The sequence below is a fragment of the Barbus barbus genome (genome assembly GCF_936440315.1).
Source record: "Barbus barbus genome assembly, chromosome: 39".
NCBI classification, from domain to species: Eukaryota; Metazoa; Chordata; class Actinopteri; order Cypriniformes; family Cyprinidae; genus Barbus; species Barbus barbus.
Window position 1 is genome coordinate 4663108 of NC_136717.1, and position 53693 is coordinate 4716800.

Here is a 53693-nt window from a genome sequence, read left to right on the forward strand (position 1 = left end):
ATTTAGATGCAGAACGTCTTTACAATTCTTGTCAAGAAAAAAAGAGAGAAGAAGCAGTTATGAGTGGGGTGGCCACCCTAGCTCCGCCCCTGCATTAATTGTGTTAAATATTTTTAACGCGTTAAACTGAACTGAATTATTTTTTGCCTACATTAACACCAATTTTGACAGCAAAAGTAATTTGTGCACAAAAGTTTAATTAAAGAGTCAAAGAGCCAATGGTGACTTGAACGTTTGGAGGGAAAGTTTATGACTCTTTGTCTTCGAGCATGGTGTTTTGCATATGTTACTGGGTTGGGTGTTGATGCAAAAACTACTAAAGATTCTTAGAACTCTAATATGTTGCATATGTATCAACCTATAATATATACTATAATTTATAGCAGGGGTGTCAAACTCAGTTCCTGAAGGGCCAGAGCCCTGCAGATTTTAGGCCCTGTACACACAAAGACGCGTTTCGCTGTATACGCATACATTTTTTACCATATAGGCGTTTCGTCCACACGAATCCAGCGTTTTCGAAGAGTGAAACCGATCATTTTTGAAACCGGGTCCCAGGGTGGATAAATTTGAAAACCGTATATTTTCTGAAACGATGACGTCATCAGCCCACGTCTCGCCCCTAATCAGACACCGCTACGTCACATAACAGCGACAACAACAACAACAATGTCAGACTACGTGCCTGTGTTCGTGCTGCAGAACCTACTGAGCTCATTAGTTTTATTAAAGCAAAATCTTCTGCTTTGTGTGTTAGTTTATATTCAGCGCGCAAGGTTTACACACATGGTCCAAGTCTTCTTCTCTGTTTTTTTGTGTATCTCTGTGGCAGAATTACAGCGCCACATATTGGTCTGGCATGTGTACTACATCGTTTTCAGTCGGTTTCAGTGATTCCGTGTGGACGCAGATATTTCCTGAGACGACTCCGTGTTTACGGAATTTGAGGCAAAATAAAGATCGGATAGGGAGAAATCTGGCTTCGTGTGGACGTAGCCTTAGATTCAACCTTAATGAAACGCACCTGATTCAGCTAATCAAGTCCTTCAGGCTTATTTGAAAACTTTGTTTGGATTTGTAGATAACAAACACGGTATAGGAGAGGTTATATTAACTAGTGATTCTATCATAATACTTGCATAAAACAGCATACAAATATATATATATATATATATATATATATATATATATATATATATATATATACACACACAGGAACAGTAATAATACACACAATGACCTAGGGATAGGTGTAGTCATTTATAGAAAGGTTTGGGAATAAGGAAGAGTCCATTTTTATGGGCATTATGTGTCTTATGGGCAAATGGAGTGAGAGTTGCTCTGCCTGCATTCCTTTGAGCAATAAAGCCAGTGTTGTCAGATGATTTGTCATTACTTTGCCATGGTAACCAGAACCAGCCTGTTCTGCCTTTTTGAGGTGTTATTTGCTCTTGTGGGGGTTGTCCACAGAACTCTTAACACATAGTTTGCTTTTTGGGGATTTGTTGGATTATTCATAAAATATAATGAATAATTGTGTGTCTGATTGGTCCAAACACTACATCCTGTATACAGATTCATGATATTTCCAAAGATTTCCTGTGGTAAAGCAATATAATAATTCACTCCTGCATTGATAAAATTATTCTATGGCATCCACAGCCATATCACCCTGTAGCCCAAGACTGGTTGCCCACTGAAGCTAAGCAGAGTTGAGCCTGGTCAGTACCTGAATGGGAGACCTCCTGGGAAAACTAGGTTGCTGTTGGAAGAGGTGTTAGTGAGACCAGCAGGGGGTGCTCACCCTGCAGTCTGTGTGGGTCTTAACGCCCCAGTATACTCACTATACTGTCAAAAAGCACCGTCTTTCGGATGAGACGTTAAACCGAGGTCCTGACTCTCTGGTCATTAAAAATCCCATGGCACTTCTCGTAAAGAGTAGGGGTGTAACCCCGGTGTCCTGGCCAAATTCCCTCTACTGGCCCCTACCAATCATGGCCTCCTAATAATCACCATCCACTTGATTGGCTCAATGACTCTCTCCTCTCCACCTGTAGCTGGTGTGTGGTGAGCGCACTGGTGCTGTTGTGCTGTGGCTGCCGTCGCATCATCCAGGTGGATGCTGCACACTGGTGGTGGTTGAGGAGAGACCCCCCCACATGATTGTAAAGCGCTTTGGGTGTACACCTTATACACAATAAAGCGCTATATAAATACATCATTCATTCATTCATCACTGCGTAAGCCTTGTCATTAACACATCAGGGGTTGGGAACCTTTTTTGACCAAAGAGCCAATTTTTTAGTTTTGGTTAATGCATTTTTCAAAAAGAGCTAAAGTAAAAAAAATATATATATTTATATATATATTAGGGGTTGAATGACTTCAGATTTTTTAATGTCAACTTTTATGTGATGAAAGTCGAGTCAAAGTCGACTAGTCGCTGATGACGTCATTAATGAACAAATAAGTCTGGAGCTGTGACAAACACCTTGTGCACAGCTATGGCATATGACACAGCTCCTATAACAGCTTATTTTTATCAGTTCTTGCGTCTTTGGGTCGTTGTATTTCTCACTGATTTCTGCTCGTTCTAAATCAGACACAGATAAGTAGCCCAGTAAAGATTACATTCATGTGAATGAATACATTAGTGAGAGCGATTGCGTGTGTGAATTAATTCTACCTGGCAGCGTCTCTCTCTACTAGTAGTAAAGCTGTGGGATTTAGTTATTAAGGAATATATGCTTGAACTATTCAGTTTCTAAGCTATTTTATTGAGAAACCACAGAACAGTGTTGACAATACATTTCCGCGCTGAATGATGCTGTGTGCACGATCTGCGCGTGATGTACACGCTACTGTCTGAAGCCTATGTGTGTGCGTTACAGTGCAACAGTGCATTAGATTAGAAAGCAATTAGCTTACCTGTGCAATAAGCTGTTTAAAATGTGCATTCTCCCATTCAATTGAGCATCCAGTAATATAATCTCACATGTCTTGTGGAACGCTTTCAGAGTATGAATTAATTTGTAATTTGAACTGTTTAAAACTGTTTAACTGTTTGGAAACGGAGCGTGAATGTGGATTTCTTATCCTGTTGCTCCCTCTATAGGACCAGCGACTAGTCGACGTCAAGCTTAAAGCGTCATGGCAGAGCACTGAAGTCGATTAGTCGGTGCAACCCCTAATATATATATATAAATTAGTGCGTTAACGCAGGCGATTAATTTTTTCAGTTTAAAGCATTAAAATTATTTAACGCCATTAACGCAGGGGCGGGGCCTAGGGTTGGCCACCCCACTCATTACTGCTAATTCTGTCTTTTTTCTTGACGTGCATTTATTAAGTCGCAGAACGTCTTTACGAGCACATCAAACAGGAGACGTTACAGACGCGTGCTCCGGCTTCACTTCAGCGTCAGGTGCGAGTCAAACAAGCGTGGTAACTGTACTGTGCGTGCTCTTCAATACATGGACAAAGTTTCTGGCGCACACATAGCCTGTATCATTTCATATCAAATCACGAAAGAAACTACGAGCATGTCGAACTATGTCGTGATCAGTTAAGTCATGAAGTTATCGAAAAGGTAATTCAAGCTGCCATAAAACTGTGCATGCATGTAATATGTTATATAGGCTATACATTAAGAACATGTCTATGAAATGGTTTTCAAAACTGTCCTAGAGCATCCTAGCCCTGTCTCCCTCATCTAACACACTTGATTCAACTCGTCTGCTCTTTAGAAGAGACTGAAATTGGTCCGACCTGAAATGGGTCAGAAAAGGCAGAGTTGAGAGAAAATAGATGCATGTCAGATCTGAGTCATGTTCGGAAGCGGCAGCTCTTAAAGAAATAGCAGCCAAAACAACCTGATAATCAGCTGCTGTGATGTCTGTTCATCAAGAATAAAAGAAAGAAGAGGAAATCAATAACTTTTATAGTTTTAAGGATTCATCTGTATTTAGTTTAGAATTTAGTGTTTGATTACTTTATTAAATTTCTGTATATTTCTGCTGAGGGGCACAGGTAGATAAATATGACATTTATTATAATGGGTGTATGTGAAGATTTTTTTAAGTTAACTTAAATTAGAAGTTATTTTTAAAGTCTAATAAATGTTGAAATTGATAGCTCTTAATTATAATGTAGAGCTGAATGGCTATAGTCAATGGTTAAATATTAGGGGGAAATATTTTTTATAGGGAAATCAGTATTAGGCTAATTGGTATCAGTGATACTGGCCTTCAGTCATAAAGATAAAGATGCCATTAAAGAAATATACTGTCTTTATGTTGTTTGTACATTAATGGTTAATTAGGTGGGATTAATCACATTTAATCGGGATTAATTTCAGAAAAATGTGTGATTAATTCGTTTTTTTTTTCTTTAATCGATTAATAGCACTAACATATATATTATATACATATATATATATATATATATATACATATATATATGTGTGTGTTTGTATGTTTTTTTCAATAACGTTTTAGTAATAGTATCTTTATTAGGAGCATGGAAACTAAAATACACAAATATGTAACAAGGGGGATGAATTCTCTTCAGAGTTAGTACTGTCTCATTCTTCACGTTCCTTTATTAATTACGCTAACAGTCCCACCCGCCGAAAGCTGCGTGGAAAATGCGGAAAGTAACTGGTGAAATATTTAAAAGTATAAAATAAATAAAGCAAAGTATATGTTTCAGTCCTGTCGCTTTTTTACATACTCTTTGGCCGGTTCAAAAAAAATTATTTTTATTTAAAACTTTTGTCAGCTTATGTAGGCTCTACAACAAAGGAATTGCTGATCTTTAATGATGTCTTTTATAATAGATCATTTGTTGGTAAAGGGTGAGAGATCTAGCAAGCAACATGATTTTTGTCAAAGAGCCAGGTGTAGCTCGTGAGCCATAGGTTCCCGACCGCTGACTTACATTTTAACAAAATGCCATTTTCATGAATGACAGTCAGATTTTTAAATTCTGTTAAATATGTTTTATGTTGCTTTCCCTTCTTTCGTGGCCTAATTGTTAGAGAGTCAGACTCATAACCCAAAGGTTGTGGGTTCGAATCTCGGGCCGGCAGGGATTGTAGGTGGGGGGAGTGAATCTACAGCGCTCCCTCTACCCTCAATACCACGACTGAGGTGCCCTTGAGCAAGGCCCAACTGCTCCCCGGGCACTCCAGCAAAAATAAAAAAAGACTGCCCACTGCTCCGGGTGTGTGTGTGTTCACTGCTGTGTGTGTGCACTTAGGATGGGTAAAATGCAGAGCACTAATTCCAAGTATGGGTAAATGTTGAAATTATTATATATGTATATTTGTAAATTTACTGTTTAATTTTATTATCTTGGATTATCACCAAGCAGTTCCAGACCAGGGTTCCCTCTCATGTATCCCCCTCATTTAAGGTAGATGCTACTACTTTTTTTTCTTTCTTTTTTTCCCTGTAAAAACATGCTAGTCAAACCTATTAAAACCATGAAAACATGTTTTTTGTGTTGGAATATTTATTCTTCAAGATTATAAGTAAAATATGACTCTAATTTTGTTTATAATATTCAATTTTTATATCATGCTTTTCAGATGACACAGAAGGCACATCTGTTTGGGAGGGACTTTAGCCAGTTAGGCTTGTTGTGAATTTGACTCATTTGTTTCCTTTTTCTTTCTTTTTTTGCACTACATCTCCCACAATTCCTAGTAAACAACATTTAGGGTGAGCTCCATATATGGTGCACTACATTACCCATATTCCCCTAGTTAAGGTCTATAAATAGACCTCACTTCCTTCCTCTGTCTCTTTTTGCATTGGTGAGTTGTGAGTGTTTGAATAGGCACCCGACCATGTCCTTTGAGTCCTTTCCTTAGGATGCGTTAAGTAAGTTTGTTTGTCAATTGTATAGTTTGGACTTGTTTAGATATTTAATCCTTATTTGGATTGAGTACAATATTAATGTTTATTGATGAGTTTTTTGTATGAGTTTGATTTATTTTTTAATATTGTTTGTAGTGACCTAAAACCATCCTGTTTATCCTGTACATCCTGATTATCATGTCCATCATGGTAGTCCTGCCCCATATGAATTTGTGAACTGCACATCATATCAACTGCTAAGATTTGTGATTCTTCACTTCAGTGGAATGAAAGAGAGCAAAGGACTGGTGTTTCTTCCAGTGTTTTAATCAGACACGCCACCAAGTTTCTCCAATTTTAACGAACTTATGATATTTTAATATCTCCTATTCAACAAGGCTTGTTAAATAAACCAGTATTTCCTTCAAAGCTGATTTCTCAGACAGAAACTCCCAACCCTAGGGCTTCAGTGAGGTGGACACTTTCAGTCCAGCAATCACCATGGATTCCAGGTGAGTTGAAATTCTTCTGAAATTCTACCACTGTGCGCTAACATCTTTTGCAGCATCTCCCGAATAATGACGCATTTTATGAAGCATTGCACTTCAAACTCTAATCACTAATATTGGTGTGTTGTGTCATTTCTAAATGTAGATTTTGCATTACCAAACCTCTTAAAGTATAGCAATATTAACCAACAGTTTTGTAGCAATGACTTATCATGAAAAGAAAAAGACAAAAATGGCATTTGTTTAATTGAACAATTTTTAAAGTTCAGGAATATGTGAACCTCAGTCAATAAACTGAAGAAAAAAAGAGGCATTGACCACTTTGACGTTCATTTAAATGTCATACAAGCATGAAACTTCAGATCTGCATCTTTCCCAATTTCTTTCTTTAGCAATGAACACTTGTAGTTATTGAAAGAGAATTACTCAAAAAGAAATAAGGGTTAAGTTTCCGACTAAACACTGATCAGAATAATGGCGAGTTTTAAACAAAAACATTTTCATTAACTGGTTAACCTGCACCTGGACACCAGCGCTGAAACTCTCTTTGCTTGCACGTGCCAATGTTTGAGTAGATTAAATAAAAAGGGACATAATTAATCTTGACAAACTATATATACAGTGCATTCAGAAAGTATGCAGATCCCCTTCACTTTTTTCAACTTTGTCATGTTACAGCCTGATACTACAATTAAATTATTTTTTTCTCATTATTCTACACTCCGTACCTCATAATGATTCAGTGAAACCAGAATGTTAGAAGTGTCTGTAAATTTATTAAAAAGAAAAACTGAAATGTCAGATTCACATTTACAAGTGCAACAACACTTGAAATTTAGCTCAGGTGCCTCCCATTTCTCTTGATTATTGCTGAGATGTTTCTACACCTTGATTGGAGTCCACCTGTGGTAAATTAAATTGATTGGCCCAGTCTGAGGTTCTAAGTGCTCTGGAGTAGTTATGTCCATAACTTGCGCTCAAATAACAACCTCTTGGTAGGAAAAACAACATGGTTTTGTTGCACACAGTGTCTCAAACAGAATGAGACCACCCACTAACAAAAAATTCAAACATACGCGGAATCTTGATGCTAAATCTTAGCAGGAGGCTAATCTGGAGATTCCCCCCCAAAGTATTGCTTAAGGTTCACAACATTTATATTGTCCACCTTTTCCCCAGAACCCCAATCAACAAGATAGTTCACTGGCCCAAACTTCTTCCTTATCTTCACAGGACCCTCCCATTTAGGGGCTAGTTTAGATGAAAAGTACGCATCAGCCTTTGACACAGGATGAGCACGGACCCAAACTAGGTCTCCCATTTGGAACTGTACAAACTTCCGCCTGGCATTATAATACCTGGCCTGTTTGGTATGCGCGCTTCTCATTGCCTTTAGAACATCCTGCTTAAGTAGCTGTTGTCGTTCTACAAGGGTATAGGCTGATTGCTCTGGATTTGGTGGATGAGCAACAAGTCAAGTCGTTCAAGGGGACCTTTCAACTGCCTGCCCAATTCTAGTTCAGCAGGTGAACGTCCTGTGGTTTCATTGAAGGCAGTATTAATAGCAAAACGGAATTCAGCCAGCCACCTATCCCAGTCACGATGGTTTTCACCTAGATAGGATGCAATCATGGTCTTAACGGTTCTGTTGACTCGCTCCGAGAGATTTGTTTGAGGGTGGTAGCTGGTGGTGAGCTTCCTTGTTATTCCCCATCTTTTACACAGATCCTCCATAAGCTGGTTTAGGAATTGAGGTCCGCAATCTGACAGTAAGAACTTTGGAACTCCCCACCTCGTTAACGCCTCTTCTTGCAAAATCTTACAGATTCGGTGGGTCTTGCTGTCTCTGATAGGGAAGAGCTCTACCCATTTGGTGAAATAGTCGACCACTACCAGAAGATACACATTTCCCTTTTTGCTTTTAGGTAGGGGCCCCATAAGGTCCACCCCTAACATGTACCCAGGCTCCTCTATTTCTGTGGACTGGAGGAATCCATGGGGCTTGGTGTTGCCAGGTTTGTATTTCTGGCAGACCGTGCATTCCTTCAAATACTTCCATACGTCTTCGCGCACCTCGGGCCACCAGGCGACCTCTAAGATTTTCAGAAGAGTCTTCATTCATCCCAGATGTGCCCCCAGCGGGCTGTTGTGAAAATAATTGATAAAGGTTATGGTTAAACTCTCGGGCACTACAAGCTGGTACTTTGTGCCTGCAGTACAGGGTGACACTCTGTACAACACCCCTTGCTGGACTTCCCATCTAATGCGGTTGACCTCATCCGTGATTCCGATCCTCCCCTTTAACTCAGTTACCCCAACATCCACACTCTGGGGTTTTAATATTTCTAACATGGTTGATGGAATATCCAAATTCCAATGGGAGGATTTGTTGTCAACATACATTGCCAAGGAGACATTGCCACTTTGAGCTCTTGACAAGGCATCCGGCACTACATTCATCCTTCCCTTTCGGTACTGTAACTGGAAGTGAAAACGCTGGAGCCTTAGAGTCCATTTCGTCAGCCAAGACGTAGTTTTGGGGGAGTTAACAACCCAGGTCAAAGCAGCATGGTCTGTACACACCACAAATGGAACTCCTTCCAAGTAGTGATGCCACTTTTCGACAGCCCATATCACTGCAAGACATTCTTTTTCCAAGGTTGAATAATTCACCTCTGCTCCCCTCAGACCCCTCGAGGCATATGCAATCACCTTTTCCTCTCCCCCGATGTTCTGAGTTAGAATCGCCCCCAGGCCAACTGAGCTAGCATCTGTCTGGACCTGGAAGGGTTGCGACAGATCAGGTTGAGCCAATTTGGAGGCATGTTGCAAAGCATATTTGAGATTCTCAAAGCTAAACTGGGTTCCTTCGGTCCATGCCCACTTCACCCCTTTCCTCTTGAGGTGGTTAAATGGGACGGCCAGTTCAGAAAAGTGGGGAATAAATTTGTAGTACCACCCAACCAACCCCAAGAATATCTGAAGTTCCAACAGGTTTTGCGGGATTGGGTACTCACTAATGGCCGCAATCTTGTCCGAGTCGACTTTTACTCCTTGCTTGGACACCACATGTCCTAAAAACTTAAGCTCTGCTTTCATGAAGTGGCATTTCTTAAGATTTAGGGTAAGATTAGCCTCCTTCAGTTTTTGGAAGACAGCTTCAAGATCTTTTAAGTGTTGCTGTTGACTTGGGGAATAGACAATTGTCATCTATATAGACAAAACACACATAGTACAACACTCTCTCCATCAATCTCTGGAATGTAGCCCCTGCATTTTTCAGCCCGAAGGGCATGGTCAAGAAATTAAACAACCCAAAGAGGGTTATGAAAGCTGTCTTCTCCCTGCTGCTTTCTTCCATTTCGACCTGCCAGTATCCAGATTTCAAATCAAGGGTACTGAAATAACTGGCACCCTGCAATGACTCCAGTATTTCATGGATGAGTGGCATCAGGTAGGCATCTTGGGGAGTTTTGGAGTTAAGACGACGATAATCCACGCAGAACCTTAGACTTCCATCTCTCTTTGGGAGTACCACCAGAGATGCCCATGGAGATTGAGAAGGCTCGATAATACCTTCTTGCATCATCCTATCAATTTCCGTTTCCATCACCTCTTTGTTTAAGGGAGAAACTCTATATGCTTTCGAACGTATAGGGATGTCATCCATTGTAATGATCCGATGGATAGCTTGATTAGTTCTCCCTAGACTTCCAGAACAGACCGTAGCCCATTTATTTAAGAGGGGTTGGATTCCTGGCGGATGACTTGCTATAATATTCTTTGTTAGTTGCTGATGCCCTTATCTCCGGCTCTCCACCCTTCCCCGTTGGTACAGCCATGAACAAAGTGATAACCGGTTCCCTCTTTAGAACATATGGTTGCTCTGTAAGGTTATTACATATAATATTAATACGAAATTTAAACAAAGGGAATCATTTATGATTTTATAGGGATTTGAACAGAATCAGTGTTACGGCGATTCACTGAACGAGCCGTATGACAAACTCTGCACTGGATATTAAAATCCAAAATATAGTGAAAACACTATTAAATAGCACAGTAACGAAATCGACAGATTAAGGCATTAACTTGTGAGCAGAAAACACAAGATACTTCTCTTTTAAAATATAAATCAGATTTTATTTATATAAACCTAAAACATAAACTAATCTAACACATGAACACAAGCATTCACACATTCACACGTTGCAGAAAGAGAGAAAGTGAGGAAAGGATGAGTTTAAGAGAATGGAAATGTGAAATCCCAAGTTTACAGCAATATGTTCTATTGCATAGACCTGAACAACCATCAATCACTTATTTAACCCTCGCTTTGAGTTTCTCAATGAGGCTAAAAGTTACATTAAAGTCACCAATTCAGAACTTGGAGGCGTTGCTTGCTTGCCTGTGTTACGGGGTTTCCTTTGTCGTCTTGCAGACAGGGGGGTTCCCCGAAGTGTCTGATTGGCTGGAAGTTCAGTAGTCTTTGAAGTGATGTCTTTGGGCGTTGGCTTGCTGGACGTTTGAAGTAGTGCAGTCGACGCTGGACTTGTATCAACTTACATTAACACACGAAACTCCACGTAAAGAAAAGAAACTAACGTAAAATAATAAAATAAAATGATGTAACGAGACTAAGTTGTTTTCCTTCTCATTATGGCACATGAGGCCAGAGCATGCTCAAAGGGCAGCACGCACGCGGTGAGAGGGACAAGGGTCCGAGAGTCAGAGAGAGAGAGCGTAAAAAGTAAGAGAGAGAATGGAGGATGTCCTGAGGTTTTAAACTCAGCTTCTGGACCGTCCTATCTGGACGTCCTGACCAATTAGGTACTGTCCTTGTTTAGCTAGGGTGTGTTCATCACATCATAAATCAGCTTGTTATCAGTCACATGGTCCGAATTTTAAAGGCTTTGGCAAAGTATACCTTTTTGAACATGATTTCATAATAAGACTATGATGCATTTGACAAAGAATTGACCGGAAGAAACATTTCAAGCATGAATTCTCAAACTCATAGATACTAAACATGCAATAGGTCTCTTTAAGGCTCGAGCCATTCAATACTTATTAAAAAGACATACATATTTGATTAAAACATGATATGTGGGTACAACATAAAAATGTCCTTTTAGGATGATTTTATGTGCATATGGAGAAGAAAGTTTTGTATAGTTCTAAGGAGAACGAATGCATGTTCTTTAGAGAGGAATGTTGGTTTGGTCTGTCTCCTATGTGGGGGAGAAGTCAGTCTAAGGAAGCTTGTGAATACAATCGTGGAACCCGTGATGGCCATCTCTTTGACCATCAGTCTTGATTATTTGCAACAAATTTGACAGTCTCCTTCTTGAATTGGAATTATCAATAAGTGTTAGTTTGTCTCAAGGTTGTAAGTTGTTTGGTGAAAGAGAGCTTGTTAGTTGGGATTGCTTCAGCTAGTTGGAGCTAGGACTCCGGACAGATTTATGATATCCTGTTTCTTGGAGCCTCTCTTTCTGGAATCTCAGCTTCTCATGTTTCAGTGTTCTGATGCATCTTAAAATGGTCTGATTCAGTCTCTGATATCCTACAGCTCCCACTGAGGCTGCTGAAGAAAAGGCTATACTCTATCTTGCCCTTTGACCTTCAACTCATTGCTCATAGTGGCAATGTTCAACTGTACCCTTGTCTGTCTCAGGAAGTCCAGTCCAAGGATCAAAGGAAATGCCAGGTGTTCATCTAACATTATATAGGTGTCAATGGACAAGGCCATTCCATGCCAATCATAATCTACTGGGTTCTACACTCTGATTCATGAGCCTTTCCATCGGCCACCATGAATGTCCTGCTTGAACCCTGCAGCAGACGTTCTTCTGGTTTTTTCACAGACTCCCATAACCATTTCTGCATTAAGGAATAGGTCGAACCAGTGTCGACCATGGCTTCGACGTGGTACCTCCCCACACCTATAGCAACTTTCAGCAGAGGGGGTGTGGTTGTTTGAATCAATGAGATGTTGAACTGAGGTACTTGGTGACTTGGGTAGTTGATCACGACGGGATGAGGCACTCTTTTTTGTCGTCCTTCCATCTCAGGCACAAGGCCCTATAATCATAGGCAAAGTCGCGGATACTCTGGTTTGGGCTTGAACCATAGCCTTGAGCTGGTCTTACAACTCAGCCAGGTAATCGGTAGAAAGGAAAGCATGCATATAAGAGTGTTTGAACTCATCCCAGTTTTGTATATTTAACTTTTCAGCTACCCACCAGCTCTTTGCAGGCCCTGTTAGCACTGCATTGATTGTAGCTAGCAGTTCCACATCTGTGAGTGGTCTGAGGGACAAGAAGTTCTCACACTTCTCAATGAACTCTAAAACATCACAAGTTTCACAATATTGTCCAAAGGTAGGAAACTCTAGGTTGATAGGTGGCTTGGGTACTGCTGGAGTAGAAATTGAAGAGGGAAGGTACCCTGCATCTGAAACACTATGGCTGTGAGGGCGGGGTGAAACTGGGGTACTGGTCACCTTTATGCATGCCATTTCTTTTTTCCAGTGCTCATCTCTACGCTTAAAACAGCTCACCATCTCAGCCTCCAAACGGGACAATGACCTATTCATTGCAGCTTTCAGTGCCTCCATCCTTTGGTCAATGGCGTTCCTGAAACGGGTTTCCCGGTTAACCATGCTATCATTGCAGGCCAAGAAATCACTTTTAAGCATTTGCACCTCAGTCTGCAAAGCCTGGAGGGATGAAGAGAGTTGGGTCATTTTAGTTTCAAATGATTCCAACATTCCTTCACTAGGTTTTGGCAATGGAGGTTCATCCTCTTCACTTCCTCCAACCTGACTATGACTATCAATATACATGTCGCTCATCATAGAGGTTAATTCTATGACTGGTAATGGTTCTCAACACCAGAAGGAAATTGATAAGGACGGGACTCTGAACACTCATCATGACTAGCCACAGCCTGTTCACAAACATTACCTGATGGGACATCCATAATCCACAAACACAAAAGTTCTCAGATATAAAAGGTACAAAATCAAACTTCAAACATTTTCTACAGGCCACCATCTATGACAACTACAACTCTTTACAAAAGGGTATAATTATTATCACTGGAAGAGCTTGATTAAATTGTTCCCTTTTACTTGTTTGTTAGACAGTAATACCAAACACCACCAAAACTAGTCAAAATAGTCCTAAGCGAGAAAGTTCATAAACAGGCTCATTGGCTGCATCACACCAGTCCATTAGTCCGTAGGAAGGAAAAAAGAAAAGAAAAATAACGATAGTACTTATCAGTCTGTCGTCTCAGTCCTTTGTTTTTACTTTAGGGTGGACAGCAAACTGAAAATCCAGATGAGACAGAAAAAATACAATGTTCCCCCAAAAAATATATAATCCACTCGTTCAAGGCCCCACAAAAAACAGGTTATCCTCCAGCTGGGAAAAAAGGTCCTCAGATTATAGTCCAAGTCTGTATATCTCAGACCAGAACATGCACTTAAAAAAACATCTAAGTATAAAACACCAAGTATTTTTTTTTTTATAAGAGATCATTTTGGACCATTGCTCTGGAGTTAAAGCAATGAAACATGCCACCTCACCAAACATACCACACTTTCAAAATGGCCACCCTTCCTTCCTTATAGACGGACCCATCATAATAAGAGTCCTAAGAAGCCAACACAAATCCCCATAATTCCCACTCAAAGAAAATGTATATGAGAATTTTCAAAACCATCATCTCTCACATATGAAAAAATAAACAAACATTAAGGCATAATAGTCATTCATATATAATGACCTTTTTACATATTTACAGTGAGTAACTATCATACAGGCTTTACTGTGGCAGTGTCACATAAGTAGTTTACACTTTAGATTAGGGAATGAAGAAAGCTTTGTAAATGACTTATTCATGTGTTTACACAAGTTTTTAAATACTTTGTAGTGTGTACTGCAATGTAAGGGCTAACTGCTGAGGGTGTAGATAGATGTCTTCTCTAATACATGGAGTGTGTTAACGCTGTGCACTTGAGTGGAGGGTAAAACCGGTTCACATTATCACTCGATCCCACACACTCCACACAGAACACAAGTCTGTGCTGATGAGAGAAAGGGTTTAACACATGATGAAATCAATCCATGGTGCTGAACCATACATCGTGCCGCGTTCTGGATTAATTGTAAAGGTTTGATAGAACTGGCTGGAACACCTGCCAAGAGAGAATTGCAATAGTCCAGTCTGGACAGAACAAGAGCTTGAACAAGGAGTTGTGAAGCATGTTCCGAAAGAAAGGGTCTGATCTTCTTGATGTTGAATATTCAAATCTGCAGGACCGAACAGTTTTAGCAATGTAGTCTGAGAAAGTCAGCTGATCATCAATCATAACTCCAAGGTTTCTGACTGTTTTTGAAGGAGTTATGGTTGATCTGCCTAATTGGATGGTGAAATTGTGATGAAACGATGGGTTTGCTGGAACCACAACCAGTTCTGTCTTGGAAAGGTTGAATTGAAGGTGATGGTCCTTCATCCAGCAATAAATGCCTGTTAGACAAGCTGAGATGCGAGCAGCTATCTTCAGATCATCAGAATGGAATGAGAGGTAGAGTTGAGTGTCCCTGAGGCACCCCAGTAGTTGGATGTTGCGACTTGGACACCTCACCTCTCCAAGATACCTTGAAGGACCTATCTGATATGTAAGACTCAAACCACTGGAGTGTGGTTCCTGAGATGCCCTTTGCCAATAGGGTTGACAGGAGGATCTGGTGGTTAAAGGTGTCAAAAGCAGTGGACAGATCCAGAAAGATAAGTATTGAAGATCTGGAATCCGCTCTTGCCAGTCTTAGGGCTACAACAACTGAGAGCAAGGCAGTCTCAGTTGAATGTCTATTTCTGAAACCAGACTGGTTGTTGTCGAGGAGGTTGTTCTGTGTGAGAAAGGCAGAGACTTGGTTGAAAGCAGCTCGTTCAAGTGTTTGCTGCAATGAAATCTGTAGTTCCCTAAAAGAGATGGGTTAAGGGTGGGTTTCTTAAGTAGTGGGGTTATTTGAGCCTATCTAAATGCTGAGGGAAACACATCAGTGTGAAGGGATGAGCTAATGATGTGAGTGTGTGTATTTACAACTGCAGGATAAATGGCTTGAAGGAGATGAGATGTAATATGATCAAGCGGACAAGTAGTAGGATGTAGTCGCTCTGGTGAACGGTAACAGGTTAAAAAACTTTTGCTTATAATTTACTCACCCCCATGTCATCCAAGATGTCCATGTCTTTCTTTCTTCAGTCGAAAAGAAATTAAGGTTTTTGATGAAAACATTTCTCCATATAATGGACTTCATTGGGACCCAAACGGTTCAAGGTCCAAATGACAGTTTCAGCGCAGCTTTAAACGATACCAGACGATGAATAAGGGTGTTATCTAGCGAAACGATAGGTCATTACAAAATTAAATAAAGTTTAAGTTTTATAAGCACAAATGCTCGCCTTGCTCTGTTCCGTGACGTCACGTAATACGCAATTACGTAGAAAAGGTCACGCTTGATGTAGGCGGAAGTACCCAGTCAGTGTTTACAAATGTGCGGAAGGAGGACCATATACACATATTCAAATGTCTTTGTGTCAGTTTATCGTTTAAAATGCCCATTTCGTGTGCGTATCCTGGGTGTTTAAATATTAAAAATGTCACGAACGCGCATCACAGAACAGAGCAAGGCGAGCATTTGTGCTTATAAAACTTAAACTTTTTTATTTATTTTTTAAATGACCGATCGTTTCGCTAGATAACACCCTTATTCATCGTCTGGTATCGTTTAAAGCCATTTAAAGCTGCACTGAAACTGTCATTTGGACCTTGAACCGTTTGGGTCCCATTGAAGTCCATTATATGGAGAAATGTTTTCATCAAAAACCTTAATTTCTTTTCGACTGAAGAAAGAAAGACATGGACATCTTGGATGACATGGGGGTGAGTAAATTATCAGCAAAAGTTTTTTTTAAAAGTGAACTAATACTTTAAGTAAAGAAAAAGGTGGGTTAGGCCTCCCATGCTTGCAACAATATTATTATGGGGCCCAATTAAGGCCATTGGTCTGCTGGAGCAGTCCAGTATATTCAGCAAGATGGATTGAAATAGAAAGAGGGATGATGGAAGAGTCTCCATTATCTTCCCTTATTGCTAATAACAAACTAAGAAGTAAAATGAAGAAAATGGGTGGTTTGGAAGATGCATCGAAAATGTGCCTTTGATACCGATTTTGTCCCAAACAGAATAGATGACTGATTTCGAATCTGGGCTAAGCTAGAAATGTCTAATTATTACACATTTTACAACAAGGGCAAAATTCAAAGCTTTGATTAAGCCCATATTTTCCCTTTAGCATCTCAAAGTAATTTCTATAGATATCTTCAAGTAAAGAACTATACTGAATGTAATATCAAACCAGAAATATTTAAAATCGCTGAGACAGGGATAAGTGCTCTTATCGGTATGTAAGGCTCAATCATGTAATAAGATTCTCTCAAAATTATATAAAGGATTTCTCCAAACTGTACCCGAAAACACATTTTATGTCAGAGACAAATGGAAAGTGGAACGGAATTTTAATATCTCAGATGAGGATTGAGAGAAAATTTGTAAAACACAATGGAAATCTACAAACTCAATGGAACACAATGGAAATCTACAAAGAATTTTTGTGGGAAGAATGTTATTAGGTTCTTTATTACACCATCACAGAAAAAACACCAAGGGAAGGGTACTAGCTGCTGGAGATTATGTGGGGAAAAGGAAGCTAACCACTACCATATTTTTAGGGGGTGTCAGAAACTAACCCTATATTGGCAAGAGATTAAAAGGAATTTGTAAGCTGTTTTTGAATAGAGATTGTATTTAATTGTGAATCTCTATATTTGAGTAAGATAAACGTAGATGGAGGGAACAATACGAATAAGAAATTGTTGTTAATTTTTCTGACGGCTAGTAAAAAAGTAATTACTAAAAAATGGCTAAAGCGAGAGTCACCCACAGTTGAAGAATCGAATACACATTATTTATGTGATGAAAAAACTATCTTTTTCATTAAAAACTCAGAAGATTTTTTTTTTCTAATTTGGAATAAATGGATAGATTATATAAAAACGGTACGCACAGATTTTTCTTGAACTGTAATATCTTTTAAGGTATCTTTTTGTACGAGTTGTAAGCAATAGCTCCCCATGTTCCTTTGTAAAGTGCCTTGCGAAAGTATTCATACCCCTTATTTTTTTCATGCTGCTGCCTTATGTTAAACTGGTTTAAATTGCTTTTTTCCACATCAATCTACACTCCATACACTATAATGGTACAGCAAAAAAAAAAAAGGTTTTTAACATCTTAGCAAATTTATTAAAAGTAAAAAACTTAAATGATTCCATTGCATATGTACTCATACCCTTATCCGGGACAGTTGGAATTTAGCTGTGGAGCACTCATATTGCTTGTAGATGTTACTAGACTTTGAGTGAAGGTAACCTGTGGCAAATTCAATTCAATGGGTATGATTTGGAAAGGCACACACGTCTTAATAAAAGGTCCAACAGCTGATAATGCATATCAGAGCGAAAACCAAGCTCTGAGGTCAAAAGAACTGTTAACATGATTAACATGAATTAACATGAACTAAGATTAATAAATGCTGTAGAAGTATTGTTCATTCTTAGTTCATGTTTACTAATGTTGTTAACTAATGTTAATAAATGGAACCTTATTCTAAAGTGTTACCGAATATCTATATCTGCAATAGACATTAGCAGATTATTTTTATTCACAGCATTTTGTTTATCATTAATGTGATAATTCTGCATATGGATATTGCATACGGAGTTGTAAAAAAAAAAAACTGAAAAGTATTTTATCATGAACAATTACAATGAGATGGCAAGTAGCACTGAATTTAAACATGAAATATTTCAGCAGAAAAACTCAAATCGGATGTTTTTATTTATTTACATATTTAGGTCAACTTAACAAAAAATCTGAGAAACATTTGCCTTCTTATTCTACAGACACCCGAGGCCTATACCACGCAGATCAATTCTGATTCATCAAGGACCTCCGAGACGAATCCGTCTACATACAGAGAGAAAAGTGCTTGATGGAAGTGGGGAAGTCAGAAAATGGACTTTTGGGAAAAAAGACACCAGTAAACCAAACAAAATAGTTCTGCTGGTGGGAGAGACTGGAGCTGGCAAGACGACTCTCATCAACACCATGGTCAACTACTTACTGAAGGTGAAGTTTGAGGAAGAAATATGGTATGAAATCACAGAAGAAGAAACCAGAGATCAATCAGAATCACAAACCTCTGAAATCACCATGTATGAGGTCTGTTCTCTAGAGAGTCCCATATCTCTCACCATCATTGATACTCCAGGCTACGGAGACACTAGAGGACTGGACAAAGATCTGGAAGTTGCTGCAAATTTAGCCACTCTGTTTCAGAGCAGTGCTGGAGTTCGTGAAGTTGATTTCGTGTGTTTTGTGATTCAAGCATCTAAGAATCGTCTCTCAGACAGACAGCATTACATTATCAGTTCAATTCTGTCATTGTTTGGAAAAGACATTGTGGACAACATTGTGTTTCTAATCACACACTCTGATGGTCTACCACCCAAAAATGTTCTCAGTGCCATCAATAAAGTTAAAATCCCTTGCAGACGAAACATAAACGGCCAACCTGTCTATTTCTTATTCAACAATCGGCAAGCTGACGCCCGTCACACTCAAGAGCGTTACCGTCGTGCTCAAAGAGATGATTGGGAAAGCAGCATGGCAGAGATGAAGCAATTTCTTCAGTCTCTGGAAGAAAAGAACAGAAAAAGTTTAACGCTGACTTCAGATGTCCTCATTGAGCGCATTCGATTAGATGCATTCTTCCCCAACTTAAAGCTGCAAATTGAGAAGAAAGAATCAAGGAAGTCTGAAATACTTCAGATTCAGAAGGAAATGAGCAAAAACAAGGAGAAAATTGAGACTTTTAAAACTTTCACTATTACAGTAAAAAAGACAGTCAAAGAAAAGGTGCCCATTGAAAGTGCTTCATGGAAAAACAGGAAGGCGACAACCTGCACCGTCTGTGAGGAAAACTGTCAAGAGTTTGACTGCTGGTGGACTTCTGATCCCAGCGATTGTGAAGTCATGAAGAAAGGCTACTGCACTGTGTGCACTGGGAAGTGTCATCACAGCAAACACGTCATAGAAAACAAGAAATATGTCATCAGCACCTCGAATGTTGTGATGCAATCAGATAAATTACAGAAGGCATATGAAAATGTTAAAACCAAGGGGTTTTCTGTTGTAATGGATGATCTTGACAAAGATCTTCAGGAGCTTGAGGATCAAAAGTCAATTCTTCTGTTCAATTTTTACAAGGCCATCAAGAATCTGTCTCAGATCGCATTAAAACCAGACTCTGCCTTCACTCTTCAGTATCTTGACTTCTTCATCCCCAGACTGAAGGAGGCTGGGAAAGAAAACTGGGTCCGAGAGCTTGAGGAAATGATGAGAAACGCCAAAGTTGGGGAAGCAAATAAAGATGATCTGAGTTACCTTAAAGCTGGTCTGACAAAACTTTTCCTCGGTGTGAAAGTCGGAGAAAGAAGAGATGAAGCAATAAAAATAAATAAGACTGCTTAAAATTACAAATCAGTGCAGGTGACATTCTGTAGATCTGAAAGGGGAAATTTCATTTAATCATAGTATCAAGCTGTTTTAGCGTTTACTTAAACGGAGTGTCTATTTACACTTGTTGGCAAAGGCTATTTACACTAACTCCACCCACCAACGTGCGATTGGGTTAGTCAACACTAAAAAAAAAGACAACCTTTTATATTGGTTATTGGTGTAGATAGGTCAATCAAGTCAAAAAGCACGTGCTTTACCGAGTTTGAGCCCGCCTTTTGCCAAACTTTTTTTCTCCCTTTTCAAATCTCATATCGCATAGGACAGGCATTTATTTCAATAAAAATGAAGGAAATAATCAAAAAGTTGAAAATAAAAGTACCGGTTGGGGTAGGTGTAGGGAGGGCTTTTATTTGCCACTATCTGCAATAAGTAGTATAAATAGCAGACAATCTTGCTATTTTAACAGTGTAAATAGAATCTATAACTATTTGCACTTGGTGTAAATAGCATTATTTAAAATTATTTAAAAGGCAAGCCACTCAAATCCAATGTGTTAGTTTATGAACTGTTATAATAAATGAATATCAGTAAATTTGGGGAATAAACTGTTGCTGTAACAGAAAATTTTGCATCTGTGGATGATGATGTGTTTAACCTTGAACTCTTCTATATGACATTTATAACTTATTTTCCTTGAGCAAACTAGAATTAATTAGGAAAATAATTAGTGAAAGGATACAAAAAAAACAACAACTGACAATTGACTCTCTGTTGTCAATTAAAGAAGGTTGTTCAATTTGGTTTGAAGCATCACTGTCAGAGCTTTCAGCATTGATGTTGGATTTGTGTCAAAAGTGTCAGATGCATAGATCAGATGTATAATACACTTGACCAGAAGGGGGAGTCCTTATCATTGTGCTTTTTTTGTAATGAACAAATGAATCTTTATTGTCATTGTATGCACTGTAGGATATCAGAGACCGAATCAGACAAAGTTGAGATTCGATCAGAACATCGAAACATGAGAAGCTGAAATTCCAGAGAGGCCCAAGAAAACAGGACAACATCATAAATCAGATTCCTAACTGCTGCCCGTCTGAAGAAAGCCTAAACAAGCCTCTTTCACAAAACAGCTTGCAACATTAAGACAAAAGAACACTTATTGGTAATTCCAATTCAGGAAGGAGACCGTCAAATTTGGGGGCAAGTAATCAAGACTGATGGTCAAAGAGATGGCCGTCACATGGGTTCCACACTGGAAGTCACAAGCTTCCTCAGACTGACGTTTCCCCCACATAGAAGACAGACCAAACCGAAATTCCTTTGGCTAAAGAACATGCCTTCGTTCTCTATAGACCTACTCAGAGACTTTTCCATATGCACCTAAAATAATTTTAAAAGACTTTCATTTTCATTTTAATTAAACTAATCTAGGCATAACTACATATCATGTATGTAACCCACACAATTGACTATCATGTTAATCAAATATTATGTTTGTATTTTTAATCATTATTGAATAGCTGAAGGATTCATATTCGTGTTTGGTATGTATGAGTTTGACAATTCTAGCTTGAAACATTTCTTCCAATTGATTCTTTGTCAAATGTATCATATTCTGGTTATAGAAATCACATCCAAAAGGATACTTTGCAAGAGTGTGTAAAATTCAGACCATGTGACTGAGAACACGCTGATTTATGATGGAAGGAAGACCCCTAGCTAAGATAATAGCCTATCTGATTGGTCAAGACACCAGAGGGGATGTGTCCAGAAGCCAAGTTTAAAAACTCAGGACACCATTAAATGCTCTCTTCTTCTCTCTCCTTTTTGCTTCAACATTTGCCACCGCATTTTGATGCGGTTTTAGCGCTCTCTGCGCGTGCTCTGGCCTACATGCCAGCTGCTACCACGATGAGAAGAAAACCCACCTAGTCTCGTTACATCCTTTAATTCTTTTACATTAATTTCTTTTCCATAGTGAGTTTTTTTTCTCAGTTTAAGTTTTGCCACCACGCCTCGTCTCCGAGTTCAGCTCGAGTCTGTGACCGCCTCAAAACTTCTACCAGCCACAACTCCGCATTCTCAGCCAACGTCCAACCATTGGCTTCCCATAATTCAGTTACTATTAGACAAACAAAACTTTTCTTCGTCAATGGATTATGTAGGGAAACCGAGCAAAGGGCTCCTCTTATGACTGAGCAACTGACTGAGCTTTATCACGCAAAACTCAATGATATAATCAATGACTAACTACACAATCTCTTATTTACACTGTGCGTATGCTTTTCTCTTTTTCCTGTTCTAATAGGTAGATCTGCAAGCATGTAGAACTCTAATTGCGAAAACAAAAATGAGCTCATTGTGGATTCTGACTAACAAAACACGAAACTAGTTCTGAAATTGAACAAAAGAACACAAATACTTAAAAAATATAAATGGGAAACAAATTTGCCATTTTTACCAAATGCAGGAAACATTTCAACAATGAAAGTAAAAAATGCGCGTGTAACAAAACAAATATAAAAAACAATAAATAATGAATATCTTGAAATCCAAATTGCCTGCTATGAACAATGAAGACTGATTCATACGTGTTTATAACTCGCTAAAAAGACCTGACTCTTCAGAGTGTTTTGCTCAGGAATCAGACTCATTTGTCATGTTGTATGATTTTGATTCATTATATAGAAAAGGCTCAATAGTTTTTACACGCGTGTGTGTTTGTGTTAACTCACAGTTGTATTTACACTATTGTGACCATAGACTGTAAAAAAAGATGGGACGACGCACCTTTACTCACTTCCATTGAAGAAAAGTGAAGCCGCCATTGTCCCAACAGGGCGCAGCTATATTGCGCTGATTTGGGCCCGGAGTCTGCGCAGTAGAGAGCGTAGTGGAGCTGCGTTCACTTTTGAGGATTAGTGCGGCACACTTGGTTGTGACAGAGCGAAGCTCGTTTCTCTCATCACTGCTTGCCAGTGACTGAATAACTGTTCATGATAAACTGATTCACGATAATAATAATAATAATAATAAGCGAAATGCGACGCACCAGTTACTCACGTGTGGATTCGCTTTACTCACAAAAATAACACAAATGTTGTAAAGACTATACTGAAATCTCAACAGTTTGCATCAATTTTAACATTTTAAATGAATAAAAACACAAAACCTTCCTTCTGCCTAAAAACAGATGACTTGTGACATCATATAGCCACACCAAAATAAAAGTCCTCTTTATTGTCTTGTAGATTTCCGGCAGATCAAAGTTTGAACATAATTCTTTTAAACAGTTCTGTGTTATTCAAGAACTTAAGAACTACCTCAGAGATTAGATTATGCTTGTCACTGCGTCCAAACAGTGGAAAAAATGTAACAGAGAAACACTTCAACTCCAAGTCCTGCCAATGGAACTGATATGAATAATTAATTGACAATTTAATTTGCTTTCTTTGCTTTTCTATATTGAATTATTAATTTTATATGTTGTTTATACTGTTATAAATTCTATGCGTTTCATAATAGGTTTGAGTTAATGAACTCCAAAATGTTGTTCATACTATTGTTCATGACTTACGACAGTTTGGCGTTTAATGTCTCTACTCTGGAAAGTCTGTCAATTTGTAATTCAGAGGATGTACAGAACCTGCTTTTCTTCTTGACAGTCAGCTAGTTTGTGTTTTAAGGAGCATTACTGTAAAGGTGAGACTGGCACTAGTATGAAGAAACAAATCTACTTATTGTGCAATCATATAAATCAAAATAATATCAAATATCAATACATTTAATAAACATGTTAAAATACTCTCAATAACGTTCATTCCTATTTTTCATAAATATTCATGGAGTAATATGTATCTCCAGTTGACTGAGTTTGGGTATAAATAAAGACATAAATTTGCCTTTAAGTATAAAGAATCTTGGAAGAATTCATATTATTTATATAATCACTATTGGTATTTTCCTTCTGAAAAATAAATATGTACTTTTTCTTTTCTTTTTTTATGTCAAAGAAGTCAAAAGATAAAATACTAAATTCTGAGAGAAAGAAAAAATAGTTACATTCAAATCAGCTGACTTCCTGCGCATTTCAGGATACATTTTTATAATGCTTACAGAACCTGAATGATATACAATAAAGAGTAAATAAAAAGGAAAAAGAAGAGAGAACAGAAAAAAAAACAGCGGGGTAAGGTACAGTGTAATGGTGACCTTGCATTGTTACATTTACAATACTGAGATATCATTATATCTATTTTAACATTGCTAACACTGAGTCCAAAACTTTTTCCACATACTCCATAAAATAGCCCCCTTTTGCTTTTTTAATTCTAAAGAAAAAGTAAGGGTTTCCATCTTACAGTTTCAATTACAATTGCTTTCCTTTCTTCTAGAGTGGGATGATTAAGTTGAAGCCATTTATGTGGAATAGCCTTTTTGACTGCACCCAAGAATATTCTCCATATGATGTAAAAGGCTTGCAGCTTGAAGCTACCAAACACATGTTCCTCTTTTCTCTTGCATGTAGCTGCATGCAGTTCTTCATGCAAGCCTTACTTCGTGATGCTGTAGTAGTAGGCCATTAAAAAAAAACACAGAGAGGAAACTGACAACTATTCTCTAGTGGTGAGTTTAGGAAATTGCAGAAGTTGATTGTTAGTCCTATTTTTATTATATAATATTTATTTTATTCGAGACAATGAGGACACTTTAACTGTCACGCAATACTTTTATTGAAAGAAGGTTTAAGGAAGAATTCAAGAAAAATATTTCTTCCTTTTTTATTTTTCATGAAGTCACTTAACATTTCTAATGATTTGGTGGATCCATGGAAGATATTCTGAAATCTTAGTATACACATTAGGTTTCTCCGGTGAATTGCAGAGAGCAATGTAACGAAATGATACGACACCAACTGCAGTGTCTCCACAAACCAAAGGACCCCCAGAATCTCCCTGTTTTTCATTTTATTAAGGATAACCCCTTGAGATGAAACATCTCATTTTCGAGGGGGTCCTCAAAATAACATCAAACAATTACACACAATTACAAACTCGCACATAAAGCTCTTCAGCACATTCAACCAACCAGTCCCTCCTCTATCCAAAACATATTCATATAAACAATATAAAATACTTTCAAAGTATTACAGGAGAGAACCTTATTTGGAAGAAAAAAAAAAAAAAAAGTCATATAGAGAAACATTTGCATTGATCACAGGATTGTAAATGAGTTAACAGGGCTGACTTAAAAAGTGAAAAGGAAGAGATGGACCTTAAGGAACAAGGTAAACTGTTCCAATCAGAGGGAGCTTTAAATTTAAAGGCACGTCTTCCAACTTCTTTTAAAATATTTGGGACAGAAAAAAAATAGATGATCAAGGTGTCTCAGGCCATAAGTTGATCTATATGGGACTAAATATTGCTTCAAATAAAAAGGATAATTAAAAAAGATACATTTATAAACAAACTGAAACCAATGTAACTGTCGTCTGGCCTTAGGTGATAAAAGATTCAATTGTTGATACATATGACAATGATGAGTTAGAAACGGACATCTCAACACAAATCGACAGAGACTGTTATAAACAACATTTAAGGGTTTCAGGCATGATTCTGTTGTACTCATATAAACAAAATCAGCATAATCAATAATGGGAAATAATAGCTGAGTTACAAGTCTTAATCTAATCGGTAGTGAGAAACAATTAATTGAACGATATAATAGTTTTAAATTATAGTTTACTCTTCTCACTATAGATTCAATATGAGACCTGAAGGAGAGGCTAGAATCAAGCCAAAGGCCCAAATATTTAAATTTCTCAACATTCTCCATAAGTGTACCATCTGAGAATTTAATTGATAAACTATCGCCCTGGTTATGTCGGGCAGACCAAGTGGGAAATAACATGCTATACGATTTACTTTTATTCAATATAAGTCCATTTTCTGAAAAGTACTTTTGAATAGTATTGAAATCGAATTGCAGTGAGGATTGAATCAAGTTAATGTCACGTTTTGAAGAATAAATAACTGTATCATCAGCATACAGGAGAATTTGACTATCAGAGCACATTTGAGGGAGGTCATTAATAAAAATTGAAAATAAAAGAGGGCCTAAACAAGAACCTTGAGGAACACCCTTTTCCATTATCATGAACTGAGAGAGAGAACCATTAACAATTACACACTGGCGTCTGCAATGAAGATATGAATTAAACCATAAAATGGACTGTTCAGAGAGACCAATGTTATATAATTTATCCAGGAGAATATAGTGATCAACCAGATCAAAAGCTTTGGTTAGATCTATAAATATTGCTCCAGTGGACAAATTATTACCTAAAGAAAATGTAACATCATTAACAAATTTTGTAAGAGCAGTAGTGGTGGAAAAATTGGGTCTAAAGCCTGATTGATGTGGAGAAAAAATTGAAAATTCATTAATATATTTAAACAGTCTCTTGAAAATATTTTTTTCGAATACTTTTACTACATTACTAATAATTGAAATTGGTCTGTAGTTGTTAGGATCTAAAGGATCACCACTTTTGTATAAAGGTGTTATTTTAGCACACTTCCACATAATTGGGACTTTACAAGTAGATATAGATAAATTAAATAAATCACATAATGGGTATGCTAAAACATGAGAAGCAATTTTAATAAACTTTATTTCTAGACCATCTACACCGACTCCACTTCCAGATTTAATTTCGGAGATTGCCTGCTGTACCTCAATAGGAAGAATTGTGGAAAATGAAAAAGAACTGTTTGCAACATTACTGTTTACAAAATTAGAGTAACAAAAATCAGGTGGACGTAAATTACAAACAGAAGAAAAGTGTTGATTAAAAGCATCAGCTACAGAAGTTGGATCGCTAACAATATTATTATTTATTCTTATTTTTACTAGGGAACTCTTATTAGATTTATTCAACAGACAATTGAGTTTTTTCCAAAAATGTTTCGGATTTTTAAAATCATTTGATAAAGAGTTTTTATAATAGTCAGATTTGGCATTTCTAGTTCTAACAGTACAAACATTTCTTAATCGCTTATATTCAGTCCAATCTGCTAAATCTTTTGTTAAGTGGTATCTTTCCCAAGCCTTGTCCCTTTGCTTAAAAATATATAATAAGTCACCGGCAATACATGGAAGATGTCTACCCTTCACTTTAACTGATACCCAAGGAGCATGTTTATCAATAATTTTTGATACCTCAGTATAAAAACAATTCCAGGCATTATCAACATAAGGGATTAATTCCATCCTATTCCAGTTAATACATAACAAATCTTGAGTGAACACATCATTATTCATATTTTTAAATTGTCTTACCTTAATTATTTTAGGTGGGAGATGAGGTAACCTTATTTTCCAGGTACAAAAAATAACTGAATGGTCACTGAAACAGTCAGATAAAACACCTGAATCAACAATTCTATCAGGGTGCGTGACCAAAATCCAGTCTAAGAGAGACCTGGAGTTCCCCTCAACTCTGGTGGGTTCCCGTATTAATTGAGTAAGATTTAGACTTTCAAATTGATTCCTCTCTTTCAGAGAGGACCTATCAAGCCAGTTCCGATTAAAATCTCCCAGTACTATAATTTCGTCAAAACAATTTAAAGAATTAATAGTACTAAGGATATTATTAGTTGATTCGGATAACGAATTCGGGGGTCTATATATATTTCCTATAATCAATCGTTTGTTTTGATGAAAACATATTCTAACAAAGAGGCATTCAAAGTGTACAGGGCTTTCACTTGCAATAATAAGTTCAGAAGATAGGTTTGTGGAAACATAAGTAGCGACTCCTCCACCACGACTGCCTCTGTCTGCTCTATATACATTATAGCCATCAAGACTTATTTCATCATCACGCACATTACTATTTAACCAAGTTTCCGAAAGAGTAATAACAGCAGGTTTGTTATATAAGAGCCATGCTCTGAGAAGATCAATTTTATGAGGTAGACTCCTAATATTTAAATGAATAACTAATAAGCCTTTAACCATGGTCATTCAGAAATAGATAAGAGAGTGGGACATATGATTGGATGGAAGAGCAACACACATATACACATCCACACACTAACAAACACAGACTGCCTGGTCCAAAGCATTGAAATTAAGAAGAAAAAAAAAGAAAAGAGAAAGAAAAACAGACTATCTGCTAATATATGCTGAATATTGTATTTACATCATTTACTTATTCAACTCACAATATAAACAAAACAAAAGAAAGCCACTTCTAGTAGCATTATAAAATTAAACAAGTCCCACCATAAGACTAAAGGGCATATGCTTCAACATTTTAAGTAAAGTGATGTCGTTTATCATATAATCAATTCAAATAAATTCAGTTCAAGTCAAAGCCTTCAGAGAAAGTCAGCACCTGTTAAGAAACACAGAGCAACACATTAATTAAGTGCCATATATCAGTTAGAACCAGTTCATGAATTAATAAAGTCTATGGATCATCTTTTGTACGTACATTGCAGAATCCACCATGGCCATATGTGCACATCATCTGTGAGAGTGAGAAGTAAGTCTCTCCCCACCTATTGTAACATTCTCTGTTATTCATTAAATACACGTTTGCCTCCATTAGACGACTGCTTGAATCGCCATCAGTCCACAGGTTCCCCCAGCCGGCAACACTACAGAGAGTATTTTCAGGAACATTTTCTCCATCCTTTGGTAACGATATCCATGTAACATTGTTGCTTATTTTGACCTTTTCCTGTAGCTGTAATTCAAAAACAACCATTATTAAGAGACATTTAGTAGTCTTTTGTAAAACTGAACCACAGTTGATTATACTGCCATTGTTTTAAGTACCTCTTTAAAAAGAGTCTTTTTTTCTACATTATTGATTTGTTCTGCTTAGTATAACAAAAATGTTCTTATAATTTTTGGCCCATTTTTTGTTTCTATCAACTAATATTTTGTAGGAAATAGATTCAAGAAGTCAATCTTAATTAAATCTTTTTGATTATGTCATAAATAATACAAATACATAATAATAATACATTCTCATAGTTTCTGATCAGATATTATTTTTAACAGATAAACAGGTTGTTACCCTCAAAAGCATGATGTCATTCCAAATAGGATGAATGTTGTAGTTTGGATGTGGGAGGTATTCCTTCACGCCGATGCGCTTCAGAGTCTTACTGTTGCTTAAGTCATGAGCACCAACCACAACCGTCCGAATCCCATATCTGTTGAAAGAGTGCATTGGAAATTGAATGAAAATGATACACCATATGGTTGCACTGCAGTTGTTTTTTCAGTCAGACGTGGTTTTAACTCAACATTGCAGTTTAGACTAAACGAAACTCTTACCCTTTCCAGCAATGTGCAGCAGTCAAGACAACTTCATCAGAGATGAGGAATCCACCGCAGTGGTGTTGCCCATAAGCCTGAATAGAAACCATATAAGGTCTGGAGTGGGGTTTTGCTTCACTGCCGTTCACTATACCCACATGAGCTGAAAGACACTGCGCTGTTAGTTATCTTATTCACCTCACTGATCAATATGCAATTTAGTCAATCTGTCTTACCAGTGAAGGTCAGGTGTGGCAGCAGAGAGGCCAGCAGGAGCAGAGCGATGATGGTCATCATGAAGACAATCAGTGAGCTCTTACTGATAAAACACTGTATAAATATACTTTAAAAGGGGTGGAGACATTTATCTGATCATAAAGTCTGCATAAAATGTAGAAATGGTTCTTAATGACTGATTGTTTAACCTCTTATAAACTCTGAATTCAGATAAATCAACAGCATGTGTTGCATAATGTTAATTGCCACAAAATTGTTCCTTGTTTTCCATTGGGAAAAAAACAAAAAAAGCAAAATCAATGTTACAGTGAGACACTTACAATGAAAGTGAATGGGTCAGTTTTTGGAGGGATCTTCAGATTTTTGGAGCTTCAGATATTTCAGAAATCTGAAGCTCATCACTTTGTAAAAGCACCTGCATTAATCATTCTGTTAAAACTTTTAATTTGAGCCATAAAGTGGTTTAAATCACCATTTTTGCAGTCGTTGTAGGGTTTATGGCACTGTCATGAAAACAAAGTTGTAAAATTGGATACAACTTTACACAGAAAAAGTTAGTTTAGTAAGTTATTTTTTATATGCAACACACGTTCACATCTTGTGGTTATACTACTAAAACAGTGAGTATTTGAAAATTTATGCATTGGCCCCATTCACTTTCATTGTAATTTCACTGTATCCAAGATTTTTACTTCATTTTATTTTATTACGAAATGGAGGGACAAGTGGACATTCATTTTTTTTGTGGTAATCAACAATAGCAAGTGCTATCAAATAAACCTATATTGAATTTCAGATATTTAGATATTCAGTTCTCAATGTAGTAAAAAGTAAAAATTCTAGTGATTCTTAATTCTTACACAAAATGCATTCAAATTCACAATTATATTTATTTTTTTACTTATTTGTTTTTACCCAATACAATTTTACTTGCAATTAAAGATGGTTTGTGTTGCAAAAGCAGAGCAGTTTCACAATGTTCAAGTTGGGTGTAGTATAGTTGGGTGTAGTCAAGTTGGGTTCAAGTCCGGGGTAAGTATACAGCACGCTGCTAACACTCCCACCACCTCTACTCCGTGTGTTTCTCTGTACAGACCCTGTGCACCCAGGACGCGATCTTCACAGATGTCTTTCACTCTGGCGCCGGGACGTCACGGACCCTGGGTGCAACAACAGCAGCGGAAGACGCGAGCCAAGCCCTGGGGGACAACGTCGCCGCCTCCGGTCTTCGAGATCTCCACCCGGAACCGCTTCACTCCCCTCCGCGAGACGGAACGCGACGCTGTGATCGTCAGAAGCTCCATCGTCCGGCACGTCCGTGCTACGCTAGCTGAAGGTAAAGTGCACACACACTGTTTCCCCGGTGCTCGTGTTCTCAATGTTTCTGCGCAGATACCCACGATCCTGAAGGGCGATGACAGCATCGGGGCTGTCATGCTGCACGTGGGGACTAACGACATCAAGCTGCGGCAGACGGAGACACTGAAGAGGGACTACAGGAGCCTGATCGAGACGGTACGCAGCACATCGCCCGCGGCGAAGATCATCGTGTCAGGACCACTTCTGATGTATCGGCGAGGACACGAAAGGTTCAGTAGACTGTTTGCTTTAAACGAATGGTTATTGTCATGGTGTAAAGAACAGAAACTGCTCTTTGTAAATAATTGGAATCTTTTCTGGGAGCGTCCTAGGGTTTTCCGTGCTGATGGCCTGCACCCCAGCAGAGTCGGAGCGGAACTCCTGTCAGACAACATCACCAGAACGCTACGCTCCATTAGACTAGTAAGCCAACTCTCAAATGACTTTTGTTCTACCCACTTAAGGCGAGACACTACAGGTGAATAGGGTAAATTTTGTAACTAGCAGAGATCACCATGAAACTTTCCCAGTTGATTACCTAGATTAAGATGAGAAAAAAATGTATTACAAAGTTTCTGTAATTTTATGTTTAAATATGCAAATTAGGCATTATCTAATTAAATATGCGCTAATTTGCATATATTTTAAAAAAACGAAATCTCAGAATTGGATAAAGCCAGGTTCAAAATAAAAAATGTATTTTCGCCATGTTTTTTGGAATAAAATGTTATATAAATCAGGCTAGGAATACTATATTTAAAAATCCCTCTGTAATTGTCTTCATAATATAACTAGGTACAAGACTGGAAAGTTTGGTGTAGGTGCTACTGAAGTGGAGATTTCAGACTTGGAGTATGAGAGAAAAGTCATTTTGAGAAAACGGGCTTTAAAGATTTATATTGTAAAAATCCACACATTTTTATATGAAAACATTGCTAACAAGCAAAACAACTGGCCAAGTAATTGTTTATAACAATGTAGACCATGAACAATGACAACTGAATAAAACAACATTGCCAAATAAGACCTTCAACTAACCACAGAGAACCACAAATACAGACACAAACTTATCATCAGAACTGCAACTCTAGTCATCTATGTCCATCGGAACACAAAGTTCACCCATGAGGGTTGAAAGCCTGGCTCTCCATGCCTGCACCATATGTAGGCCCCTCACCCCTCTCTTGCTGATGCCTTTTCAGCTTTTTAGCTGTGCTCAGTCTTTCTGCAACGTTTTACACTCTCAGACCGGATGGATTCGGCTTTTGTGATCCTCAGCATGTCGGTTTCCCTGATGGTGGTGACGGTAACGACAGTGCTTTCCAGCCAAAGCTTATCCATAATGGCAAGCATGGCAGAGGCCCCCTCATTAAAAGTTGAAATGGCCATACTTGCAGCTGCCTCAACTCTACTCTTACCTACAAACACTGTTTTTGGACAGCGGGCCCAAATGACGGAGTTGAGGCACTCATTCGCATTTTGAGTGCCACCATGCTGCATGCGCTGCAGCAGGCTGTCACTTGACATGCGGTGGTATACAGGTATCAGCTTCTGGCCCACCTCCCGAGACAAAAAGTTTCCTGCATGGAGCCTGTGGCTCTCTGGAGTTTCTCCATTTTCCTCCGCTCTCCTATACCAACACCAGGACAGGTAGCACCTGGTGTGCAAGGGGACTTCGTCACAGGACATGCTATGGAGGAGACCAGCCCAGATCTCATTTTTCATTTTCTCTATGGAACCCTGGTTATTTAAAATTGCCCCCCTGTAATAATTTTGTAATGTTTTACATTTTTTGGCCGTTAATTTTCCCAGACCCTTCCCCCCCAATTTGCGTTCAGCACTTAATTTTCGTAGTGCTGTGCCCATACGCTTATGGGCATGGTTGATGCATTCTAATTTTACTACCTCATGCCCAGGGTATGGGTTGAGGGATACCACCTCCCTGAATGCAGCACTGTCCCCATCTGACAGCATCTGAATGTATCTCAGCTGGTGGCGACTCACAGACCTGGCCCACATCCTCTTCGCTGCCTCCTGCTCCATAGCCTTGCTTGAGCCCCTAAAATTTTGTGCACAGTCATGCGTTTCTCTCCAGCTGTCAATTTCCTCATCTGTAATCTTTCCCTCATGCCTGGCAGCTTCTTTAAGGGCACAAGCATGGAAATAGGAGGATAGAACCTCAAAGTCGATCACCAGTCCCGTAAAAATATCGATGCACACCCCGATCCCATAGTGTGATGTGAACCCTCTTTTCTGCCAAGTGCCATCAAAAGACACACTGATATTTATCACCGCATCTGCATCCTCTCTCAGCAACTCTGCCACATCTGCATCAATATCTGCATAAGCCTGCCTGACCTGCTCCCTGGTCCTGTGAAGTGACTCAAGACCTCTCTCAATTTCTGCCGCTAAAATGAAATGTGTATTGTATCAATAACTGTTCATTTGTTTTGTTTTTATAGATACAGCACACAGAAATCTGTACTGTAAAAGTAAAACTGACCACCACAACATAATGAATGAGATGGCACTTTATTCTATTCTTATAAATTTTATAAATAAATAAATATTTCATCCATACAAAACAAATATTGTTAAAGTAATGTTATAATATGTTACAAGGTGGTAACAGCCACACGTATTGGGCTATTTCTGACATTAGAAATTCTAAACCTCCCATCGACAGCTTACGTTCAGATGCGCTTCCCGAGGGCATTTCACTGGGTAATCCATCACTAATTTGCCTTTTCCCCCTTGCAAGTGACAACTGCTGTACTCTTTTCGATGATTGACGCAAAGTCATTTTCATTAATTCACTCAAAAGATCCCGCGGAAAGCTTAACCAAACAAGGAAGCGTCAAAGCATACCATGTCATGTGATGATTCTGAACGAATCGCGTTGTCAGAAATTGTCTTCAGCCAATGAGATTGCGCATTTAGAGTTAAATCCCCTCTTTTACTTTCACGATTGGTTGCTGATAAAAAGGAAATGACCATATTTGGATCCGACAGCATTGTACAGAAGAGAGAGAGCTTTCCAGCAGTATACGTGATGACTGGGTACAGGCAGAGATCGCAGAGCAGCATGTTGATTTAGAACGCCAACTTTTGTTGAATTTATGAGAAATCTACAGATGCAAACAGACAAAGTGTAGTAAAATAAAGACCTAAATGTGTATTTCGGACTTTTTTTCACCACAAGTCTAAAAGAAGACATGTTATTGAAGACAAATATCCAAAAATCTCAAAATTGACCAATAAAAAAAAAAACTATGTTTTTGCCTGCCGTGTCTCGCCTTAAATGATAGAAGTACCCGCGTTGTCCAATCTATACAGACTGTGTCTGTTCCCCGATTAGCGAGGTCAAAATATAAATTTAATGCAGGATCTAGAAAAAATCTGATCGTGATTAAACCAGAAAAACACAAAATAAATGAACAAAAACAATTTTTGAAGCTTGGGCTCCTAAATATTAGATCACTCGCACCCAAAGCAGTTATTGTAAATGAAATGATCACAGATAATAATTTTTATGTACTCTGCCTGACTGAAACCTGGCTGAAACCAAATTAATATTTTGGTCTAAATGAGTCTACTACACCAAGCTACTGTTATAAACACGAGCCCCGTCAGACTGGTCGTGGCGGCGGTGTGGCAACAATATATAGTGATATTCTCAATGTTACTCAGAAAACAGGATACAGGAGGTTTAACTCATTCGAAATACTTCTGCTTAATGTCACACTGTTAGATATGCAAAAGAAATCTCTCTTAGCTCTTGCTCTGGCTACGGTGTACAGGTCCTTCTCAAAAAATTAGCATATTGTGATAAAGTTCATTATTTTCTGTAATGTACTGATAAACATTAGACTTTCATATATTTTAGATTCATTACAACACAACTGAAGTTGTTCAAGCCTTTTATTGTTTTAATATTGATGATTTTGGCATACAGCTCATGAAAACCCAAAATTCCTATCTCAAAAGAAATCCGACCAATAAAAGAAAAGTGTTTTTAATACAAAAAAAAAAGTCAACCTTCAAATAATTATGTTCAGTTATGCACTCAATACTTGGTCGGGAATCCTTTTGCAGAAATGACTGCTTCAATGCGGCGTGGCATGGAGGCAATCAGCCTGTGGCACTGCTGAGGTGTTATGGAGGCCCAGGATGCTTCGATAGCGGCCTTAAGCTCATCCAGAGTGTTGGGTCTTGCGTCTCTCAACTTTCTCTTCACAATATCCCACAGATTCTCTATGGGGTTCAGGTCAGGAGAGTTGGCAGGCCAATTGAGCACAGTAATACCATGGTCAGTAAACCATTTACCAGTGGTTTTGGCACTGTGAGCAGGTGCCAGGTCGTGCTGAAAAATGAAATCTTCATCTCCATAAAGCTTTTCAGCAGATGGAAGCATGAAGTGCTCCAAAATCTCCTGATAGCTAGCTGCATTGACCCTGCCCTTGATAAAACACAGTGGACCAACACCCAGCAGCTGACATGGCACCCCAGACCATCACTGACTGTGGGTACTTGACACTGGACTTCAGGCATTTTGGCATTTCCCTCTCCCCAGTCTTCCTCCAGACTCTGGCACCTTGATTTCCGAATGACATGCAAAATTTGCTTTCATCCGAAAAAAGTACTTTGGACCACTGAGCAACAGTCCAGTGCTGCTTCTCTGTAGCCCAGGTCAGGCGCTTCTGCCGCTGTTTCTGGTTCAAAAGTGGCTTGACCTGGGGAATGCGGCACCTGTAGCCCATTTCCTGCACACGCCTGTACACGGTGGCTCTGGATGTTTCTACTCCAGACTCAGTCCACTGCTTCCGCAGGTCCCCCAAGGTCTGGAATCGGTCCTTCTCCACAATCTTCCTCAGGGTCCGGTCACCTCTTCTCGTTGTGCTGCGTTTTCTGCCACACTTTTTCCTTCCCACAGACTTCCCACTGAGGTGCCTTGATACAGCACTCTGGGAACAGCCTATTCGTTCAGAAATTTCTTTCTGTGTCTTACCCTCTTGCTTGAGGGTGTCAATGATGGCCTTCTGTACAGCAGTCAGGTCGGCAGTCTTACCCATGATTGCGGTTTTGAGTAATGAACCAGGCTGGGAGTTTTTAAAAGCCTCAGGAATCTTTTGCAGGTGTTTAGAGTTAATTAGTTGATTCAGATGATTAGGTTAATAGCTCGTTTAGAGAACCTTTTCATGATATGCTAATTTTTTGAGAAGGACCTGTATAGACCGCCAGGGCCATATACAGATTTCCTAAAAGAATTTGCAGATTTCCTCTCAGATCTATTGGTTAGTGTTGATAAACTGCTAATTGTCGGAGATTTTAACATTCACGTTGATAATACAAATGATGTGCTAGGACTTGCGTTTACTGACCTAATAAACTCTTTTGGAGTCAAGCAAAACGTCAGCGGGCCCACTCATCGTTTTAATCATACGCTAGATTTAATTATATCGCATGGAATTGATCTTACCGATATAGATATCGTACCTCAAAGTGATGATGTTACTGATCATTTCCTTGTATCGTGCATGCTGCGTATTACTGATATTAATTATATGGCTCCGCGTTATCGTCCGGGCAGAACTATTGTTCCAGCCACCAAAGACAGATTCACAAATAACCTGCCTGATTTATCTCAACTGCTCTGTGTACCCATAAATACACATGAACTAGAAGAAATAACTAGCAACATGAGCACTATCTTCTCTAATACATTAGAAGCTGTTGCCCCCCTAAAATTTAAAAAGGTTAGAGAAAACCGTACTGTGCCATGGTACAACAGTTATACCCATTCTCTCAAGAAAGAAACTCGTAATGTTGAGCGCAAATGGAGAAAAACTAACTTGGAAGTTTTTAGAACTGCGTGGAAAAACAGTATGTCCAGCTATAGATAGGCTCTAAAAGCTGCCAGGGTAGAGCATATCCGCAAACTCATAGATAATAACCAAAACAATCCAAGGTTTTTATTTAGCACAGTGGCTAGATTAACAAATAAACAGACGCCACCCGATCTAAATATTCCCTCACAGTTTAATAGTAATGGCTTTATGAATTTCTTTACTGATAAAATAGATAACATCAGAAATACAATAACAAATGTAAATTCTACTGCGTCTAGTATTTTAGCTTCATTCATCGCACCCAAAGAAAAACTGCAGTGCTTTACAACTACAGGACAGGAAGAGCTAAATAAACTTATTAGTGCATCTAAACCAACAACGTGTTTATTAGATCCTATACTCACTAAACTACTGAAAGAGTTGTTACCTGTAGCAGAAGAACCGCTTCTCAATATTATTAACTCATCGTTAACTTTAGGTCACGTCCCAAAACCATTCAAGCTGGTGATTAAGCCTCTTATTAAGAAACCACAACTGAATTCTAATGAACTGGCAAATTACAGACCCATTTCAAATCTTCCGTTTATGTCAAAAAATTTTGAAAAAGTTGTGTCTGCTCAATTGCGCTCCTTCTTGTAAAAAAATGATCTCAATGAAGAATTTCAGTCAGGTTTCAGGCCTAACCATAGTACAGAAACTGCACTTGTTAAAATTACAAATGACTTCTTGCTTCAGACCAAGGCTGCATCTCATTGCTAGTATTACTTGACCTTAGTGCTGCGTTCGACGCTATAGACCATGATATACTCATAGATCGACTACAAAACCATATTGGTATTCAAGGGCAGGCTTTAAGGTGGTTTAAATCATACCTGTCCGATCGCTACCACTTTGTTCATTTAAATGGAGAGTCATCACAATTATCACAAGTAAAGTATGGAGTACCACAAGGATCAGTCCTAGGTCCTCTTCTATTCTCAATATACATGCTGCCTCTTGGTAATATTATTAGAAAATACGGGATTAGTTTTCATTGTTATGCTGATGATACTCAACTATATATCTCAACAAAACCAGATGAAACTTCTAAACCATCTAAGGTAATAGATTGTGTAAAAAATGTAAAAGATTGGATGACCAATAATTTCCTCCTATTAAATTAGCGGACACACACACACATATATATATATATATATATACATATATACATATATATATATACATATATATATATATAGCTAATTTTCAAACTAGAATACATTTAGTTTTTTGTAGTCCATGAAAAAAAGTTCAAAAAGTCCAAAAAATGATTCTCTTACAAAACAAGATTCTTGAGACAATCATCACCATTATAAAAAAGTTAAAATTGCAGTTTCGCCATTGTTCTGTTCATCTCAGTAAATGAATGGTGGATGAAACACCCTTGATACCACCACCAGAATATCTGATATTAAATGTCAAACCAGCATAACAGTTCCACAGACACTAAAATTTACTTTTCCAGTAGGAAAGAGCATTAAGGTATAACATTCTGACTTTTACTAGTAAGAAAGCCATTTTTAGATATCTGAAATTATATTGATATCAGAAATGACAGATGTAACATGTTGAAATTAGTGCTGTCAAAATTAGCGTGTTAACGCAGGCGATAATTTTTTTCAGTTTAACACATAAAAATTATTTAACGCCGTTAACGCAGGGGCGGAGCCTAGGGTTGGCCACCCCACTCATAACTGCTACTTCTGTTTTTTTGGGGGGGGTTTTCTTGACAAGAAGTGCATTTATTCAGTCGCAGAGCATCTTTTCGAGCACATCAAACCGGAGGAGACGTTTCAGACGCGCGCTCCAGCTTCACTTCAGCGCCAGGCGCAAGTCAAACGAGCGTGGAAACAGTAGCCTACTGTGCTCGGAGTGCGTGCTCTTCAATTGCACGCGCAAAGGCGCCGGCGGACACTGTACCTTGTATGATTTCATATCAAAGTGCAAAAAACTACATGCATGATGTCGTGACTCGTGGTAAGTTAAGGGTTGGTGTTCTTGGTGTGGTCGAGAGTAGCACCTGGGCAGAGATACCTCCTCTAGTCCACTCAAATTCTTCTCCCATTCGTACCATGATGTAAGCAGATCCTTAGGCAACTGTGGGTCGTCCCAGTCACGCTTCTTGTCCCACAGGCACTGTACCAGAATCTTAGCCCGGGTGGTGTAAGGGATAAGATAGCCAAGAGGATCATATTGGCACACTAGCACTCGGTAGATCTGATGCATCTTTACTGGGGAAGAGTGTCTGGCTCGATGCTTATAACGGAGAGTGTCAGACTGACAATGCCACTGCAGTCCAAACATAGACTCGTGGACGTCTTGTTGACCTTGACTGAGCCAGAGGTCACAGGTACTGGATCTGGATTAAGTGGGGAGATGAGCAATCACAGACTGACAATTGCTGGCCCACTGCAGAACCTTGAAGCCTCCAGTGGCTAGAAGTGCTTGAAGTCGATCAACTAGGTTTTTAGCCTCTTGGGGGAAGTGAAGACTGTGCTGGCAATAATTGCCAACAAAACATTATACTCAGTTACCTCTCTGAATTGGTCTCCCAGCTGACTGTGGTCCATCACGTGTCTCTGCAGGGCATACGCAGCACAGCATGGATTGCACGTGGTGCCAAAAGGGGAGCACCTGCCACTGGTACACATCAGAACGGTCTGCATACAAGATGCCTTTTGTCATCCTCACAAGACACGAGTTCTCCTTGGGTTCAGTCTCAGCACTGGTATTCACAGCTCGCTCATTCAGGGCATGCAATATAAGCAGGTGTTTCCTGTTGCAGGTCTTACACAGAGCCTTCAGCGTGCATCTGGATGCATGATGATTGCGGCCACACCGCCAACACCTGTTGTTCTTGCGGATCCATGCCTTTCTGTTCTTTAGACAGCTCCCTGAAGTTGGGGCATCCATTAAGAAAGTGACTAGAATTGTCACAATAAGGACAGTAGGCACGTGACTTCTCTCTGTACCTGACCAAGCTGGGCCTGGACTCTGGAGCGGGTGCTCTGCATTCACTGTCAGCAGTGGGCTTCAAAGCACCCAGCAAGATGCTTGTAGATCTGCCTGGAGGCTTGGTGTCATGACAACCTTCTCTTTTCCTGGTAGGTAAGGGTGGAGCATACATGACTGATTTTGCGGTGTCATCTTGGTCCTGATGCTCGTACTCTGACCAGTTAGCAAAGTTGAGAAGGGTAGGAACTCTGATCCTAGACGGGTGGACGTATCTCTTAAAGCTGATCTGGAGCTCATGGTGAAGCTTGCCTTGGAGCCTGGACACATGTGAACCACATTCTAATTCAGCTGCTCCTTCTGAACCCAACTGCTCCAACATACTCACTAATGAGCGCACTCGAAGAGCGAAGAGCGAGAATGCCTTCACATCACCTGGCCCAGATGATCAGTCAGAATCTGATACTTGAAGCGCTCACTCGCATCTGCTGGTAGAAGGCTGAGTAGATGTATGACCTCTGAAGTGGTGCGTGATGACCCTCAGCAGCATGTGGCATCCTAGGTGAAATTGTAAGGTCCTCCATCTGTCTCGTCAGCTGCTCAAACTGGGCAGCTCGGGGTGGAGGAACTTCATCATCATACACTGCAGAACTTCTCCGACTACAGACGGATGGTGGCACATGAGTGCGAGGGGCTGGTACTGGTGTCACTGTTCGACGAGCAGTCTCAAAGCTGGTGCTAAACTTCTGGATCTTCCTGCTTCAGCAAAGCATTCTCTGCCTTGAGCCCTTGCAGCGTAGACAGGATCTCTGGTAGAATGTGGCTGCAAAGCTCATTGTTGTCCCTCTTCATCTCGAACCACATAGACTTTATATCAGACAACTGCTGGACTTGAAGGTAGTGCTCCCCAGGCTCTGGTGACACGTCTCAAAAGTGGCTCTGGCCATACATCTCGGACAATGAGAATCCGAAACAAGGACTGATGGGAAGTTGTCCTTCTCCACTTCACAGTTACAGAGCGAAAGGAGAGTTTTATAATGACAGGACACGCATTTATACAACACTTCTATTTAAAAGGAAGAACCATTCGTCATTATGCTATTTCTGCATCATTGCACATTGAGTTTCAGTTTCGGTTTTCAATCCGATCAAGGGTTTACATGCACGCTCATTCGTATTATAAAAGGAATAAACCACCCCCTTCAATCCGATTGGAATGAAAAATCGATTAAGGTGTTTAAATGAAGGCTTTTTTTTTTTTATATGAGCTGTCAATCAATTGAGACACTTTTCAGTCCGATTGAGCCGTCAATTATTTGTTTGAATGTAAACATAGCCACTGTGTTTGGTTGCTCTCTGCTTATTTGATCTACATTCCCTATGTGTTTGATTGACCCAATTCACCTGTGTCTTGTAAATTAACCTATTAAATCTTTGTTTGCCCAGTGTTTTTCTTCTATTCGTGGTCTCGTGTTAATGCTGCTGTTATCTTGGTTTGGATTATCGCTGCTTGTTTCTTGGTTTCCATTAAATTCTTCTCAACTGATCTTCAAGCCTGATGATTTCTGTATCAGTGTATAAGAAAGTGTGACAAAAATGGCTTTCTTAATAGTAACAATTGGATTCATGATATTTTTTATATTATTATTGATATCAGAGATGAACATTTCTACCAGTAGCAATTCAATTCTTGATATCAAGTATAAACATTTGCACTAGTAACCACGTGATTACTGACACTAAAATAAAGGTTTTTACTAGTAAGAACTGTATTTCTGATATGGGAAATTGAAATTTCAACTAGTAAGACATAAATTTTTGATATAAATGACTGAAGACTTTCTGCTAATAGATATAGTGAAATATTGCAAAATATGCCATTACCACATTTTCAACAAGTCCAATATTTTGGATTTAGAATGGATTCAAAAACCAAGAGGCAACGCTACACAAGGCAGTGGAAATATGCACAGAGATCACTGCATGAAAGGTGTATTGGAGAGGAGTCATCAGTTCATCCAGTAACACTTCAAGAAAGAATAAATGAAGACAATTACACTGATGAAGACATCTCAAGTGTTTCTGAATGTGTAGAAATTGGGCTCAGTGGGGAGAGCTGCAGTTCAGGACCTGACCGTGTGGCCGATGGGTCCAGTGAGGAAAACTGCAATTCAGAAACTGAGGATGAAAACAAAGTGGCCCTAACTTAACTCTCAACATTTTTACAAGAATGGGCAACAAAACACCTCATCAAGCATAATGCCCTAGATGATCTCCTGAAAGGACTTAAAACAAATGGACACCCAGAGCTCCCATCAACAGCAAGGACACTGCTGAAAACTCCAAGACTCATTAAATCAGTGGCAAAATCTGGAATGGAGTGTGTCCATTTTAATTTAAGAGAGAGCCTTCTTGAGCAGCTGCAACGCTATCCAAGAGAGATTACGGAAGGAGTTAGCACATTGGAGCTATCATTTAATATAGATGGCCTGCCTATTTTTAAAAGCAGCAAAACACATCTTTGGCCCATTCTCTGTGCCATTCATCTGCCACCCATCAGTGTCTTTCCTGTCACACTGACACTCGGTCCCACCAAACCAACAAATTAGGATTTTACTGAAGAAGCCATAAGGGACATTCAGGAACTTCTGGACAATGGTTTGGATGGAAAAGAAATAAAAATCAGACGTGTTGTGTGTGACGCACCCGCAAGAGCCATGGTAAAAAAGATCAAACAGTATTCTGGGTACTATGGGTGTGATAAATGCACACAGAAGGGCACATGGGTGGTTCGGCGCGTGACCTACCCAGAGGTTGATAACCTCACTTTGTGAAGCAACGACACGTTTCGCGCTGAAATGACTAGATGTCAAGAAAATGTGGACACTCCTTTGTCCCCCTTTCTGAGCCTCCCACTGGACATGGTAGAACAATTCCCGATTGATTACATGCACCAAGCTTGCCTGGGAGTAATGAAAAAATTAATATCAGTGTGGGTTAGAGGAGACAGGAAGGTGAGAATGTCTGCTGGGCAAATAAGCAATGTGACCCAAAGGCTGCTGTCACTTCGAAAGGTCATTCCCAGCTGTTTTGCCCGGAAACCTAGAAATCTGGAAGACATTGACAGGTGGAAGGCAACCGAACTGCGGCAGTTTGCTGTTTACACAGGAAAGATCGTGCTTAAAGGAATTCTTGCTGACCAGCTATATGATCACTTCATGGTGTTCAGTGTTGCCTTGAGTCTTCTGCTTTGCCCTACACTTGCAGTGGAACACAACAGCTACAGCAAAGAGCTGATGAAATACTTTGTTAGAAAAGCAGGAGAACTATATGGAGACCACTTCATGGTGTACAATGTACATTCAATGGTGCATCTACCAGAGGAGGCAATGGCTTTTGGCAGTCTTGATGCTTGCAGTGCATTCCCTTTTGAAAACTATCTTGGGAAGCTGAAACGACTTGTACGGTCAGGAAAGCACCCACTTACTCAAGTGGTCAAACGGCTAGAGGAGATGTCAAAATCCCCATTGTCTGTGGAGGCCTCTGAGCCCAAATTCAAAAGGCCTAATAATGGCTTCATACTTGATGAAGGAAAATGCTGTGAGGCCATTGAAGAGAGAGAAGAGTCGGATGATGGTTGCTAGATACTGCTGTGCAAGCTTTTTGAGAAAACAGAACCACTTTTCAGAGATCCATGTGACTCAAGAATACGTGGATGCTTCAAAGTGCAATAAACGCATGCTGTTATGAAGCTCATACCAGAACGGCAGCTGACAAGAAAAGCTATAATGGTGGAAAAAAGAGAAGAGACGATTTTCTTAGCAATCCTGCATGTGCACAGATAATGCCGATAAGAGTAAATCTCTCTCTCTCTCTCTTCCCCCATTCAGTTAAATTCAAATGAGTTAAGTTGGAATGATTATATAATACAGGAAATAACAAGATAATTATTAAGACCTCTCTCCCTCTCTACTCCCCTCCCCCAATTCAATTTATAGACATAACATGCAGTATTGTCAAAACATTACAATGAACAAAAAAAATTTGTATAATTCTTAATATAAAAAGGCAGCACATGGCACTGAGGAAGGGTTAATACACGAAAATGTTTTGCACTTTTTTTGCACAATTTGTGACCTCTGAATTATAAATGATATAAGCTTTTTGGGCAAAATTTGGATGAGTGCGGATCTCCTTCATCTTTATAATTCATCATATAAAATAAATAAGCAAAGAAATACACACACAACTCTCTCCCTCTCCCCGTCTTCCACATTTATCCCTCTCTCGCTTTCTCTGTCTCTCTCTATCACACACACACACACACCAAGAGACTGCCAAAGCATTAATGTTAAGATCTACTGTTAATTTACCATTTAAGGACATTCAGAGAAACCAAGGAGGATAAACAGTGAAGGTCATTAAAATCAGTTATTATAAGCAATAAGTTATTGAATAAATACACTGTGTAAATTATCTTTAGTAAATATTTACTTCTGTATATTTTTTATCTCAACAGATGGACACAAAACGTTTTGCAGTTGTGGAATTTGCTGAGGATAGTGCTGTTGAAATAATTCCAACGTCATGGTTGGAGGAAACCAAAGAGGTATTGTTTTGATTTCAATAAGTTTTCACATTCATTTACATTACTAAATCAGTTCAAGAATGGTAAATCTTTTTTTTTTTCAGGGAATGTTCTGTTACTGGACATTTACGAACACAAGGAAACTTGTAAAAAACTGCACTCTGCCAGACAAAGCGAAGTGGAGGCGATGTCCATTAAAAAAACTTTGGCTAAGAACAGGTAATGTAGTTTTTGCATTTATTTAAATGGATCTACAATTGTCATGATCTCCAGTCTCTACCTGCTCACACTCTATTATCACCTTTACCCCAGCACTCACACAAAAACTCACACATCATGTTCTTTTTAGGTCTGGTCTCGGCTAGGACTACCCAAAGTCTCAAATGTACATCTTACCTGACGTATTTACCCACAGCATTATTCTTTGCATCCTTTTTCCTGTTGTTCCTCTCCTTTTCTCCTATCTCCAAGTCTGCTGCCCCGAACCTGTACAAGAAAGAGACATCATTGCTACATTTGTCAGTCAGTGACATATTGGTGTGTTTATGGGGCTTACTCACCTTCCACAGACTGGTCATCTGCTCTCCAGCCTTGCACATCTTCCTGTTGTTGTTTATTGCAAGCTCTGCATCTGTCAATTAGCCTGTGTTTATCATTAATTCTGTGAAGTGTCTCCTGACAGCAGTATTTTAATGAGGATTGTTAAAGCAAAATCATCAAGAAAATCGCTAAACTACACTTTACATCAGTATTTAATATTTTTCCATATTTCATATTTACCATATTTTCCAGACTCTTACACTAAAGGTCTTCAGAAATGCCGGCGTGTAGTGGAGACCTCGAATGTTGAAACAGAAGACTGCTCCACAGTGAACAAAAAGAGGGCACATAAAAAGCCAACAAGATTTGTGTCGGAAATTGATTCTTCCTCAGATGGTAATTATTCAAATCACTTCAAAGAATTTTGTATACAGGAAAAGAGAAAACAGGAAAAGAGCCAACGTAATTACAAATAACAATTTGTGAACTCTATTTTGAAGCATGTTTCCATTTCAGATGATGGCAGAGTTTTACCAAAGGAGAACACAGACACGTCAAAACCTCATCCACCGAAATGTAAGTTGTTAAGTCAAGAGTCAAGAGTCACGAGTCATTCTATAATTAGGGGTACATTTGGCATTTTTTTTCTTTCTTTTTTCCACAAACTCAAACCTTATTCTATTGTGTGTGTGTGTGTGTGTGTTTCAAAAAGCATATAACAATGTATATTCCTGGTCAACTATGTTGCTGACTATGTTTGGGTCTATAGTCTATACCAGGGTTCCACAAATGTATCCCTGGAGGGCCAATCTGCTGCAGAGTTTAGCTCCAACCCTGATCAAACTCGCCTACCTGTGATTTTCTAATGATCTTGAAGACTCTGATTAGCAGCTCAGGTGTGTTTGATTAGGGTTAGAGCTAAACCCTGCAGGAGTGGGCCAGATTTGAGGATCCCTGGTCTATACCTAACATATACACCTAGAGCTACTAAGCTTATGGTACGTTTATTTTCATGAGCATAAGTTTGAGTCAAATGTTCTTGTTAAAAATTTGCTGTAATAACACTTGTGTAACAGAGCTTACTGTCAATTAACCCACTCTTGACACGGATTTGCTATTTTAAGCAATATTTCAGAAAAGAGAGAGGACATGACTTCTAGTCTTTCATCCATGTGCTTCTTGAGGACATGATATCACGCAATGCAAATTATGTGAGACTGGGTTAAACCATTCCTTTTTGAAGGGTATTTTCCTAATTTGACAGTAAACATCTTATTTTTCCACATTTAGTGGTGTGATTGGTATAAATATAATTTTGTACTAGAAAAGTATACATTGAGGCTTTATAATGATGAGAATCAAAATGATCTCACAGACATGAGATGTACCCACAATTATAGAATGGGCCACATGACTATTACGCAATGTCTCCATTTATCATCCACTCAATTTTGTATTTACAGATACATCATTCTCCAATATTCATCCTCTGGACAAGGGTTTGTATAATATACAAGTATGCTTTTATGGACAAACACATCTTCCCAAATGAATGAATGAATGAATGAATAAATCTTTCTCTCTCTCTCTCCTGGCAAAAAAAAAGGAATTTCAAGTTATCTTTCTCAACACTGTAAGTGTTTTTTTTTCTTGTTTAATTATAACCTGCGACTCATTCATTAAAGCTGAAACTATATGTGGCTTTTGATTTCCACTTTCCTGCAGAGTTTAGCTCCAACCTTGATTAAACTCACCTTCCTTCAATTATCAATTAATTTCAATAATTAAATTTATTCAATTAATCAACATTGATTAGCTTAATCAGGTGTGCTAGATCAGGGTTGGAGCTAAACTCTGCAGAAGAATGGCCCTTGAAAACCAGTTTGGAAATTAGTCTGTTTATATTTGTGCAGCAGAGGAATCGCTGCTGGAGTCCCAAGCATATCACGGCCCCTTGAAGGTATTTTTCTAAAGTTCTATTCTAAAATTCAGAATATTATATTTATTGTAATTATTAATAATTCTAGTTAGAGTGAAATTTTGTTTTATGCCACAGTTGCTTCACAGCTCCTCATAGAAGAGCCCCATGTTCTGACTCCGCAACAAAGAGTAAGTCAAGTTTAGATTTTTTACACTACAATAATACTGCACATTCAAGGAGCATTATGCAATATTGCTCCACAGGCTATTGCACAAAAGTCTTACAAAAGCTACAAGAGATCGTCGAGAACCAGCAAGACATCTTGGCTATGCAGAGACGGTTACTGGCTGCAGTAGCTGTGACAGTGACAGAGGAAGATGGGGAATTCCTGGAAAATGGGCCATTCCAAACAGTGGATGAACTGCAGATCCTTGACAGGGAATTGGAAAACAAAGAAAAAAAAAAGCCAAGATTGTAATACTTATGTAAGACACTTAACTGCACCTACATTTACTAGTGGGGGGTACATGGAAAAAAAATGTGGCCCATGATAATAGCGCCATTTACAACCTGGTGCAAATAGTAGTGACCTTGGTAAAAAAGAATAGATGCCATTTACATAACAAGGGGGTGAAAACTTTTTAAATTTATTTTTTTTGTGCTCTGGGAGACGAAACCCGCTCAAAACAAACCCGCCTTTGAGCCCGAAAAGTCAGAGTCAGACCTGGGTGAAATCGGAAACCGGTGTGATGTTCCACAGCGTTAATGTACACACTCTTACATAATGCATGTGTGAGTGGTGTCTAAAACAAATAAAGAAATATACATCATGAAATACATTTGCAGTAAACGCACAATAAGAAATAAGCGGATTAAACAGAGCGCCATCTAACTGACCGAATATGAGGGTTAGGGGAGAGCGGGGTAAGTTGTCACTGTTCATAACGCCAACACTAGAGGCTCAAAAATCAAATAGCCACTTTGTGTGACGACAACTTCTATAGACAACTTCCTGTTCACATGTGGTCAAGATCGCTCTAATCTGAGATTAGCACAATTTTCTTATTTTTCTGCTTAAAAAGTAAAAAAATTGGACTTAATTTTATGCAGTACAACTTTAGGTATGAATGTTCAAAATTATTTTGCACAAAATAGAGGAGACAATAACGTGTCAATTTATGACATTCCTGGGATTGTGGCGCGTTTGACTTCATGCAGCACTTAGCAGACCGATCGGCGGCTGACTTGAAGCAGTGCATGCCGGTTAGAAAATTTGTCCGACTTGAAGCGACGCCGACGCTACGTCACTGTCACGTGTGGCATCAAAGTACCGCGAGAGTGTTTCGAGAGCAGCCGGCTCACTCAGCCGGCGCAGTTTCTCCAGAGCGACTGCAGGAGCGCTGATGACGACACAGCTGTTTCACGATTGGCCAAATTCACCACATGACAACAATGACGTGTGTTTCTAACGTCTTCAAATCCAATACAGTTCACAAATCTGTTTTTAGAGCAGTAAAAGCTTTTTTACTGTAGTCGCAATGTTATATTGAGTCACGTTTATCATAAAACACTGATGAAAGCATACATACCCCCACTTTATTAGTATTTAAATAGTTTACGTTGAACTTTATTCTTGAACAGATGGCACTGTATTAAGCAGTATATAAAAAGTGTTTCTGTTGCTCATGAAAAAGTTTCTGAAACGTCTCTGTATTTGACAAATATTGCATTTTATTCACTTCATCTTTGATAGAGTATGCAAACACCACGTGAGTGTCTCTAACGGGAGCAGAAAGTGTCCAGCTTGACACATCCGTTTTCAACTGACTGTTTGACTGCAAGCGGCTACTCTCGTTGATCGCCGTCTGTAGCCGTGCTTCAAGTCGAATGCACCTATTGCCTATCCTCTGGCTGCAACCCCCTTGAACATTCAGGCTGGCTTTAGGGTGGCTGGGGTTCAACCTTACAACAGAGATGTATTTCTGGAAACCGAGTTTGCACCATCCTACGTCACAGATTGCACTGACAGTGTGAGAGACACTAGAGGAGAAAAATAAAATCAGACCTACTGTTCTCTTTGCACATACAGGTGCATCTAAAAAAAATTAGAATATTGTGAAGTTCATTTTTTCTTGTTAGTTATTTCAAAAAGTGAAACTTTCATATATTTTAAGATTCCTTACATGTAAAGTAAAACATTTTTTTTTTTTAATTATTTTAATTTTGATGATTAGAGCTTACAGCTTATGAAAGTCAAAAATCAGTATCTCAAAATATTAGAATATTTACATTTGAGTTTCAATTAATGACCATCTCTAGAGTATAAATTCCAGGTATCTCTTGTTCTTTGAAACCACAATAATGGAGAAGACTGCTGACTTGGCAATGATCCAGAAAACGAACATTGACACCCTCCACAAAGAGGGTAAGTCACAGAGGGTCATTACTGAAAGGTGTAGCTGTTTACAGAGTGCTGTATCAAAGCATATTAAATGCAAAGTTGACTGGAAGGAAGAATTTGTGTAGGAAAAGGTGCACACGCAACAGGGATGACCGCAAGCTTGAGAATACAGTCAAGCAAAGCTGATTCAAACACTTGAGAGAGCTTCACAAGGAGTGGACTGAAGCTGGAGTCAGTGCATCAAGAGTCACCACGCTCAGACGTCTTCAGGAAAAGGGCTACCAAGCCACTTCTGAACCAGAAACAACATCAGAAGCGTCTTACCTGGGCTGTGGAGAAAAAGAACTGGACTGTTGCTCAGTGGTCCAAAGTCCTCTTTCCAGATGAAAGTAAATTTTGCATTTAATTTGGAAATCAAGGTCTCAGAGTCTGGAGGAAGAGTGGAGAGGCACAGAATCCATGTTGCTTGAAGTCCAGTGTGAAGTTTCCACAGTCAGTGATGATTTGGGCTGCCATGTCATCTGCTGGTGTTGGTTCACTGTGTTTTCTGAAGTCCATAGTCAACGTAGCCATCTACCAGGAGATTTTAGAGCACTTCATGCTTTCTTCTGCTGAGAAGCTTTATGGAGATGCTGATTTCATTTTCCAGCAGGACTTGGCACCTGCCCACACTGCCAAAGGTACCAAAAGCTGGTTCAATGACCATGGTGTTACTGTGCTTGATTGGCCAGCAAACTCGCCTGACCTGAACCCTGTAGAGAATCTATAAGGTATTGTCAAGAGGAAGAGGAGAGACACCAGACCCAACAATGCAGATGACCTGAAGGCCGCTATCAAAGCAACCTGGGCTTCCATACCACCTCAGCAGTGCCACAAACTGATCAACTCCATGCCACACCGAATTGAGGCAGTAATTAAAGCAAAAGGAGCCCCTACCAAGTATTGAGTACATGTACAGTACATGAACATACTTTCCAGAAGGCCAACAATTCACTAAAAATGTTTTTTTTTTTGGTCTTATGAAGTATTCTAATTTGTTGAGAAAGTGAATTGGTGGGTTTTTGTTAAATGTGAACCTAAATCATCACAATTAAAAGAACCAAAGACTTAAACTACTTCAGTCTGTGTGCATTGAATTTAATACACGAGTTTCACAATTTAAGTTGAATTACTGAAATAAATGAATTTTTCCACAACATTCTAATTTATTGAGATGCACCTGTATGTGTAAATATTTCTAGCTATTAGTAAAATAGAACAAATTCTCCAACTCACACATTCTTTGAAGTTTGTGGTAATCAAGAAGAGCTTGTTTCAGATATATTAGTCTTCGAATGCAGTATATACTTATTATTAAAAAAAAAAAAAAAAAAAACTGCTTAAATGTCCTAATTGATGTATGGCCTAATCCTGGCTTAATCAAAGACCTGTCTGTGAAACCAGGGCAAGTATCTTTTTGTTTGTTTACAAAATGTTGCGCAAAGTTGCATCAAATGAAGTCTTGGGTGCCTACAGCCTTAAAGGGAAAAAAGGCAAACTACCCTTCCAACACATGAAGATATGTAACATAATCATAGGCAAGTTATCAGTCATTTTTTAATGGTTATTAATAGCCAATTTTTTGCACTTTGGGAAATTGTTCTGGTCCCAATGTACATTATTTTAAATAATACCATACCTCAAATAGCTACAATGTTTACAAAATAGTATTCCTACTTCTAGGGGCAATGCAGAAGTTGTACAAATCTCTAAAGGACAGTGAGATCGAAGACCTCATTTCAATGGTCCTAAAATTTGCCCCACACAGGCATTTAAAATGGTAAGCAATCGTGTCAGTTTTGTTTTAATTTTCAATGTACCTCATGCAAAATCATTATTTTTGACATGGTTTATAGGCTGATATTAGTTTTAATAAGGTTTGTAACTTTACAGCGACATCTAGTGATGAGTGGCCTAAAATCTAAATTTTTAACTTAGAAAGTATAATTACTAGATAGATACACACACACACAAACGGTTGTTCTTTGCACTGTATGTGTTTTTCTGTGTGGGTGTCAGACAAGCAATGTGCAAACTTATGTGAGAGTTACTTTGGTATAGAAGCCCCAAACGTCAGTCAGTCAGTCAGTCATAATTAACTAACTAACTGACGGAGCTGCGTTTAAGGCACAAAATTCTCTCAGTCCACTTCATCAGATGATGATACAGATTATTAATATTTCTCATGTGGCCCAAACACAGAGAATTACGAGAAGAAAAAAAGTCAGTATTGTTTTTGAAAGTCGGTATTTAAGCTGCTATAACTTCTCATTGATGACTGCAATGTTTTTGGAAAAGTTAAAGACCGTCTAGCCTAATTAAAATGATTGAAAAGCTCATTGCACAAATATTTTCTATGAGAAGCAAACTAATAGCCTAGTTTATTATCTTCACTGCGCATCACTTATGCGGTGATGCGCAATTAAATTATTGCAGGGCAAATTAATTGTAGTAATAAATTCACATCTTAAGGCTTGCAGGTGACTTTAGTAGTTTCATATATAATGGTATCATTTTTATTTTTTCAAAGTAAAACTAGGGCAAGTTAAAAACAATGTATTTAGTTATTGTTGTAGTAACTGCCTTGCAAAAAAATAAAAAAATAAAATTCCTAGCCAGTATAAAAAAAATTAATAATTATGGCTGCTAAATTTTGTTAACTCACCGGCCATCGGCACACAATCCTTAACTGCACCTACAGTCAATTTTTTAGGTCTATAATTTCTATCTGACTCATGTCTTTTTTTCCCCTTTGTTTTTGATTTGCAGCTGATGGTGAAGTGAAGACGTTGGAGAAGTTGTTTACAGTTTCATGTTCACCGTACACATTTTCATACCTATTGATGTCAATTCTATTTGATGTTTGTTGTTTAAAATGTTCATATCTCATTTCAGAGATTGAGATCGTTTCTTTAAATGCAAGTTATATTTATTTTTTTAAATATTTAATTCATGGTTCATAAAATTCTCATAGTTTATTGTTCACAAAACATGTAGAAGAAGTGGCTTGTTGACTGATTATTTATGTACAGGCATCAGAATATAGAGGTTATGAGAACGTTCTGGGAACCTTCAGAGAACTTTCTGGGAACCTTCTAGGAACGATCCATATTGGTCAGCCAGGAAAGTTTTCTTAACGTAAATAGAACATTCCCTTAAGGTTAGGGGAACGTTCTGGGAAATTTATGGGAACGTTCTCAAAACGTTCCCGAAACGTTCCGAGTAGGTTCCCGGAACGTTCCCCTAACCTTAAGGGAACGTTCTATTTACGTTAAGAAAACTTTCCTGGCTAACCAATAGGGAACGTTCTGGGAACCAAAAATTGTTAGCTGGGTACCGGGAAAGACGCGCACATCACCACTTGGCAAGTTTCGGTACTGTGTCTTGCTGCCAGTGGGGAGCTCACGAAACAATATAAATAAATATCATTACATTTACTTAGTTGACATTATACATTATTTAGCTCTTCTACATTAAATTAGTTGAGTTAACATAATTAGTTGTCAACTAACAATGAACTAATAGTTAATAAACTTTAAAATGCCCTCCAGACATTAGCTGTGAAGAAGAAAGACTCAGAGACCCTTTTCCATAGCAAAGAGCATACAGAATGAGATAATGACCTGGCGGTTTGTCCTGTGTGTGGTAATCTGGTGCAATGTCTTGTATCAGATCAACCATGTGAGCAAAATTCTTAAGAGCCCAAGTGTTTTTCTAGAAACACTTAAAAAGGAAACTCAGGGAGTGCAAACATACTTGAATCATTTCAGGGAAGTGGAAAAGTGGACTTTCTGCCTGTCAAACAGATGCAAGAGAGATAGCAGAAGCTCTTGATATTGACATGGCAGTGCTTTGCTCCAGTGAGTCGATCCTCATCTTCTGATTCTGGTCCAAATGAATCCCCCGTAGTTAGCGTTGTTCCCCAGTTGTCACCATACATCAGTTTAATACTCGTGCGAGGTGCACTACCAGGACAGTGTTACACTGAATATATAATAAACTGTAACTGTGTTCAGTTTATATAGAGGTCTGTTTTGTGTGAATATTTACAGACGAGCTGTGCCTGGCTGTGAATATCAATTTGTGTGAACAACACATCAGCCTGCGCCACCTAGAGTTTCATGACAGAACTTTGCATTTTTCATCTAAAAATATATCTAAATTACAACCAATGCTCTCAATGTCAAACGCAGAAACGTTCATGACCTCAAGGTTAGATTACTGTAATTCTTCATTGGGTGGCTGGTTGCATTATTGTCCTTCACTTTCACTGCAATCTCAAAACTCTGGCAATTTGATAATACCTAGAATATCAAAATCAACTGCAGGTGGCAGATCCTTTTTTAGTGCCCAAACTCTGAATCTACCTAGGATTGTTCGGGAGGCAGACACACTCTGTAAATTT

At 38.8% G+C, this 53693-nt stretch overlaps 3 protein-coding genes across 3 annotated transcripts; 2 read left to right on the forward strand and 1 right to left on the reverse strand.

The window, feature by feature from the left end:
- The first annotated feature begins 5802 nt into the window (after positions 1–5802).
- Positions 5803–23830, forward strand: LOC306858884 (uncharacterized protein). Its single transcript, XM_079399662.1, has 3 exons — positions 5803–5885; positions 6018–6373; positions 18407–23830. The coding sequence occupies exons 2-3, from the start codon at positions 6363–6365 to the stop codon at positions 20034–20036; spliced, it is 1641 nt and encodes a 546-aa protein (XP_079255788.1). The 5' UTR covers positions 5803–5885; positions 6018–6362; the 3' UTR covers positions 20037–23830.
- Positions 23831–24823: 993 nt separating this feature from the next.
- Positions 24824–29672, reverse strand: LOC306858517 (mast cell protease 1A-like; the record flags this gene model as incomplete). The annotated part of the gene is made up of 5 exons (XM_079399082.1): positions 29600–29672; positions 29382–29526; positions 29119–29257; positions 28528–28782; positions 24824–24982 (listed from the first exon to the last, which is right to left on the reverse strand). The coding sequence occupies exons 1-5, from the start codon at positions 29658–29660 to the stop codon at positions 24824–24826; spliced, it is 759 nt and encodes a 252-aa protein (XP_079255208.1). The 5' UTR covers positions 29661–29672.
- A 1022-nt stretch (positions 29673–30694) lies between these two features.
- On the forward strand, positions 30695–47294 carry LOC306858951 (uncharacterized protein). The gene is made up of 10 exons (XM_079399765.1): positions 30695–31382; positions 44181–44216; positions 44319–44408; positions 44492–44606; positions 45180–45323; positions 45444–45503; positions 46391–46430; positions 46822–46887; positions 46984–47036; positions 47112–47294. Exons 3-8 carry the CDS (start codon positions 44319–44321, stop codon positions 46883–46885), a joined length of 513 nt encoding a protein of 170 aa, XP_079255891.1. The 5' UTR covers positions 30695–31382; positions 44181–44216; the 3' UTR covers positions 46886–46887; positions 46984–47036; positions 47112–47294.
- Positions 47295–53693: the final 6399 nt, after the last annotated feature.

Bases quoted from the DNA above. Each gene is read 5' to 3' on its own strand.
- LOC306858951 (XM_079399765.1), top strand. From the start codon at position 44,319: ATGGACACAAAACGTTTTGCAGTTGTGGAATTTGCTGAGGATAGTGCT. The intron at 44,607-45,179 runs GTAATGTAGTTT...CATATTTTCCAG, and splicing joins AAAACTTTGGCTAAGAACAG to ACTCTTACACTAAAGGTCTT. The intron at 45,324-45,443 runs GTAATTATTCAA...TTTCCATTTCAG, and splicing joins AATTGATTCTTCCTCAGATG to ATGATGGCAGAGTTTTACCA.